This window comes from Fukomys damarensis, unplaced genomic scaffold (assembly GCF_012274545.1).
Source record: "Fukomys damarensis isolate Sample0158 unplaced genomic scaffold, DMR_v1.0_HiC HiC_scaffold_30, whole genome shotgun sequence".
NCBI lineage: Eukaryota > Metazoa > Chordata > Mammalia > Rodentia > Bathyergidae > Fukomys > Fukomys damarensis.
This window is the reverse complement of record NW_022900942.1, coordinates 65,048,016-65,120,104: the sequence shown is the minus strand read 5'-3', so window position 1 is coordinate 65,120,104 and position 72,089 is coordinate 65,048,016. Positions and strand designations below refer to the sequence as shown.

The window sequence follows — 72,089 nt, the reverse complement described above, 5'->3', positions numbered from 1 at the left end:
GAGCACTCTGAATATTTTGTGCCTAGATTGCAGTTTTCTTTTTATTTATTCTGCTTGAAATTTGTGGAGCTTCTTTCCGTCCTTCATGATTTGGGGGATTCTCTTATCTATTTTCTAGTCAAATGTTTCTTCTGTCTCTTATAGAACCCCAGTTACACGACTGTTAGATCATTAGACACTGTGCCTAATTCCTTTCACAATGTGCTCCCCCACCCCGTTCTGAGCTTTAAAGAATTTCCTGTCTCTCCGTGTCTCTGTCTGTCTCTGTCTCTTGGCCCCGCCCCTCCCCAGTCTCTCTCTAAACCGCCAGCTTGGCCTCAAACCTACATCCTCCGGCCTTGGCCTCCCCAGTAGCTGAGGTAACAGGTGTGCGCCACCACGCCCAGCTTTTCTGCTGTTCTCTCTCCTCTCAGTTTTTCCTTCTTTTGCTCATCTAGTCTGCTGTTAAAAGTCCATCCAAGGGATGTTTCTCTTCCAGGACTGTGTTTTTTCATAACAAGAACAGCCAGTTAGTTCTTTTTTAGAGATTTCATCTTCCTGTTGCCATCCACATTTTTATCCATTTTGTCCATCTTTTCTTCCAATTTCTTTAACATATATGTCATTTTTAACTTGTCTCTTAAGGCCACCATCTGGGCATCAACACGCCTGCTCACAGTGTCTCTACGGGGTGCACCTTTCCCGGGTCCTCTCTCCTTTTCCTTCATGTTGTCTCCTCATACCTTACTGTGTGGCAGGTGTGCCTTGTCAAAGCCCCCTGGAAAGCTGGAACAGGCACGGCTTCCACTGGGAATGGAGTGGAGGACGAAGCGCTTCAGTGCCGTCCAGACGGAGCTGGGTCTGGGCCAGGCTGGGCTTTTCTTGGTTTTAATCCGCCACTGGTCTCACAAGCACTACAAGGGGGGCCTGTCCTGTAGGCCTAGGCAGGTTCTAGGTGGGCTTGGGGACCGACACGCCAGGCCTGTGGACTGTGCCTCACAGCCCTGCGCCTCCTGTGTGGTAACTGGGCTCTCAGCACAGATCCCAGTGAGAGAGACCAGCTCTCCACGTGAGGCATCCCTGGATCCCAGGCTCCCACAGACTAGAGTTCGTCTATGGAGGCGGGGGTGCCCAGCAAGGACTGCGCTCCCCTCCCCGAAGCGGGGCTCCCTTCTGCTCTCCCACTTTGTTTTTAAACAAAAACCAGAATCCCCCCACTTATCCTCTCTCCACTGTGCTGTTACAGTGGGAAGGATCAGCTTACGAAACTAGTCTCCGTCCTACCTGGAAGCCGGGCTCCCCCACACACTGTAAGAAGCTGTTCTGGTTTAGGCACAGGAGGCACTGTCTAGCCACAAGTTCACCTGAGAGTATATCCCGAAAAATGTTTATAAAAGACATTTCTTGCTAAGAAATACTCTAAGGGCCTTTATGAGCTCTTGTTTTATGGACATTTCATGGAACAACGCCTCTCACCCACAGAGCGTCCTTTGAGCCTCACATTATCCCAATAGCACCAAAGCCAGCACACAAGGGAGTGAAGCAGGGACACAGAGCTTCTGGCTGCACCTGTCAGGAATGCAAATCCATCCCCAACTCCCCTGCTCAGCTTGTTCCGCCCCAAACTCCAGGGCCACCTTCCAGTGCTGCCCCAGGCATTAGCATTCCTGTGCTAATCTCAGCTTCTCTGAAAAGCCAAGCGCTTTCTTCCCTTAGGAAACTCACTCTCTGTTCTTTTCTGCCTGGGACATTCTCCTCTGTGATTTCTGCAGCGAGATACTTCTCATTACTCAGCCTCAATCCACAAGCCAGCTCTGCAGCACCTCCGCTCTCGGCTGCCCGAATGTTGAGCTCTTCCCCTTACCCAGGTCCTAGCTTTGCTTCTCCTTCTCATTCCCCAAGGGGACACCCTGGCTGGCAGTTTTGGCTCCTTCCCTGTGGGGGTCAACTTCCCCACCAGAACAGCACTTGTGTCTGTCTGCTAGGAGCTGGGGGGGGGATCTGCTGAGCAAACAGCCAGCAGCAGTGAAAACAGGCTATGAAGTCAGACTCTCCAGTGGGCTTTCTGCTGCTAGCTTTTTGAGGAATAGCCATTCTGACTTTCATAGCGGTTGAACTAGTTTAGATTCTCTTCGACCCAGCTCTCCTCCTGTAGGTGTCTTCCTAAAGAGTTCAGACATCAGGCTACAGTGGTCCTTACACACCCGTATTTGTAGCACCACAACTCATCAGAGCTAAATCTCGGAGGTGGCCTGCGTGTCCATCAAGAGATGAATAAATGCACAAAGAAGGGTGGTATTTACACACAACAGAGGACTGCTCTGCTGTGAAGAAGGGAACACTCAAGTCATCTGCAGGAAAATGGATGCAACTGGACACTGTAAAGTTGTGAAATACATTAGGCATACAAGCTTGAACATGGTTTCTCTCACACGACAAACCCAAAGTATAAGTAAATCAAGGAGCAAAATTTAAAAAAAAAGATAATAGGAACAGACAGATCTTTTGCAAATAGGATGGGCGAGAGACCGGGGAGGGGACCACAAAAAGAATTATTATGCGCTATGCATGTGCACCGGCTCCCACGATGATCATAATCATGACATACATACTGCAAACATGGACTGATAAAGGCTTTAAAAAAGCCAGGCATTCTCAGGTCTGTCCCTGGTCTGCCCCAGCAGCCCTTCTCAAGGCCACGAGTCCCCTGGGCAGCTGTGCATCGGCTGTAACAACAAGCATGCACCGTACCGGGGAAGGAATATTACGCAGGGACTCGGAGAAGCCCCTCGCCCTCACCACCCGCAGCCCCAGGCTGGAACGCACTCTGGTGGCTTCTCAGCTCCAAACCTGAAGCAAACTGTCGGATGCTGCACCTTTCCTTCCTGACCCGAGGTGCTTATGCTTCGTGGAGCAGTCACAGGGCTAAATGAGTTCAGATAGTGAGACGCTTGCCATGTAGTAAGCCGGTGTGCTTACAATGACCACAATTTAATTCCTTAGCCAGGTCACAGTGCCCTCTTGCCAGCCACAGACAAAGTCAAGGCACTGCAGCTCTCCTCCTGGATGATTCCGAGTGTCAAAGTAACAGCAGATGCTGTCTCCGCAATTCCAGAAACGTGAGGAAAATAAAACCCATTTTTAAAAAGACTACTCCAGTTCTGGTTAATTTTGTTATTGTCATCTGCAGCCCAAATCTCTTCTAACTGCTGTCACTGGCAGTGGTCCCTCGGGGTAGGGGGACAGGCGGCACCCCCTGCACCCTGCCAAGGGACCAGCTGAGTGCGGAGGACCAGCAGCACCTGGCAGGCCATGGCTCCCAGCGCTGCCGAGTGTGAGGGCCCCAGTCCGGCTCCATCCGGACATCGCTGGTCACGTCTCCTACCTGTGGAATGCACAGGGAGAACCTCCTGCACATAATCTACCTGAACATGTCCCAGGAGGGTTGGGAAGAATATTCCAGACCAGAGAAGTTCCCTGCCCATTGCTGCGGGGCTGGGCCCCTATGACACGTCGCCGTCCCTGAGGACGAGTGGACACCTGGAGACCCGCGGGGAGGCCGGGCAGTCACACAGCTGTCCGAGAGGACGAGACCCTTGTTTTCCGTGCTCTGGCTCTCTCGGCAATCTTCAGATGCTCATAGCATTATAAACAACCTCAACTTGGGCGTCTTGCAAAATGTACTGGAAAGGCAGAAGTGATAGCAGTAGCTATGGTTTCAGGTAATAAAAGCAGCACACAGAGGAGGTCCGCCGCCTGTCCAGGCCTCTGGCTTGGTCCTTTGGTGTCATTCTGGCCCCCTCGCTCATTCTGCCTCACCCCTGGGGGAAGGAGAGGCGGATGAGGCCCCTGTGCAGGGGTAGCCAGGGCCGCCGGAGCCTCTCACTGGTGATACAGGATTCATGGAAAGTCGCGCTGGCAGAGGGGGGAGGGTCGACACAGCAACTGAACCTGCAGTGCGTGGCAGGGAGCACCAGCCAGGTGGATCAGCGACTAAACCCTCAGTGTTTGGCTGTCACCCCTGAGCAGAGCTGGGTGCTTGGCTGCATGGAAACTCGACTGCGTGCACAGAATGGAGACCCTGCGGACAGAACCGCCTCAGACCTCTGCACACCAACCACAAGGGACATGAAAGGCTGAGGCTGAAGGGCAAGAGGCTTTTGGAAGGCTGAACAAGAGGCCTTTGTGAGGGCAGGGCAGGTGACCTCACGTCTGTCTCTGGCAGTAGTGACTTCACAGGCCCGACTCTCTGACAGTAAGCAGGTGAGCTTCTATCAGCTGCATACCAGGAGCACAGCAAAGGCCTCTAGACAAGCTCGATGTTTGTGCAGTTACACGCCATCGCACACATACACCGTAGGCCATCCGGTGGTGTGAGAGCAGCAGGCATGCAGTGGGTCATACTTTGGACTGTGAGCTCCGGGCTTTTCCCGGGCCAGCGACAGATCCGCAGGAGGGTCCTCTCTTTCCGGGCTGGGTGAGCCCTGCGCTCATGACAGGAAACAGCCAGTGCTTCACAGTGTGTGCATATTGGCATCCCAGGGAGGCGGATGAAAGGCTCTTTCAGCACAGGATGTTTTAACTCGCAACGGGCTTGCCAGGAAGCCAAGGAGCACCTGGACCGGCATCAAGGGACAATGCACAGAGCGCCCCTAGCTCGTGATGGGGTCACATCCCCGAGAACCCACCGTCCTAAGGGGAAAATGTCACTAGTGGGAAGTGTGGGGGACACACCTACCCTCCAGCACAAGGTCACCCGGCCCACCCGGCCTCAGCCACGCACGGGACAACTGCAGGACCAGCAGCTGGCCAGGGTCATCGGCTGCTGAGCCCATTCTGGAGGGTGGTGTAGATGCCTCATGCAGCTTACTGACCGCTGTGCTGAAAGTGAGGCATGGTCATTTGGGTGCCTCTGCACAGCACAACTGTAAAGTAAACCACAGATCGTTTTAAGTCTGGCGATCCTAAGTTAGGGACACCTGTATCCCCTATTTCCTAAAATTCCTCTTTGGCTGAGCAAGGAGGAAACACAGAAGGACAGGTTCAGGGTTGGGACGGTGGTGAGCATACAACAGTTTGTGCATAAGCCAGATACCTCTGACCTGTGTGCAGAGTCTTATGTGAATTGTATCTTGATAAAACATTGTCTATGAAAACAATTACTCTTGCTTTAATTTTTAAAATCTTTTTAAAAAAACTTTTTGATAGTTAACAGTACTTTGAGATTTGAAATGACTTTAAGAAAAGGCAAAAAAAAAAAAAGTTGAAATTTTTAAAGCAGCCACAGGTGTAGACGGGTTAGAAGACAGGACAAGGACTCAAGCACAGAGGGGACGGTCCTGTTCCTGCTCAGCTGGTCCTTGTCCCCGCCAGCGAAGACGGACAAAACGCCTGCTTTTTAGGCAAAGCCAATCACCCTGTGAGCGCCTCACGTCCTGGCTTCGTTAAGTGAATCCTTAGTTTCTGAGCTCGATGCAGGTACTGACACTGGCGCCCCACGGTTGGGGCTGAGAGGACTCTCATGGCGTTATCCTCCAACACGAGCGAAAGGCCCTAGCAGAGAGGAGCGGAGCTCCGCGACACTGAGCACTGCTCAGAGGCTGCACTCCACCACGGAGGTGGCTCTCGGGAAAGGCCCTGTACAGCAGAATGTGGGCAAAATGCAACGGTCTCTCGCGCTTTAACATAATTCGGTCCTTCATCTGCTCAGGGACAAAGGACAGTCTAGGAGGCCTGTAAGTTTTATGCTTCCAAAGTCAGACTTCACTGACTTGCCTGGATAAATTAAAACTACACCGAGACACCACTTACCCCAGAGAGAAGGGCCCTCATCAAAAACTCAAATGATAACAAATGCTGGTGAGGATGTGGGCAAACATTATGGTGAGGGTGAGAAGTGGTACAACCACCGTGCAAATAAGTGTGCAGAGTCCTCAGGACACGGAAAGTGGCTGCATCAGGTGGACCCAGCTAGCCCCCTTCTTGGATGAAGTTAAAGACATCGTATTACAGCAATCCATGCATACCTGTGTTCATAGCCGCACAAGTCATAATAGCTAAATCATGGAAGGGTGGCCTGTATGTCCACCAACGGATGAATGGATTTAAAAAGTGTGATATTTACACACAATGGAGTGCTGCTTTGTCATAAAGAAGGATAAACCCGAGGCATTCATAGGCAAATGGATGAAACACAAGAACACAACGTTAAGCTAAGTCAGACACAAAAGCTTAAATGGTTTCTCTTTTATATGAGAAACTCAAAGTAGATAGATAGATAGGTACAGAGATAGATATTGAGATCAGAACTGGAGACAGATAAGAGAAGTAGAGAGAGGTTCAAATAATTCCCCAAATTATCTATTTCATTGTTCCAAAAATATTTTAAGATATATATTAATTTGTTTCATTTATACTACTACTTTCTCTTAGCTCATTGAAAAGAAAATTTGGGGCTGTTACTAATTTGTTTCTTCTTTGTAAAAGAGACTTTTTGGCTTATGACTAAGTAACATCTTGGTTATTCTTTTAAGTTATGATACACAGTGTGTTAACTATTATTCTTATTGTTTTGTTAGGAATTTTGTTGTACATTTTCATAAAAGTAAGAAGTATGCATTTAAATACTTTCTTCATTAATATCTACTTGTGGTACACCAAAATAAAACAAATTTTGGAAAAAGGAAAGAAGGGCAAGTCCTCCACCCCAGGGTCACCCCAGCTCTGTGCCGAATGCTCACTCCCTGCCTGGCCTCTAGGGCTGGGATGTACCCGTCAGGAATCAGACGCCTCTCCCACATCTCTGGTTTCTGTTGACCTAATTAGCCCGTTGTACAGCAAGTTACGACTGCTCTGACATATGAACAACTTGGGTTACGACTGGAATTTTAGTTTTAACTTAGGACCAAAGTCTCGAGTTACGACCCTAATGCCACTGTTTGTGCCTCCAGATGGTCTCAGACACAGATCTGAAAGAGAGCTCTGGAAGGAACATGACAGCACCCTCTTCTGTGTGGGGTTCACCGAGAGAGAGATCCTGGGCCGGTGTCTCTCTAAGGGCACTGAGATCTGCTGTGTGCAGGAGACTTCGAAGGCTGTGTAGGAGCCCGAGCCTTCACTGACCAAGTTAGTTACAACCAGCCCTTGTGAATGAAATGAGTTCATAAGTCGAGGATCCATTGTAATGTTCAGCCGCTAACTGGGAAACTGCCCTGTGTATTCTCGGTTTACCGTTTCGCAGTCTGTGGCCCCTCAGCCCAGAGTGAATCATAGCGAGACACAGGCAGAGAGGGGAGGACAGTGTCCCCCGCAGCCCTGGCCTCGTCCCACATGGAACAGAACTCCACCGCCCTTCTCGACAAAGCCTTCTGGCGGCTTCCGCCTTCCCGACTCCCGGCGTGAGTGTGTGCGTCACCCGTTCTCCACCCCTCCCACCATGCACTTGTCCCACACTTAGACTCACTCTGGCCTGCTTTTAATTGTTCTCTGCCCCCCAGTCCCAGCCGTCTGTGCTCTGTTTGCTTTCCCTGGCTGGCCCTGAGGTGTCTGCTACCGAACTCCCGAACCACAGCTCCACGCCGGGAAGCCCTTGCGATTTCCAAATGAAACCCAGGATCCCAGCATGGAGCGCTGAAAGGGGATTTGAGGAGGGCCCAAATGAGCCACCACATTTCAGAGAGAAGAAGGAGGTGACAGGGGTTAAGAAACAAGCCCAGGAGTTCACATTTCATGTTGTTGTTGTTGTTGTTTTTGAGACAGGGTCTCACTATGTAGTTGAGACTGAACTGGAACTCACTGTGTAGCCCAGGCTGGTCTCGAACTCACAGCAATCCTCCTGCCTCTGCTTCCCGAGTCCTGGTATTACAGGCGTGCCCCACCACGCCTGGCTCACAATTCATTTTTGAGAACCAGAACTACAAGCTCTGATGCCCAACACCAAATTGAACTCTCTAAATTCCCCGATATTTAGTCTTTTGATCTCTGTATACTTTATATTCTTCACTCACTTGCTAAGAGATCATTTACAGTAGAGCCGAACCTCTTCACTCCCTTGAAGTATTTCTGCAGAGTGCATGATAAAATAAACAAACTGATTATATTTTAATTCACAGATATATTGGGAGTTTTATCCATGGTCAGAATCTTTATCAAAGAACAAAGAGAGATCTTACCCCAGGAAGAATAAGGATCATCAAGAAATCAAGTAAGAAATGCTAGAGCGGCTGGGGAGGCGTTGGGAAGGTGAACTAGCACAACCACCATGCAAATCAGTGTGGAGAGTCCTCAGGGTACTAAAACTAGGTACTCTGCTGGGCCCGGCTCTGCCCCTTCTAGGCATCGATCTTCCTGAAAGAGGTCAGGACATGGGGTTACAGAGATCTGTGCACACCCATGTTTATAGCAGCACAATTCATAACAGGTAAATCTTGGAAGTGGCCAATATGTCCATCAGATGAGTGGACAAAGAAAATGGTGTTTATGCACCACGAAGTACTACTGTGCCACAAAGAAGGATAAACTCGAGTGATGATCTGTAGGAAAACGGATGCACCTGGAAACCATGGTGCTCAGTGAAATCAGTCAGGTGCACAAGCTTAAATATCACACGGTTTCTCTTATGTGAGCAGCCCAGAGTAAAAATAAGGGGGATCAGGAGATGGGGGAGGGGGAAAGAGGGATGAGGAACACACAGAAGGAGTTGGGATGTGCTGTGTCCATGTACCAGCTCCGCGTGAGGGACATAAGCACTGTGTGCTACACACGTGTACTAATAAATTAAAGTGACAAACAATCAAACAAACAAAACAGCTGGGTGTGGTGGCACACACCTGTAATCCCAGCACTTGGGAGGCTGAGGCAGGAGGATCTCTGTGAGATCGAGACCAGCCGGGGCTACATAGTGAGTTCCGGGTCAGTCTCAACTACATGTGAGACCCTGTCTGAAAAAAAAAATATAGCACTTTGAAGTACAAAAAAAGAAGAGAGATTCATGATAAGGGTGTTTTAAAAAAATAAAGTTCTCTAAGAATTTGAAAGTGAACTAATAAAATTAGCCTTAGTAACAGACTGACCTAGATGTAGGAGGTGCACACGAAATACAGAAAAGACCATACATTACTCAGCTTTCCATGTAGCATCTACAGACTTTTCCAAAGTATCACAGCCAGGCTAAAGTGAAATAATAAATTCTCAATTCACATTTTTATTGCTGATGCTACTGATGACCATAATAATAATAATATGGATGAAAGCACTGAAAGTTTATTCTCTCTACCAACTTCAGCTTTCTAAAAACTCACGATGCTAAGGACAGGGGTTCTCGGATTACACACAGGTATCCTAAAGTGGCCACACATCAGTACCTGAAAAGCCCACGGAAAATGTGAATTTTGAAAAGGCAGGAGCTGTAAATCCCCCAAAAGAGAATCAAGTAAACAATTTTGCCCTGGCAACACTCGGCAGGTAGGAGGCTCTGGTCACTCCATGGCCAGACGAATGGCTTGGGTAGTTCAGTATCTAGTTCTGACAGCAGACAGGAAACCACAAGTCCTTGACCAATAGTGCACACCTTGGGGAACGAAGGGTTATTTCCTCTCTGTCCCCTTAGCTGAAGCTTTCTATTTCTAAGAGGTTCAACCCAGCAAGTTTCTCCTCCTCGAAGGCTTCCGGTCTACTCATCTTCCAGCATCTTCCACCGCCCATTCCCACCGGCCAGGCTTGGTTGTGAGACCATAAGCAGAGCCATAAGCAGAGCTGCTGAGCTTCATCCAGCTTTAAGACTCAAATGACGACAAGGAGTTAGGTCTTTCATCTGGCTGTGTTTACTTCCATTTAAAAAGGACGCCAGTGTTTTAAGATTTTGGCTTTGATGAATGGGCAAGTAGTGGGGTAAGAAAGTTTCCAATTTGGATTTCACTTTCCGTTCTAAAGCCCATCTGTGAAAGAAAAGCGGGCCATATTCCACCTCTCAGAGTATCTATACTTCGTTAGAGTTGCAAAAGGAAGTCCGTGCGGCTTCCCCTGCTCACGGCCACCTCGTCACAGTTCCCTGAAGTTGTTCACACAGCACGGCCCACTCACGGTGCAGGGTGACTCCGAGTGCCCCCCTGTGCCCCCTGTTCCCCATCAATGTGAGAAGCACAAAGAGTGGAAACACAGTCTCTGTAAACAGGGGAGCATGGAGGGGGAAGGCAGGGCAGGGGAAGGGAAAATAAGAACCAAGATACGTCATGTGAAGGTGCAAGGTCCCAGTGATGAATGAACTGTACTGCGTACCTAAAATACCAATAAAGTCAATGAGAAAAAAAGATCTCCTCCACAAACAACAAAGACAGTCTGCGCAACTATATTCACTGACCCTGAATTTTACTAAACGGCTCATTGTTTCTCACTTATTTTCATCACAGAATTCTCCTAAGAAAATGTCTGTCTCTAGTAAAACTTTTAGGATCACATATGTAAGGGGAAAAAATTCTTTCCTTACATGTTTGGCCAAAGTGAATTAATAATACTAATTCACTGATGAAAAGCTAATTAAGATGGAGAAGGTTGTACATATTATTTATGGAATTCTATGCAATCTTTTGAGAAGTAAGCTCTTCCACAAAAATTTTTAAATACCTATCTGGAGAGAGAGAGAGAAAAAAAGAAAAGACGCACTATATAATTCTCAAAAGAAGGTATAAAATATACTGTAATGGAATAAAAAGAGATATGTAATATTAAATGTAAATGGAAACTTCTGTACCTCTCCCGTCCCCTCTGAAACTCAAGGCATAATAACTATGGACAGTTAAATTCTGCTGCACTGGGAGAATCTTCATTTTCAGGCACTCAATAACAGGCGCACCGTAGGTGACTTCCACGAGCAAACTCTTAGAACATGTTTCCTGGATGAACTAAAGTCCCCAAGTCCATTTTGCAGTCCTCCAACCAAGAGCTGTTGCTGTCTGTGGCTGTGGCACAGGATGAAAGATTGCTCAGAGCTGAAGCTCAGCTTGCACTCCAGGAGGCCCTGAAGGCCGGGTGTCCCATGGGAGGAATTAACACTGACACTTCTATTAACGCACTTACTGGCATAGTGTGAAAAGACTAAATCTAATTTGTATGTGGATGCTTTAAAATACGCACAGAGATACAAGCTGAGACATTTCTTCTGTACCCCAACTTTCTCAACAATCAGCTGAAAGCTTGGATTGACAGCAGAAAAGAGAAAACTAAATGTCTTCAAGGTACCTGTAACAAAATTTAATCTGAGGGTAATTTGCCGTAGAATGTGAATTAGGGAACATGGGGAAAAGAGAAAAATACATTTCTAAAGAAATGTCAATAGAATAATGATGATGATCGGTTTATGACATTTTTATTAGGTGCCTATGAACACTAGGTACAAGGTTCAGGACACCAGGCACTGTTCTAGGTTCGGCAAATATTGGAGCAAACAAAAAGATCCAGCCTTCTCAACAGACTATCACACTATGAGGGCAAACAGACAAAACAAGTACTGTGTGTGGTCAGGTCTCCGGGTGTGTGTGTTACAAACACATCCAGTAAACTTCCGTTTCCAATCATGACAGCAACAGCGTTCAAAATGACCCTAACAAGACTGGATAAATAAAGGAAGCAATGCTTTTCAAACCTGACAGCAACCAGTGCAAGACTCTGATGCCATAGAGAAAGAAAGCAAGTGGGATGAGCCCCCTGGTCCACGCAGCTCTCCCCACAGAGGGGAGGGAACGGAACTCAGAGCCGAGAGGCAGGGCCGGTGGGCACGCACTGATCCCAGCACCGGGAAGGCAGGACCGACATCTTCGGGAATCGGCCGGGATCCCCTCGATTCACCCCGAGTATCTATCAGGATGACACTGAATAGAACCTTCAAAGGCCACAAAAAAGCCTAACTTCTGGGAAAAGAACCAGGGTGCTATCCCCGGAAAAAATCCCACAAGAGCTCATAAAGAGATAGGAATGCAGGCGAACACTGGTGTATATATTAAAAATGTATCTGGTAGGTGTTTTTCATTGACCATGACAGAATAAGAGAATTCACGTCTGCCAGGGTAGAGCTGTGGTCCACCTTCTGCATCTGGCATCTTACTAGTAACAAAGAATCTGTGCTCGGTAAAGACTGCTCTAAAATCTACCCACTGACGTCCTAGAAAAGCTCATGAGTAACTGTCTACCAAAGTGAAGCTGCACACTCTTTAAAGTCATACGACAAAAACCCTTCACCCAGACACCAGAATTTCCCAAGTTTCAGAACACAGTGAAGATTTCCAGATACACAAAGAAGGAAGAACAGTGGGCTGTGGGCAGAAGAAGTATCAGCCAACAGAAAGCCACGGAAACGACGGTATTAGCCAGGAAAATGTCAAAGCAGCTAGAATAAAACTCTTCACAATACGTAAGGATGCAGAAATACAACACGACCAAATGCCAAAACAAAGAAAAATTATAAAAGGTAAAATTTCTGCACATAAAAATGCAACAGTTAAGTCAGACATCCACCAGGTAGATTTAGCAACTGATTAACTACCCGAGATAAAAGATCAGTAAACTCAGGACAAAAGCAGAAACACAGAGAGAAAAGACAGTGAAAAAGGTCAATAAACAGAGCCTCAGTGACCAACAGCAGGCTCTCTGGTGGCCTGATAAATATGTCAGCTTCTGGCCAAGATGGAGTGACAGGAACCAGATTCGCTTCCCACTTGGGATAGAAAAGCACACACACACAGTGCACAAAACAGTTTTCAAGACAGCGAGGGTCAGGAAATGACAATTAGTGATCCTGCATTCACTGGAGACAAACATGTTGAGCTCTGCACCACCCCCAGCTGGTGCCCTCAGAGCACTTCCGGGTCATGGCAGGCACTGGGCGCCCAACGCAGCCCGCCAGCCTGGGCACAGGAGAGGGCTCCAGGGAGCGCCCACAGCAGGTGCCAGCTGGGGGAGAGCGCCAGGCTCTGGAGTCCTCGGGGAGCCTGCTCAAGTCTTCCCCTAGCCCTGATCAGCAAATTCAGAGGTGGGTGGTTCCACAGGGCAGGAAAAGCACCAGAAGGACGAGAAACAGGACCCCAGCAGCTGCGAATGGCGAGGACTAGCACTGGCCTGGTGGCAAAGCTCCTGATGTTAGGACCTTGGGCAGGGTGGAACCCAGAAGATGTGGGCCACCAGAGTGTGGGACAATTTTTGACTAAATGGTGGCTGGTCCCCTCTAGGAAGTTTCAATGGCAAGGGATGAAAGGGTCCGTTCCAAGTGCCAAAACAAAGCTCACAAACAATTACAGGAATAGAAAAACACCCAATCCTCACAAGGTAAAATTTATACTATGAATTCCAATGAAAAAAGTACCAGGCATGCCAAGAAACAGGGGAATACATATGATCTACAATGGGGACAAAACCCAGTCGATGCAGACTCTGAACTGACAGAGATGCTAGGACTGATCAACAGGGACATGAAAACAGGTATCGTAATTTTAGTCTGTATATTGAGAATCTCACGGAAATGCTGAAGTAAAAAATACAAGGAAGGTTTCAACACACACACAAATAGAAGGGTGAAGTTTGATTAAAAACTCAAAAGCCCCAGATCCAGCAACTCAATAAACCTAAAGTGTAAGAAACATGAAGAAAGTCAGGTGTGGGGGCATACGTCTGTGAACCTAGAACTCTGGGAGGCCGAGGCAGGAGGATCTCAAATTTGAGACCAGCCTGGAACTTAATAAGAAACTCTTTTCCTGTCTCTTAATTCTCCTTAAGTGAAGCTGACTGGTTGTTTACAACAAAAATAATGATAATAGCATAAGATAATAGCGGAGAGGCCTAGGAGTGAGATACAGAATGCTGCTGTAAAATTCTATTTTCAATCTTTCCTTGGGTTTTAATATTTTCAACTGACACATAGAAATGGTACATAGCATGAAGTATTGTGAGATTTCTTTTTTCTTTTTGAGGAGAGCTCTTGCTGTGTTGCCCAAGCTGACCTTGAACGCCTGCGCTGGCAAAACCCTCCCACCTTAGCCCCTGAGAAGCTGGATCACAGGTGTGCACCTGTACACCCAGTGTGTGGTATGATGCTTTGGTATCTGTAACAGTAAGTAAGGATCACGTCATTGGCATATCTAATCACCCCAAACAATTACCATTTCTTTGTGTTGAGAAGATTCAATGCCCTCTTTTTGACCTACTTTGAAATGTATACTTTTTTTGTTAATGAGTCACCTTATTATATTATAGAACACTAGAACTTAATCTACAGATTTTAAATACATTAAGTAAAAATACTGTAATATTTTAAACAACCTTATGCCAAGAAGTTCAAAATTTATATGTGAAAGAAAAATTCCTTAAAAGATACAACCTATTAGAAAGAGAAAAAATAGGTAACCTGATTAGCCTTTTATCCACAAAAGAATCTGAATTCTTCTCATAGAGAAAACTCTAGAAATAAAAGGCTTCACCAGAGAATTCTGAAGATGAAAAATACCAATTTTTTACAAATTCTACCAGATAACTGGAGAATAACATTATCAAAAAACAAAAAAGGACAGATATTGAAAAAAAGAAAAAAAGGTCAATGCTGCCCATTTATGCAGACACAATATTCTTCAAATTTTAGCAAATCCAATCCAGTGATACATAAGGTAGATAATCAATAGCACATTGGGGTTCATTTTGGGACAAGGCTGACATAAAATGTGAAAAACAATCAGTGTAATTTATCACGTTAACAAATGAAAAAGTGAAACTTGGCACGGTCATTGAAATAGTTGCCAAAAGTTCTTTACAAAATCCATTATCCATTCCTATTAAAAAAAACAAAAAACAAAAAACAACAACTCCTAGCAAATTAGCACTAGAAGGGCGCTACCTCAACCTGTATGTGGTGAGCGGCAAAAACAGCAACACCACAGGCAGTTCCTTCTCCATGGATGAAAAACAAGGCCTGGTGATGGCTGCTACCACTTCAACCTAACGCTGCACTGAAGGTTCTGACCAGTGCATCAAGAGACACAGGACGTCCACCTTGGAAACCTTCATGTGCAGACATTGTTGACCACCTTTGCAGAAAATTCTGCTACAACAACAAGCTACTAAAACAAAAAGTGAGTTTAGCAAGGTTACAAGATCAATATACAAAAGCAGACGTATTTCTGTTTCAGTGATGGCAGCCTTGTAGAGCTCCCATGATACAAACAGCTCAGGGCGGCACACATGCTATAAATTCGCTACCGCTGTTATACCAACAGTGAGAAATCAGAAAGCAAAAATTTAAAATGATACCAACCAATTACAAAAATATAAAATCAAAATATATTATCAAAAATATAACTACTTAGGAGGCTAAATCTAACAGAAAATGGGCAAACCTTGCATGCTGAAGACGTTGCTGAGAGAAAATCTAACTTAACCGAAAGATGTGATGTGTTCAAGGATTTGAAGATTCAATGCTTTGAGATGTCAAATCTCCCTCAAATTAACCTATAGATTCAATGAACCTCTCCCCAAATCCTAGCGGGCTTTGTTCATAGAAACTGGCAAGCTTTGCAAAGCTCACATGGAAATGCAAATCTAGAATAGCCAACAACAACAAAGTGAAAAAGAAGAAAGTCAACACACGTGCACTTCTCGCATCCAGACTTTCTATGAAACACAAAGACTGAAAACCTTGGCCTTGTCCCCACGTAGAGCAACAGAGCAGGTGAGAGCCCCAAATATACCCACACATGATATTGTTGGTTTTTAACATTTTTTAAGTACGTGTGCTCAAGCAAAGATTCAAAAGCAAAAAGCCCTTCCATTCATACCTCATACCACATACCATATTCAAAGTTAATTCAAAATAGCTCACAGACATAAATGTAAAATCTAAAGCCCTTTCAAACTTCTAGAAAACACAGGAGAAAATAAAAATCTTCATGACCTTGGGTTAAGCAAAGTGGGTCACAAAAAGCATAATCCATAAAACAAAACATTCATAAAGTGGACTTGAATTTTTATGCTCTTCTAAAGACCAGGCTGAAGCCTACAGTTTTCTAAAGAAAAGGCAGAAAAGATAAAGGAACAAATGATAAGAAAGTACTGTCAGATCACAAAGCTGAGAAAGCACTCTTGTCCTGTATACATAAACAACATTCAAAACTCAGCAACAACACAACAAACAATTGAACTCTTAAAATGAATTAAGTATCTGAGCAGGAAAGATATCTTAAAAGAAAACTGTTCATACTATTAACTGAAAAACTAGAAGGAATTGTATAAACCAGGAAGAAAAGTTAGTACCCCTTTCTCTAAGATACTGGCCCCAATCTTACCAGATGAAAAGATCTGCCAAGGAATAGCACTTGCAATCTGGTATCCCACCGACTTGAAGATAGGATTCATCTTAACTGACTTTAAACTCCCTAGAGATCTCTCCTGACATCTCATGATGAACTTATAATTCCCTCTACTCAATGCGTCATCACGCATTGTAGGTAGATGTGGAAATGCTTTTTGGATTGAAATGTTGTACTGAAGGAACAACATTTCAGAAAATTATTTGATAAATTTAAAAATTTAGCATTAATTTTCTTTTTAAATTTTCCAATTTCTAAATAAAAGATATAACAGGAAACAGGGAACTGGATCTTGTGCAGATGGGAAGGGGGCTTGGAGGGGGCAAGGGAGGAGAGAAGGGGGACACAAAAATAATTAAGATGCACTGCATACTCGAACCAACCAAAACCATGTGATGAGTGTAATCATTACGTAGTGCAGTCACGTACAGTACTAATAATTTTTTTTAGTTTTAAATTCTGGGTTTTATTGAACAAAATACTTTCTTCTTTCTCTTTCCAAGCTTAATCCTTTTCCTTTAGACAAGGTTCATTTTTTTTAAAAGTTTGTTCTGAAAACCATTATCTAAAGTGAATCACTCTTCTCTAGTTTCCCTACTCTCCGAGGCCAAATTGAAGAAATCTGCTCCAGGCAGCGCCAGCTCCAAAAAGATAAGGAAGCTGTGCTATTACCGGAGAGTGAAGGAAGCAGAGGCCTGGGAGGGGGACACAGTAGACTTCCAGGGCGTCCCGGAGTCCTGCAGTCCACACACTGTGTCAGCGTCAGCAGCCAGAACCATCTGGCCTCATCAACATCCGGGGCACAGGCAGAGGCCTCGGCGCCCAGGGAACCGGAAGGAGGGAGCTGGGCTGGCAGCCATCTTTCCTTCCAGTTCAGAGATAAAACTCTGAACAGCCTCAAAGAGAGGCTGCCTTTTTTTCACATTTCTTGAGTCCAATGGGGGAAAGCAAGGCTCTCTTTAAAAAAGCAGGCCGGATATCCCAAGTGGGTAGTCCTTACTACAAAAAGCTGTTAAATAACATCTTAATGGTGACAAAGATGCAGGGAGTGATTAGGCCCCCAGAGTCTATTTATTTTCAATAAATATCTTTGTCAGATACATACACATTTACCCGCTCTGGGAACCAGTGAGACCCGCCTAAATTATTTTCCTGCTATGCCCTAATTTACAGAATCCTCTGTCTACAGGACACCTGGCAAATGTTTCTCATTTCCCATGTGCTATTATTCTTGTTTATCAGTATTATTCACTATTCTTGTTGATCTATGGATTCTTTTATATTTTCTAATTATTTTTGCATTAAATATTAAACCACAGAAGTGTATGTGTGTACTTGTGTGCAAAAATGAGAAAGAAAAGCATTTTACACTGATGTGGACCTTGGCTTCATTTAATCCACCAATGTCTGATAGGACTTTACCTAGCTGAGCTCAGTACTCATAAGACCTGTAGGGTGTTGTGAGGGTGTCTCTTGGAGAAAATGATGACAAAGCTGAACTTAACTCAGAGAAAAAAAGAGAGGAATTAACTACCAAATGAGTGCAGTGGATTAGTTACCAGTGAATTTCTTGGGCTGCGTGACGATCCCCCATTTATAAAACTGACCACGCACTGAATGGAAATGGTGTATCCACAGCAATGCTGATACAGGATGAGGGTGTGTGACCGCTGTGAAGGCAGGGGAGGGAAGCTTTTAGAAAAGGAGAGGTTGGCAGGCTGTAGTCGGGAGGGACCTGGCAGCCACAGCAGGGAAGCATGGGTCCAAGCTTACCAGAGCAAGGCCCCTTTCCCAGTCAGGAATAAAGAGAGGGAAGGCAACGTTCCTAATGGAGAGACCCATGATGTGAGCTTGTGGGGTCTCAACATTCTATAAAAAAATGTATCTGGGGATTGAAGGGTATCTCAGTGGTAGAATGTTTGATGAGATGGCAGGAGGCCGTGGGCTCTGTTCCCAGCAACACAAAAAAGTATGTATGTGTGTGTATTTTTTGTATCTATGTAGGGTGTGTGTGTGTGTGTGTGTGTGTGTGTGTGTTTTCTGCTATTAAACAAAAACCTCTTCTTTTCGGTGTATCCACCATGCCTGCTGCTCTTGGCAGTTGCCTGGGTCTTGCTGGGTATTATTAAGTCCTTGGAATACCACCCTTACACGGTGCCCCTAAGTTTGATGAGCATTTTCATTCATCCTTCTGCCAAATTCCTATCCTCCTAACACTGAAGTCCAGGGGGTCTAGATATGAAACTCTAGGGTGCTGTGAATTTGAGCTCTGGTATCACACAGGAGCCACATGGATACATCTACTTCCTGGCTCTGTTTTCAAACTTTCCCTGCCTATTGCTCAGGCAAGCCTGGACTGGGCTGCTTTTTATTTTTTGAGACCTAGAAGTTGGGCCATTCACAGGAGGGGCTACATCCCGCTTTCCCACCAAGAACATGGTGTGACCCAGAGCGGGGCTCAGCCTGTGCACCGAGGACAAACCAGCCAGCTGCTCATTTCTGAGAAGACAGTGCGACACCCAGCATTCACCTAGGGACAGCTATGGACGCCTTTGCGTCACAGTGGCAAAGTTGAATAGCTGTGACAGACAGGTAAAGGTCTAAGGCTTGAAAAGCTGGAAATGTTTACAGCTGATGTGTTCAGGAAAAGAGCTGGAGTACGCTGCTGCTGTGTGTCTGCCTAGGACACACAGAGAGGAAACCCAGGAACTTGGGGATCCCTGGAAACCCACCAAGAGCAGCGCTCGCTCCATGTCTCCTCTACTGCACAGGGTGGGCCTTCCTGCAGTCTGAGACTTGACTCCACTTTCTGGAAAGAACTCTTCCCTTTTCTTCCTCACTGGAAGGATGGGGTGCTGTTAAACGTGTTGTGATTCACACTGCATATCAGCTCTCTGTGCAAAGCTCCGCTTGCCTAGCCAGAGATGGGCTTGAAGGCTCCCATCTGGAATCAGAAAGCCAGTTTTTAATGAACCAAATGTCCAGGAAGGCACTCTCATGACCACCTGAGAAAACAAAACTTCACTATTTCTCCTGATATCTTCTGAAGAGTTCTCTTTAAAGTCACTTAGCCTTTCTTTGTGCAACTGGGGAAAATTGCAATGAAAAAATTAAACTGATGATTTGATTTCAGAATTTGGAGCTCAAGCTGTGTAAATCAGAAAGCAAGATCTGGAAGATCCTTAAAGCAAATCTACAGCATTTCCAAGAAAAACTGAAAATCAGTGGGAAACTTCTTAGATCACGAGTTCTAAAAGGCAGGGCACCTAGCTGGGACCCGCGAGGGCTTGTGGAGGGATCTCGGGACCACTCTCTATGTTCCTGTTGCGTGCTGAAGGTCAGGGAGCCAATTTAAAAAAGCTTCTTTAGTGCTTTTGAAGTTAGAAATGTGCATCAAAAGCCACTGACTGCACTCCACTGCATTATGAAGCAAAGAAAGAATGAAGCAGAACAAAACTTTTGAGTCAGTCAAGAAAGAAAGTTTGGGGGATGACCAGGGAGGTGGAAAGGGAGTATTTGTCCTGTTTTTTGAGATCTGCTGTGGAACAGCTGTCAACAGATGCAGTAGCTGTTTCTCCACATCAATTTTCTGTGCATCTGATTTGTAACACCTTCAATCTGGAAGTGCACTCCATATGCATTTCCTCGATGAGAAACACGGCTGGCATTTAACTGGACACACAGCCTAGCAGCATCTGTATCTAATAGTTTTGTTTGCCAAATCAAAAGTGAATAAAGCATTAATTTCATCATTATAAAGAATTTGCAAAGTATAACCTCTCCCCTGTGTGTCCACTGTGGGAATGACCTCTCAGGGCCTCTGCACAGGAATGTGGGGGCACTCTCATATTGAGGAGGGGACTGGCTGTAAAAGTTTCCATTCCCACTGAGAGTTTTCTGATGACCTTCTTCATTATCATTAACCTTAACGGGCCTTGGAGTTAGTGGCAAAATGAATCAAAGCCTCAGCATAGCCGAAGCTAATAAGTATACTGTGTAACTTTCCTGACAAATGCAGAGTAGACGCACATCTGGAATGTGGCTGCCAGGTCTAGAGGTGTAGCTCAGCAGTAGACCCCTTGCCTAGGATGTGGGACACCCTGAATTCAGTCCCCAGGAACACACACACACACACACACACACGGCCAACAAATGTTTTTAAACTCACAGTATAGATTCACCTGTGGGTCAAGATGGGGGAAAGACATTCAAAGTATTTCCTGAAAATCAACTGAAGCTTTTTTCCACTCAAAACAGTCTCCAAATCCTTAAATGTAATTCTCTCCTTTCATACTATTTTCACCTACCCCAAACCAGTTCTTTTCCCTTTGGCTGAGGAAAGATGGATGGAAGAAGAAGGGAAAAAAACACATGAAATGAAATAGAAGGGTATTTAATGAGCGCACCCATGACCTAAATACTTAAAAACAAACAAACAGATCAAAGAAATATGGAGGAATGCTTCCCATTTTCCTGTATTTTGGGCATAAGAAGAACTTAATACCGCAACACACTCAGTTCTGCCACATGCAGTATGGGCCATGGCAATGATGGTGTAGTACTCTAGAGATGTTCATTTATCATGTCTCAGAAGGACTTTGAGTAGGGAGAAGTGGAAATCCAAATGTCGAGTAACTCACCCAAGGTCAAAGAGAATGGACTTTTGGGAAGAAACAGGGAAAATTTTGCATCCAACATGATCAGCCTAAACGCCACGCAACCACCCAGAACAATGAAGGCATTTCTTCCCGGGTCCTCACTGCGCTCTGCTCAAGGTTACAACACAGGTTTGAGCCAAGTGAAAGTGAGCAGAGGTCGGAGGGCTGGGGGGTGGGTGGGCTGGTCACTCCTCAGTGGGCTGAGCCATTGCCAATGGGAATGTGATCACCTGCATCTAGTGGGTTCACCTAAAACCTGCAGCCAGAGAGGAAGCAAGGGATTAGGGCAGTTTATGGAGTAACAGTGGGGAAATCCACGATTCCACAGAGGTCCCCATTGCTACACCATTCTGCTATTCCCCTTATTTCTTGCAGAGCCAGAACTCTAATGAGGCAAAATTAGGGAGGAATATTTGACAATATTTGAATTCAAGCTGGTCCTTGGACCTCATCCCCAGCTGGGAGGGCTTTGGAATGCTGTGGGAGAGCTCTCCGCCTGTTGCACTGACAGCATTCAGTGGGCAGTGGGCAGGCTGTCATGCAGTGGTTGGCCCCACGCAGGAGAGGAGCCCCGTGAGATATGCACCAGGGAGGAGAATTCTGACCTCTGCTGCCTTCACCCAGAGCTTGCTTTGGTTTTGCACTGAAATATGAACTGTTTTTTGTGCATTGAATTTTCCATCTACGCAACCATAGTGTAAATGGAAGGAAAAGCACACGTTGTTTTGCCCAAATGCTCACCATTCTGCAAATCTGGGTTGTTTGCAGGACGGCTCAGGTGGACCGAGCAGCGATGTCACTCTCCGCAGCACAGGGGCCATCTGAACCCTCCCTGCCTCACCAAGTCCTGGCCCCATGCTGAAACACAGACACACTTTCCTTTTGACTGATTCTTTACCTTATGTGCACAGGGAGAATACACAATCTATAAATTTCATCTCAAGACGGTTAAAGAGGACACACATGTGTCTGACAGCACCGAGAATCTGGGCTGCAGATCATTCTTTTTGTTTTGTTTTCTGAAAAGCCACTCGCAGTGCAATCTCCTGACTCTCTCGATCAGCTTTTCTAATTCTATTTCACCAGCTCTTCCTGTACTGACCCAGAGAACCAGCAGTGTCCCTTAGAGTCCCACCTCTGCCCCTCTCTTCTTACCCACTCCTCTCACCCACTGCTGCCACTCTCATTCGGGTGGATTTGCCAACGGCACTCAAGTCCAGCCCTGGAGCATCCTGCCTCTGCCTCTCTTAGGGTTGCACAGCACCTCCTCCATGCTGCAAGGGTCCACAGAGCAGCATTTCAGCTGCAGCACAGTGACAGTCCTGGCTTGTCACCTCTCGAGCAAATACTGTTCTCCCTGCTCGCCTGGATTTTCTTTGTTTGTGATGCTACCATTTGCTAACTCTGGAGTCATTTTAGACTAAATTCACCATTCTCAAAGAGCACATGCTGGCAAAATCCAAACTGTTCCATATATTAAATATTCCTAAAATCTAAAGCACCCGCTTATGTTTTCACCAAAGAGCAATACAAGGAAATTAAAATCTTTATGTTAAGTGTGATTTAACTCATTAATTCTTCTTATGGTAACTATCCTATGAGAATAGTATATTTAGACAACTGTGAGCACAAAAGAGTTAAAGTTCTTCATGAAAATTTAGAAACAATGAAAGGAGGATTTGGCGTTTTTAATGTACCTTTGCACAAAGTGATTTTGAAGTTATTAAACTCAGGGTAATGGTGTATCTGTACCATAGGAAGAAACGCTTCTCATAGTGTTAAATAAGAAAACCAGGATCTAAAATTTTCCTAAGTACATAAAGCACACAGAATAATGACTGTGGTGGAGTTAATGGCAGTCATCTGCGGTGAAAGGTTCACAGGTTCTTTGTATTTTCTTCATGTGCGTCCCGTCTTCCTCTAGATTTCCGCAGTGATCATGTTCTCCTAGAAGTCATCGTCCTGGTGCCCATAGGCGAGTGGCCTGTCCCCTGCGCTGTGGGACCTCGTAGTACACAGAAAGCTGTCCCACGCGTTCCAGTGATGAGGGGCCCGGGCCAAGGGAGTGAGGTCCCTGTGCCAAGCCCTTCTCCGTCGCGCCTTGGCTCCGCCCCCTGTTGCTGTGTCCCCTGCTCAGGCTCTGTCTGGGCCCCTATGTCTGCTGCTCTCGGACCCACGCCTCTGCAGGGACACTAAACTTCTCCAGGCCCGTCTCTGTCACATTACCGGCCTCCTGCGGCTCCCTGTGCGCCAAGGCCGGGGGCCACCCGGGGCCGCAACCCCTTAGAGCTCTCCGCCCCTCACGTCTGCTCGCAGCCCATTCCCTGCGAGGCCTCCCCGACCTGCACTCCTGAGGCCTTGGCCTCCACAAGCCAGGGACCGGTTCAGCTTTCGCGGAGCTGTTCTCTCCGACAAGAACGTCCCGTGACAAGTGACAAGTGACATGCCTACCTTTTGAGGGCCCGTTCGCACGTCAACATCCCACCAAGCCTTTTCTGGTGCCCTCTGGAGCCAGTTGCCCTGGGCCGTGGATGCTCCTTGCTCCTGCTCTCTCTGTGTCCAGGCCAAAGTGCAGGCGCTCAGAAGAAACACCAGATCCGCAAGTGCAGCCCAAAGCTGCGATATACAAAGGGATCACAAGCTGGGGGCGGGGGGGGCTGCCATTGCCCCAGGCCAGGGTCCCCGGAAGCTTCAGCGGAGCAGCCTTGCCCAAGGAATGAGAATGCGCGGTGGAAATGGAACCCGGGCCTTGGTCAAGGAGGAAGGGGCAGGGGCAGGTGCAGCCGTGGATAACTGACAGACCGCCGCAAAGGAGGGTCTCAGCTTTTACATCAAGGCCGGGGGCGGGCAGCTCGGTGGCAGAGCACTTGCCTAGCACTAATGAGGTCCCGGGCTCAATTCCCCAGCAGAATCCATTTTACATTAAGGAATCTCAGCCAGGAGCAGGTGCCACATGGTTGTAATCCTACCACGCTGGACGGTCCCCAGTCCAAGCTGAGCCCAAGCAATTTAGCCACTTAGGGAGACCCTGTCCCAGAATAGGAAAGGGCGGGAAGTGAAGCTCAGTGTTTGGGCTTTGGGCTCAATTCCCAGGGTGGCCCAGAAGCCAAATCAAACAAAACTATGAATCTATAAGAAAAGTTTTCCCTGGTTATAGACAACATCCCTTAAAAAAAGAGATTATCTTAATGACCATTTTGCTTTCTTTGATAATCTCATACTTAAAAAGTGGAAGGGAATGACTACAAAGGAAGCATAAATAAAGACGTTGCTTAAAGAGCTTTTTAAATTCATGGGACACTGATTTTTATTTTAGTTGATTTTTCCTGTTCTCAAAATATACTTTCAATACAAAATCTGACTCTGAATAAATGATCACATTGGAACATTTCAAAGTCTTAGACCAAAAACAATTCTGAAGTATAAAAAGCCCTGCTGAGAAGAAATTGAGTTCTAAAAAGAACACTTGATAATTTTAGGGGTTTTCTTCCATTTCAAATTGCTCTAATAGCTATTAACATTAATATATTAACAGCCATAGCAAACAGCTTTAAAATGGCAGTTTTGGCCTGTGAGTGAGATTTGTTTTTGTCATTTTAATCAAATTTCTGTTTGTTCATGTTTTGAGACAGGGTCTTGCTATGTAGTTCAGGCTGGCTTTGAATTCACTATGTAGCCCAGGCTGGCCTCCTCCTGCCTCACCCTCCCAAGTGCTGGGATTATAGGCATGCACCACTACACCTGGTGCCTCTTAAGCAATTTTAAGTGGTACCAGCTGAAGTCATTTTTTAGGGATTCAGTTCAGCTGGTACAAATGATCGACCCCAGACTCATTACATTTGCCATTTGATGTTAAAATTCTGTTTTGTTCAATTAACTCTGGTCCTGCATTTACAGTTAAATACCTACTTCCAAATTGTTCTGCTCAAAAAACCTCCTCATCCAAAGCACTGTGCATTTCAAAAAATATTCACTGTCAATCCATATAAATTAGAAATGTAAATTTTATCTATACCCAGTATATAGCACATCATATACATAACACAAAAATTTCATGGAATCATCTCATTATGTCTGTTGTGCTCTGACCTATTTCCGCTTCTATTTCAGTTTTTCAAATGCTGAGAGTGACCATAAGAGTTGATTTCATGAGCCACTGCAGGGCACTATTGAGTCACTGGAAAACGGAAGTGTCCATCTCGGTCTAGGTCCCACACCTACCCGGAAGCCCATTCTTACATCGCAGACACAGCACGCTATCTCATGTGCTCAACTCCATTGCGGCCCTGGAACTCTCAGACCTGCTGGCTGGCTCAGTCATTTCCCACATGCTGGCATAACAACCTACCAGGGGTCTCGGAATGACAGGGCCACCGTGGGGTGTCACTCCTGCCAGTCTGCACCAACTCAACCCAAGTCCTGGTTCCTGACAGTGGAGCAGAGAGGGAGGAGCAACACTTAGAGGTCAGAGGTAGTCTTGGGCCAAGGAAAGGAGAGGTGAAGGAGGAAGGAAGTTTTGGAGTCTAGAATGAAGTGGATGTCTTATCTCGGAGTTCTAGGGCCAGGAAGGCGAGGAAAGAGGTCAGAAGTAACACACTCCTGTGGCTTGACTGGAAGGATGAAGGATGGATGGATGGACAGATGGATGGGCAGACAGTGGGTGGATGTGCGGGGCGGATGGATGAATGAATCAATAGCGCAGTCCTAAGCCAATGTTTCTTTTAAAATGTCTTGATAAGATGTAGTGTTTCTCCATTGGTGCTTTAGGTAGTTTGGAATCTGTGTTATTTCACTTATGTGAATTATGCAAGGGCTTGAACGGGAGTATTGCTGACAGGTAAAAAAAAGTCTCAACTTAATTAGGAACTCCTAGGAGAGCCCTTTGGAAAGGGGATTGAGGTTCTTCAACAAGCATTAAAATTAATTCCAAAGATGGCCTATGAGGTAACCATTTGGGTTTTTTTCTCCATGAATTTCCTTTTGGGGAAATAAAAATGAACCCAGACCTATTTCTTAGACTCCAGCTGACCACAGGCATTTGATGCCTTCACACAGAGAACCAGGAGGCTACGGATGTGGCCCAGGGAGACGCTGCTATTTGTCAAATGTGACATTAAGATTAAGTTTCTGGACAGGGGATTCTAATCAAGTGTCTTCATTCGAGATTTCCAAATGTGACTAAAATTAGAAAATTCATCGCTTTTCAAAGATTTTACAGACAGATTTCTGTCCTTCATCAGACACGGTAACTTTAGTTTGGATAACTTTGGTCTTTGGGCCCACATGATTTTGCTCCTAGCTCTGACAGGTGCATGCCTCCTTCTGTGTTGAAACTGACTCTGACAAGTGTTCATTCCTGCTCTAAAATGAGAGGAGGGCAGGGATGTATCTCGTTATTCTTCCTATGCCCAAGGTCCCCACAGTGCCTGGAGTTTAGCATGGCTCAGTGAGCTTAGGAACAGACAGGGAAAGAGGTAAAAGGAACCTGGGGAGAAGGAGAGGAGGAGGCTAGAAGGGGAAGGATCTTGTGGGCTTTCCCTGAAGTAAGAGCGATTCTGCTAAGAATCCGACAGCTAGCAACCTTGCCAGACCCTGTCTCAAAATAAAATATGGAGAGCACTGGGGGTGCCGCTCAGTGGAAAGGCTCTGGTTTCAATGTCCAGTACTGCAAAAATAAATAAGTGAAAGTTGGGGGATGGAGCTCTTAAACCCAGCCAGGCCCTTGGCTACTTCCTCCCTAGGAATCCCATTAAATCCCCAGCTCTGAATCTAAGTCTGCGCACAACCTCAGCCTGCATCTCTACCAAACTCCAAGAGGTGCTGAGCCTGGTGGCCTGCGTCCATTTAGCAGCACGCAGCTGAGTGGGGGGCCCAGAGCTGAAGGAACCACAACCGCACAGACTCGCTGGGGTCCTGGGGTACAGGACAACCCGAGAGACTTGCACGTAGGGGATCTGGCTGTTTTCAGAGTGCAATCAACAGAAAGGGAAGCCAGCAATAACACAAAGGGCCTGGGAGGAGGCAACCCCAGTCCTAGAGCAGAAGGCCCGAGGGAGGAGGGGCTGAGGAGGGGCTGGCGCAGCCACAGAACCCGAAGTGGGAACAGGAGCCACAGGACAGGACCATGGGAAGAGCTCCGGGCATCTGCATAACAGTCAGGCCCCTTTCTCTGCACCCTTGGCCTCCCACTGGCAGACCCAACCAGGGAGCGGAAAGCCGGGGAGGCTGGGATGAACCCCTCACTGCAAGGCACAGGGAGCTGTCCAACCTGCACTCAGGTGCCCAGCAAGTGCACATTCCCTGGGGTGAGCAGCAAATGCCCTGAGAACAGAAAGGGTCTGGACCTTCCCCAGGGGCTGCGGGAATAGGACTGCCTGCTTCTCTCAGAGCTTCAAAGGCCAGCACCTCCAGCGGGTCTACCCAGGGCCGGCTTTAAAGATAAACGAACAAACTGAGTGCCAGGGGCACAGGCAGAATGCCCAGCCCGGGACAGCAGCCTCCTGGAGGAACAGACTGGAAATTGGGGCTGCCAGGGGCAAGGAGACCAGGTCATGCTGGGCACAGGGCCCTGCCTGAAACCTCCAACTCCTTCGTGCAATTTCAGTGCAATACCAAGGGGAAGAAAGCGAAGCCAAGGAAAAGGATGGAAGTGTGCACCATGACGCAGCAGCTCCTAGAAAGATCCAGGTGAAGTCTGTCCAAGAAATGTGTGTGTGTGTGTGTGGGCACCCACTGTATATACAATGTGCACAATATGCTCTAAGTTTATGACCCACATATACACACTAGGTCCACGTGTATTTTATATAAACATACATGTGCACACTTTTATAACTTACACATAAATATTATAGGAATTTAATCCCCTCATATATACACAGTTGGGCTTCAGTATCCATTGGGCTGTGGTTCTGGGATCCTCTTGGTCACCAGTACTCAGTGTTTGCACGGAAGCTCCGGGGCACATCAGCTCTGGACCAGCTTGATACTTAACACAGTGGAAACACGACGTGGGTGGTTGGTATTCTGCAATGTTTACAGAAAAATCACCAAAGGTTGACTAAGGCAGGATAGGCACAGGGTTTTTCTAAATATTTTCATTCTCAGGTTGGTTGAATCCAAGGATGTGGAACTCTACAATTTGGAGGGACCTCACACACACACACATGAACGCACACACACACACACACACACACACACACACACACACACACACACATGCAGGCACTAATGGACCCCTCATGAATACTCTAATCAAATTCCTCAGGAAAACATTTTAAAACTAGAAGTCTGCATGGAGATGGCAAATGCTTATAGTCTCAGCTAATTGGGAGGCTGAAGCAGGAGGAGTCTTGAGCCCAGAAGTTTGAGTGCAGTGCGGCCAAGGCGACAAGCAAGGCTCTGGTTCATGGGAGGGCCTTGCGCATGGCTGTCATTTCGGGGAAGGCAGAAACTCCTCAGGACCTGGGTGGATGAGTCAGGTTTGGGGGCTGGATACCAGCATGAAGGTCAGGATGCTGACGGACACCTCGCCTCTGCCCTTTCCCTCCCCATCCTCCCAGAGACAGGGCACGGCTAGTTCACCACAGGCCCAGGGAGAATTATCGGGAAGGAAAAAATCAGCAAACAAAGATTCCAGATTCTTGGCTGTAGTTCAAATGAGAGACAAAAATAGCTTTGCAGAGATATGGACTGGCCGAACAAGTTTTACACCATCCTGCTCTGATCAGAAGAGAAGGGAAAAAAACCCGAGAGGAAGAAGATCATCACAGGATGACAGAGCCCGTGTGAGGGCAGCTTGGTCTGGGTTAGGGTGTGGGGTCCACGCACTCCTGCGGGGTGCAGAGAGAGGCCCTGATTGGCTTCCAGAGGGCAGGGACAGTGGGCTGGAGACAAGGTCAGGACGGCAGGGCGGAGGGGTAGAGGGGCCGGAGCTCAGCTCAGGGCAGGCAGCTGCCCTGGGTCCCCACCCCCAGCACTGCTGTGAGGGCCCTGCTGGCCTCAGTGGGGCCACAGGGGGGGAAGTCGTTTATATTCCTCAATTTCACCCAGGAGCAACTTCAAAAGTGTGAAATTGGACCGAGCTGGCTGGATTTGGGGTGCAACCAGATTAAGTTTTCTTACAGTCTGTTCAAATGGAGGGCTCCGAATTAGAATATAAAATATATGGCAAGAAATAAAGAAACTGACATTCTGTGGCTGTGAAATCCATGTGCACTGCAAGACTGATCGATTTTCTCAGCTTCCCCAGCTGAAATGGTGTAAGCGAATATTGGGTTAAGGCACAGTTCCAGCTGAACAGGACTTGCTGGCACTGGCCAGTGATGGCCTTGCAGGTGCAGCTCTCTCTCCCTCCTTTCCTGCCTCCTTGCGGGGCTGGGGATTGAACCCAGGGCCTTGTACATGGCAGGCACGGTACCACTGGGGCACCCCAGAGTCCTATCTGTTCTCTTAAATATGCTAAGGGCCCTGAGGTTCACTGTTAGTGACACTCGAGTTCTCCAGAATTTTGTTAGAAAGACACATAGGCCAGGGTAATTCAAAGCAAGAAAGAATTTCCAGAGGCCTGCACAAGTCCCTCATTACCTGACACATCTTTCTGGAAAATGAGAAAGACGTTTAAAATATGAACAAGAACAGGCAAACATTCCTACTGCACGAGAAAACTATCAAGCAGTTGAACACGAGCTCAACCCACCCGGGCACCTGGGTAGTCAAGATTCATATAAAGTGCATTTAGGGGATCTTGGCATTTCTGAACTCTGGAATTACACACAGAGACTTAGAGGAATTCTGATGGAAACAAAATGGAAAACCCAGAACATGAACATCATGCTCGTGTTTAATTAAAAATATGGTAAATGTTTAAAATTTGAAAAATTGATGACAGCAAAGACACACTGACAGTAACCCCCTCAAAGTGTTGCCTCTCATTTCCAACACACTTATCCCACTGTTCCTGCTACTTTCTGAGGCAGTCCTGGAGCCTTCTTTCCTGAGTGTCTGTGCTGCACTGTTGTGGCTACCAGGATGTCCTAAATCAATTCAGTGTTCACCTTCCGTGGTCAATTTGACCTTGGGGCCGGGTAGAAAACACACACGGTGCCAGATCTGGTAAATGAAGTGGGTGAGGACATTGCCATTGTGTTTCTCTCTGACGGAAATTGCCGAGTTGATTCAAGACATCAAGGCAGCCATGAAAAGACACTTGCGAAAGAGGACTTCCAGAAGTAAGAGGCAGGGGCGATGGGATAAGTGTGTTCCAAGTGACAGGGAGCATTTTGAGGGGGATCAGTGACAATGTGTCTTTTCCTGTAATAAATGTTTAAAAACTTAAACATTTATTATATTTTTCCTTGTAAATATGAGCATGGTATAATAATTTTTAAATTTTTTATCATACTTCATAGCTTGTAAAAACCAAGCACATGCATGCAAAGGTAGAGCCTCCTGCTATCTGGTCTATGCAAAGAAATGTGATAGACATAGTGAATTCCTGAAAATGATTGTGTTACCAGCACCATTATTCATTTCTCTATCATGTAAATCCCACAACTCATGAGCTCCCTGGAGGAGGAGTCTTTATCTTAACCCCGTGCTTTGGGGGGATTTCCACAGGACATGGGGCTGGGTTGCTTTACCTCATACACAGTGCACCGTTCGAGTGTCCCTGGACCCAAACGAAACCTGGTGTTTGTCATCCAGGGTCCCACTGGGAGGTCCCTCAGGCCTGCATGATGCTACATTATGGGCTGTGGTGAAACACATCTATGGCATGCAGGCAAGCAGTCTTCATGCACCAGCATGAGCAAAAGAACAAAGGAAACAACCACACCGGAATTCCCAAAGGTCACTGGGATTCCCTGAGCCCTGTCCAAGGTGCAGTCAGGCTGGTGCACCACCAGGAGGGTGAGAATCTGAAGAGGAAGGGAGTGATATGCCAGGAAGCATGGTCCCCCCGGTCCATTACGGTGACCGGATGTGAGAGTCCAACATCCCTCAGTGACAGAAAATCTATTCTGCACGATTCCACCTCGCTAGGAACTGCCGCGGATTCAGGACAGTCACATGGAAATGCTTCCGGGAAGTGCAGCACTCATGAAGTCACTGGAAATGGAATAAAGGAGAGCACGGAGTCTAGGTGCAATGCATTCGAGTTAAGTAATTATAGGCAACACTGGCTCATGGTCCACACTGGTAAGATTCCTGTGGGATACCCTCAATAATTCCATGAGAAATGCTGTCATAATCCCCTTTATAGATAAAGAGACATACTAAAAGAGCATTATCACTGCCCTGAAGATAGGAAAAGGTAGGACTCAAACTTAGGCAGTCAGAATCAAGAGTCAGAACTGCTGCCCATGCCTGTCCTGGGCACTTTTTCACAGGGCACTTGCTGTATTTTTGCTTCTCCGATAGTGACTCCTGCCAGAAAGCTGCCTGTGAGTGGGCAATGCAAACAGTCAATTCAATAGTTGTAAGACACAGGATCCTGCCAATAAACTCTCCAAGACTTCTTACAGGAAACCTGGAGCTCATGGAGGGATTGCCAGTCATTCCATCATTGCACTAATTTATTTTGAAATTAAAAAGATAACACTTCAACTTTATGGGAAATAAATCCTAAAGAGAAGCTGAGACCTCCGATCAAACAAGCAAGTTGTGAATGGCTTCTCCCCATCTTTAGACTCTGCCAATCCTTAGCCAATGTATAACAACAGAACCTTTCCCAGGTCTACAGTGTCACCAATAGGAGTCAGGGGCTAATGGCGTAACCACTGTCCAGGGGAACTGCCTGAAAGGATGGTTAGAACCATGGTGCTGCAGGGAAAATATCTGCATCCCAAAGGAGTCCCTAGATGGCCATCAGTTGGAAGAAAGCTAAGGAGAGCCTCGACCCCCAAAGGGGCAGTGTCTCTCTACTCATAGTGACCTCAGACCCTCCCATAACACTGTCCATTCCCAATGCTGTGCTCCTGTCCTCAGTGTGCTGCACATTGGACAGGTCCACAAGTACACACGAGTCTCCCTCAAATGGATCTCTCAAGTCCACTTACTCCGTTTTATTGGAACCCAGAGTCTATTTATGATACAATATATTATAGCATCATCTAACTGATCTTCCAATCTCTTATCTCTTCCCATTTTAATACTTTCCACACATCCTTGTAAGAACTACACTGTCAAAATGAAAACCTTAGCATTCTGTTTTCATGCTAAGGGTAATTTAATGAAGCTTTCCCCGTTGTTGGGAAGACGTCTCAGACCTCTTGGCTTATATAAAAGCTCCTTAACAGTTCAGCTTGTTTTCAAACTCATCTCTGACCCCTACACAAATAAAATATGCAGAAATTCATCTGTAATGACCTAGTTGTGATCCCATAAGTAGACCAATCAGTGGGAGTCAAGGAGGACACGGGATTACAGAAGTTTAGAAAGAGCTTTGCAATTGGACTCATGTGAATCCACTCACAAACCTGCCTCTTACTGATGAAATAACCCATGTACACAGCAAGACCCAGGTGCCCCTTATCTCCAGAATGGGTCAGTGTAATCCTGTCATCAGAACCTAATCATGTAACATGTTTAAATATATAAAACACATGATAAACAAGTAACTATCACAGTTCTCCACCTTTCCAGGTACACTTATGTCCACTACTCAATAGAAAGGAAACTCAGAGAACCACTCTGGACAATTGTAACATTACTGGCTAACTGGTGACATTATCAAGGTTGTAGCCTTTGGTCCCTAGAGCTTCCGGAAGTGACAGGTAGGGAAAAATACTGAAATAGGGTTGGTTATAGCAATTCAGAAGTACCCTTGTAGGCTCCCACTGTGCCCAGTTCTCTATACCCTGACAGTGATTAGGTACAGAACTTCTTGATAATGTGCATAATTAATGTACATTATTATTTTATTCACTGCATGTTATATCTCTAAATAAGCCTGAAAATATAGAAATTTAACCTGATCTTTAACATTTCTACAACTACCTGGCCCAAGACAAGATCCTTGGCAGACTTTCCATAAATGCAGAGGTCTGAGTCAGTCAGTGAACAGGCCAGAGATTCAAAAGATAAACTCAGGCATTGCTGATTATCTTTGACAATGATGTATTTTCAAAGAATAAAGGATTATACTCTATAAAAGGAAAAACAACTGTTTTATAGTTTTGTCTTCCACTCTACTCAAAGCAGAATACAAGTTACAACGACAACACGAGCACCTTTAAAATTAGACTTTGTGCGATTAACCATTTTAATTACAGTGTCAATATTGATTTATTATCCCAAATCTAAAATGCTTGGAACCAGTGTTTTGGATTTTTTTTTCCAGATTTGGGAGTACTGAATATCTACATAATGAAATATTTTGAGGATGGTACTGAAGTCTGAACAGGACATTTATTATTTTCCATACACACCTTACACACCTAGCTGAGGATAATTTCATGAGCCTGCAGTTTGACTGGGACAGGTCCCGTGTCCTCAGGCATGGAATGTCCCACTTGGGGCACCATCCTGTGGATGCTGAAGCAGTCCTGGGTTGGGAGGATTCTGGAGCTGGGCTTCCGCTTGAGGATGGCTCTGGAGTCAGCAGTCGGCACAGAGACATCGCTAGAGAAGATTTGCTAGGAATTTGTGAGACTTGGGACTTTTTTTTTCCCCTCAGATCATTTCCCCCCTGAGTCTCATAGGCCATTCTTATAACAATCCAAAAATCAGGAGTTTCTCAGGGAGCAGGGCTGGTGGACTGAGAATAGCTGGATGAGATTCGACAGGAAGGAGCGGAAAGTCCAGAGACTTGGGCTGGTCATGCATAGGACGACCAACTGCTTCCTGGCTGGGTGCAGGGCTGTGCTCAGCAGAAGCCAACAGCAAAATGTGAAACCGCCTAAAGTGTTGTGGTCTCTGTAGGGCGCGGCCCTCACCTCACCTCACCACTGCGCTGAGGGTCTGGAGTCGCCCCAGGGATGCCCAGGGCCAGGTCACGCTGCGGATGTGGGAAGCGCCCAGTGCACTCAGATCCCTGAAGAAGAGCCTTGGAGAGGAAGAGCGGGGACTCAGGTTAACAGCAGAAGCAGCTCGAGGATGGCCTGACCGAGGAATTAACAAGGCCAGCTGTGGCCAAGGGAAAGGGACGTCCGAAGGCCGCGCGGAAGAGCAGTGCCCTTGCCCGGGAGGAAGGCGTTGCCACCGGGCCTTCGGGAGTCAGGGACTCCGGGAGGGCTGGGGGTGCAGTAAGGAGCGGAAGCGGGCAACCCCAGCTGGACTCCGGCGGAGGGACCCGCTGACAAACCGGGCGGTGGCCGAAGAGTGGACAGAAGTTGGTCAGCCCGGGTAGAGTTAGGGTTAAGGACGTGCTGTAATTCTCTGCAGTAAATTCCTTCGGAAAATGTGACTCCATTCTCTTCTCTCGGCACCCACCTCCTCCCCACAGCACCACCACACGCACACAAGCGCACGCACACACCAAGGTCTATGTTAGTGGGAAGAGGAACCAATGCGATTTAAAGTGGGCCGCAGCATGGCCCCGTTCCAAGCCCCCTGCAAAAGGGCTGGAAACTGAGCCCCTCAGGAAGACCACAGCCCACCCACATTGTTCAAAGCCCTGCACCACAACCACGAAGAGGTTTCCTATCCCGAGAGGGAAAAGCACAGGCAGATGAAAAACTTTGTCCTTCATTCCGCACTGTGTGGGCAGAGGGACTGAGAGTCACACAAACTGGTCCCCTTCTCGCCTTGACACTAAACTGTAAGAACTTGGGCCGGACACTGGGCCTCACCATGCCTCAGTTTCCCTACCTTCAAGCTGTGGAAAACCTCTTCTGCGTGCGGTTTGTGTGAAGATTAAGGAAGCTGCCTGTGTAAAGCACCTGAGTGGTTGTAGCTTCCTGAGCTTACGGCGTGGGGGGGGGGACTTTTACACCCATGAACTGACTACACGGGCATGCCCTCCCTGCAAACTCAGGAGCTGAGACTTGAGGAGCGGAAGCCAGGACTGAGAGCTCAGCTTTCCCGCATGGCCAGTGGTGTGTGAGCAACCTGGGTGAATTTGACTTAAAAAACAAAACAAAACAAAACATGTATAGAAATCCAGAATTTGACAGGGATAATCTGCTGGAGATGTAGCTCTGTGGTAGAGCTTGTGCCCTGGGTTCCTTCTCCCGCACCATAAGACAAGCAAAGGAAAAGGATGTAGGCACAGCAGCTTTGATGGGATGACGGCTGGAGGCCGGAGTTTCTTAGATTCTTCTCTCCCTCCGCCTCCCTGTGCCCTGCACTTCCTAGAGCCCTGTCTGAATCCCCCGTACCAAGGTGTCCGTCTGGAAGCCACCTTCTCGTGCCTCCCTCTGGGCACCACTCCTGCCACACCCACAAAACCTGCAAAGTGTCTCCAGCCACAGAAGCTTTGGTGCCTCAGACTAGAAGAGTGAAAACAGACACTTGAAAACAAGATGGGTTTCCTGGGTCTGATTTCTGTTTTCTTTTATTGAAGGGATTGGCCAGCTGTTTAGAAGGGATGAAAGTTTATATTGGTAAAGACGCCCATAAATTTCTCTAGTGAAAAAACAACAAACAACAAACAAAAACGATTGTTTTAGGGTGGTTTTTTTTAAGGTACTTCCAAAGGCAGATCACATGATATACCCCACGACATCGTCACAAAATTCACATTTACTGAATAACTCACTGTTGCCAAAGCATGAAGTGGAAGACAATGTCTAACGTGCAATTATGATTTTAAAGAATCTTTAAATGTAAACTCATGGCTCTGCCTATATTTTCACTCTTCTTTCCTAAAAAGCCCCACCCAGCACACACACAACGCTAGCTCCAGGTGCCGGCCAGTGCTGGGGCTGCTGCAGAGGGCCTGGTTGGTGACTTCCACCACATCCCTCACTCCTCTCCAAGCTCAGGGAAGCCCTGCCTGGAAGGAGCTCTGTGCTGCAGAACAGGGGAAAAAACAGGACAAAAGCATCTCCATTACCAGGCACCTAATCTGGACGGTTCAGATGGTAAAATGTCACTTCAGGGTACAAATTAACAGAAACATTCCAAGTCCCATAGATCTTTCAAAGGAAAACAATGGTCCGTTACAGCCTGCCTCACAAGTGCACTGTCCTGAATTTGATTCCCAGTACCAAAACAAACAAACAAAACAATACAATGGACCGTCTGCATCCCAAAGAGTGATTTTCATGTGGCACCAAGTTGGACTCTTGGGCAGTCTAAGCTGGTATGATCTGCAGCCCAGCAGGAAATATTCTTGCCTGCCTGGCCCCGGTTTCACCATGGGTACTCATAAGAGAAAGGAAAAGGTTTACATCTTTGTGCTCATTTACTCAAGTGGAGAATTATTTAACACCAGTCTTCACTGCTACTAAGAGCACTTCCTGTTGGCTCTGCTCACTTCCTGAAGTTGGTAAACCTGTCATTCACCAGCTGCTCAAGTCACCTGGCTTTGTGTCCATCGACTCAGTTCTCCCGTTTCTCTCCATAGCTTCGCTCTGCCCTTCAGTACTTGGCAGGCTTTTGCGTCCCTGACACAGCTTCCTTTCTCGGTCTCTCCTCCCGTGTAGATGCGTACTCGGGACTGTTCCAGGTGCAATCTTGCCACGTCCCATCCAGGACTGGTGACACCTTCACAGAGAGCCCTGGGCTGCCCTTGAAACCATAGTGTCCCTCTTTCGTGAACTACTCACCCTCTGCTGGAGAGCGTCCAAGCAGGGCCTGTGTTGACATCAGCTGGACTGATTCAAAGCTGATCAGGGGTCGGAGGTGCCTTCGTGCCGTGCTTGGTCCTTCGGCTTCTTATCCAGAGGAGCTGATTTCCTTTTAGTTCATCTCCTAGGATGGTCTGGCTTCCGTCAGGGCCTCTGCTGATAGACCCTCCCCTTATTGTGTCCGTTGTCTTCAAATCTGCAAATGTTTCTGCTGTCCAGGTAGCTAAGTGGTCCCTGTTTGATCCTTCCCTACTTTAAGGTCATAAGAACACAGCCCTTTATTTATATGTCCCAATCTAAACATGGGAAGACTTATCTTGTTGATTTGCTTCTGATTAGCCCTCTGCTATTCAGTTAATCCCTGGCTTGGAGTTGAACAGCAGCTGAACTGCATGTGTTTGTGAAGGACAGTCACACGGACTGGGGCGGGAGGCAGAAAGGGAAGCAGAGATTATATTCAGGGCCATCAAAAAGGAAACCATGGAACGGGAAACTTCCAAACAAACTGTAAATATAATGCAGATTCATTATTGCTTAGGAGATTTAAAGTCTGCCCATTTGGGCCGGGGATTTAGCTCAGTGGTGCTGCTGCCTGCCTCGCCAGTGCAAGGTCCTTAGTTCAATCCCTGGTACCAGAAACAAACAAACAAAAAGTTGGTAATAATCATCAAAATACATCTCTATTTTCACACAGGAGCACACCAAACAGCCAGACACACCAGGGTGGAAATGTGGTTGGCTTTATCTACAGCATCTGAAATCCCAGGTGGAATTACCCTGCCCACCTTCCAAGGCTGTGTACCACACGCAGTGCTTCACCACGGCAGACTTGGGGTCAAAGTGGACTCTCCTTCTTGGTTACAAAATACACTAGTGAGGCAATTTACAAATAGTAAGGAACCAATATAGACAGTGTAGGTAAACAGGAAGATAATACCACGTAAGTAAAAAGAATCCGGAACACTGAAGTGTAGGAGTCGAAGCTACCAGAAAGGGAATGAACAGCATTCTCTCTCCCAAGGCTCCTCCTTCTATCCCACAACTCACACAGAGGCCAAGGCCCAGGAAAAAAATGAAGGACAACTAAAGGGTCACTGGCTAGGGCCACATGGATGACAGTGCTCTGAGGATGAAACTGGGGTCTGAGTAACTCTTCCAGGAGGCCCTGGAAGGTTCAGGAGGGAGGAAAGACCCAGGACGGGGACAGATGCAGGCCCACAGGCTGGGGGCAGAGCTGCTGCAGGCTGCCCATCCCTGCCTACCTGTCCACCTCTGTTCCACTGCAGGACCAGGTGGAGGCCACTTGCACTGCACCGGTTATTCCTGGACAAGCAGAGGAAAGGCCGAGATCCCAGAAATGCATTAATCCCATGAAAGACTGGGTAGCTTGCCTGGATAAGGGGGTCTGCTCTGGTAGATGTCCTTAAAATTAGACAATTACCTGGAAAGATCGGATTAGGTAAGTTCAAGCCTCCAGCACAAAAACAGGAATCAGAATCCAAAGTCTTCTAGGCTTTGTTTTTCAGCATCTGCAGTGATCCCTTTTTAACTAGTCTTTTCACAGCAGAGTCAGGACTTAGTTATCTTCCTTCTATTTTTGAGCTTTAGAAACTCACTTCCACACCATAATAAAAATCTACTTCAAAGGTTAAGAAAAAAATACCATCTATGGTTGCAGGACACAATGTACCCAAATAAAACTATATGCAACTCTCATGCATCCTCCTCAAACAGGATTTTTAAAAAGAGCTTTTGCAACCATTTGCACCCTTTGCACTTGTTTTAAAGAAAGAACCAGTCTGCAGGAAGAAGTTATTGACTCAGGAAGTGCACTGCACCTTAGCTTTTGGCAGGTCAAAAGTCCCCAGGAGGATATTCTTGAGGAGGCAGCACGGACCCCTCTGCCAAGGTGCCCCCCTCATGGCCCGGTGGGGTGGCAGGGAGTCCATCAGCGCCCTCCTTCCCAGGCAGCTGCAGGGCAGCCCTGGTCACCTCCAGCCCTACAGGACCACAGACAAACGATGGCAGAAGGACTTCCCAGTGCACTGCGCGGGGACATTTAAAGAGGTGGTGCCTGCAGGCAGTGCTTCCTGTTTGTGTCTCAGCTCCAACTTCCATCCCCTTCCTAAGGAAGCTGCAGTCTATCAGCCTGGGAGAGGCTGTGGCTCAGGACAGCTGGCACCGCCGAAGGACAGTTCTCACCAAGGCCGTCCCCTCTCTTCTCCACTGAATAGATAGGGAGCTTTACTGAAAGGCTTTAAAGGCCAAACACAGACACTGGGCCTGTCACGATTGGATGGCGAGTTCAAGGCCAACCTGAGGCCCTGTTTCAAAAGACAGCAAAACTACTACACCACCAGGCACAGGACTGCGTGCTCCGTGGGTTACCCTGCTCAGACATCTTCTTAAGGTGGTTAATGGGCACAGAGACACTTTATGGAATGAATATTAAGTACAATATTTATATGAATTAACTTGATGAAAAACATTTTAGCTTAGTTTAGAGCATCCGTAACCCTCCTTCAGGCCCCCATCCGTGAGACGTGGAAGCTGACCCGTGGCCCTGGACATCCTCCTTGGCAGGAGTGGACTCACTGATTTTTTTAAAGCACATTACAAGGACAAGAAGTCTCAAGATAGCTCCTCTGTGGACCTTGCGGCCAACACCAGTGTTTAATATAAAATAACTGTGTCCTGCGAGAGAGGAGGAGCTCAGAGGTCCCAAACAGCCGAGTTAGTTCGGGGCTCTCACGTTACTGCCTGAATCTAGCTCAGGCCGCTAGGGGCTACTAATCAATTCCTCAGTGGGGTCGCTTAATCCACTACGTGAGGGAGGAAGAAAGTGACTTTAGGGGATATTTATCCATCTTATAAGATGAAGTTCTCCAATCTCAAAAGACTGTGTGAACATAATTCCATCCTACTTGTGAGTCTCTGTCTCAAGAAACAGAAACCTCTACCCTGCTCTTTTCTTCCTCTTCCCTCCTTTGGCCCTCACTTTTAAGATCGCACAAGGACTGACCTTCTACAGACTTCTTTGCAAGCATTGATAACGGACATGATTTGGAGTGGCTGGCTCTGAACGGAGTCCTTTTAGTTCTAAACCACCGAAGTGTTTCTTGTGCCTGGCACCTGAACATTCTCTTGATCCCGGCCAGTGAAAAGGAACCTCCGAGGAGCACCTCAGCGGCCCTAGAGGCGCAGAACCGACAGGAGCACAGGTGTAGCTCAGCAGAAGACCCTTGGCCTATATCCCTGTGGCCCACAATTTGATCCCAGCACTGCAAAAGCACAAAAAGAACAACAACAAAAAACCAGTACCGACGGCCTTTCACAACGGTCCTTTCTCTTCGTGCTTTTCCGAATTCCAGGTGTGAGAGTTCGTGCAGGGACACAACGCCCCTTCATTTCATTTTCATCCTGTGTCTTGTTTCCTCTTTCCCTCCCGGCATCTCTAGATCCCCTTCCCTCTTAGAAAGCTCTGTCTCCCTGCTTCCCGCTATCTTTTTTAGAGCAGTAAACTTTACTGGGGGTAGGAATTGCTCCTGAGAGACAGGAGGGATCCCGCATGGGTGGCCCCTACTATCTATCTATAATTTTACTGTTATTTGTACTTTGGGTTTCTCATGTAAGAGAAGCCATGTGATCCTGAAGCGTGTGTGTCTGATTCATTTCACTTAACGTCACACTCTCAAGGTGCATCCATTTTCCTACCGATGACTTCAGTTTATCCTTCTTCACGGCAGGGCGGTGCTCCGCTGTTTATAAGTTCACCCGTCCATCCGTTGGTGGACACAGGCCGCTCCCGATATTTAGGGGCCGTGAACTGCGCTGTTACAAACAAAGGGATGGAAGAAGGAACCGCGATGGGCCACGCAGGCACGATTCCCCACAAGCAGTGGAAACACTGTGCCCTGCAAACATGGACTAGTAAGTAAGTCTCAGAGCCTGGAACAGGATGCTCCCCACCCCTCCTCCTCCCTCTCCCACTCAGCTGCCCCAGTGCTGGAGGCATCTTTTAATTGAATAATTAAAGCTTCTAAAGAATCTCCCGGAAGCAGAGTTTTAGCAGCTTCCTGCAGCAGGCAGGCTTTTCCCCCTTACGCTTAGCCGCGGGCCTGACAAGCGCCCTTCTACCCAGCTCCTGGCTTCCAGGAGTGTGATCAGAAGCGGCTGCCGCTCCCAGCACGGGGCCATCTGACGCCGGGTGCAGCACACTGACGGACCGTGGAAATCACCACCCCACGGGCTGGCCTTTTCTCATCCAACCGAAGAAGTCTGGGGAGCACGAGAAGCTCCGCCCGTCCCTGCCAGCGGCTTCCTGTTCACTTGCTTTATCACCTGCTTATCGACAGACTTCATGGGAAGAGGACTCTTCGTCTGCATCCAGTATTTGGTTAGCAAATGAGAAGGAAACTCCGAGTTCCCTGTCACAGGGCCTCGTGCTATTTCGGTCCTTATTTGAAGCCGTGTATCTAATTTCAGTAAAATTTATCTAACAGTGGCTAGTTGTCTAGCACTGCTGACATTTGCTAATAAACGTTTGTTACAGAAAACATAAAAATCAGTTTTGTAAGAGATGGTAATTTATAGGCACAATTTAAAAGAATAAATATCATAAAACATATTATCCCCAGATCTGAGCTGCGAGGTATGGAGTTCATAACAGAATAAAAATTACCTTTTCCTTGCTGCCATTTGTTGTTTTACGGAAGGACAGAGATATACGGTCAGCTGATTCCAACAACTGCAATTTGTGAGGACAAACATAAGATGAAGTTAATGTGGGAAACAATTTTTTGGATAAGGAAGTGTTTTGTTGTTTGCTGGTTATTTTGTTGTGTATTCTTTTATTTGTGGTACTAAGATTTGAACCCAGGACTTTTGCACTGAGCCACATTCCCAGTTCTTTTGAAAATACTTTTATTTTAGAGACCAGGTCTCACTAAGTTGCCTAAGGTTAAACTTGAACGTGTGATCCGCCTGCCTCAGCCTCCCAGAGTGCTGGGATTACAGGTGTGTGCCACTGTGCCCGGCTGATAAAGAAGTGTTTTAATTGTAAGTTAACCCCAAGACTTTAGGGCTATTTCTTTTCCAAGTGAGTAAGAAGAGAAAAATATGTCTGACCCCTTCCTCCTCTGGACTTTCTGTGAACAAGGCCCTGTGTAAGTGTGGGGTTCCTACTCCCAGTATCTTCAAACACTGGTAAGATAAGCACTGAAAATATGTGACGAAGGGAAAGATGCAGGGCATGAAATGAGAAGGGCACAGATTCAAATCCTGGCTTTGCCCCTTCCAGGCTGTGAGATGAGGAGCAAACTCTTCAGCTCCAGAGCAGTGTCCACCCCCGCAAGTCAGGGATAGACCGACCCCGGTGGGAACGCCAGACGCTTAGCAGGGTGCCTGGCTTTCAGAGATCCCAGTGGGCACTGCCAGAAGCAGAAGACTAAGGAGACGCTTCGAGCGCCATGGACATTCGGACGGGAAAGAAACCCGCCCCACACGTCACACAAGGGCCTTGTAGCTTTCAGCGAGGAAACTGCTGTCTCGGAATACTTTGAGGGGGCGGGCTGCCCTGACCTCCTTTTCTGATGCGTGAAAGACTTGGAAAAAGGCTGAGGAAAGAGCAGGTGCCACAAAGCCACCATGTCTCCCAGCTGTCACACCCTTCCTTCCCGGGGTTCTGGGTCGAATCTCAAGCTGATCTCCCATACAGTGAGTGACCCTGGCATTTCTTCTCTTTGTCCCTCTCAATTGCTTCTTTCTAGGTACTGAAGAAGGTCTCGGTGTCCACGTTCATGTCTAGGAGAAAATGCTCGGGAGTCTTCACAGAAATACAGCTGCTTTTGGCCAGGACGGGTGCCTGGGACTGGATTTGCCTTCCCACTGGAAACTGTACTCCCCACCCAAGTGCTTCCAGACAGGCAGCAACAGGCAGCCCGAGGCATGACCCCCGAGAGAGGGCACAGCGGAGTCAGCGCAGCTGGTCACCGGCACACTGCAGACGAGCAGGGCTATGGGGCTCTAGAGCCACAGGGTCAGATTTCAGGGAGACTCGGACAGATGGGGTTTGCTAAGAAGAGCAACGAGCAGGAAGGAGCCTTGTGGACAAAGACTGCAAGAAGCATACACTGGGTTCTGTTGGCTTTGTTGCTGTGTGCCAGGTCAACTTCACGGAGCTGGGCCAGAAACACCAGAGGATCTGGAAGCTGAACAATTCTCCAGACTCCCAAGGGGCCTGGAGAGTGGAGACCAGAGCAGGGCAGCAGCAAGCCCTGTGGAGAACGGGGGCTGTGGGCTGGGGCTCAAGAAGCTAAATCACCCCTGAAGGATACGCCAAGCCTGTCCCCCAACGCTGAGAAGGAAAACCAACAAAACGCTGCCCTGGCCTTGCACTCAAAACCACCAACAATAAAATGAAAGGCTGGGTGGTGCTGAAAACTCACTACCTGGGCAAAGAAGCAAGAAATGAGACACAGGCTTAGCAATGACGGAGTTGAGAATGAACACACAAGGACATCGAAGCGTGGGCATATATATGCTCGGTTACTTAAGGGTTTTAGAAGAAAGATACAAAGCAATACACGGGAAATGAAAGGCAAGAAATAAGAAAAATATCTGCAGTGACAATTGGACAAGATGGGACTGCCACTTTGTCAATCAACTATAAAACTAAAGATCAATAGATTTGCAGACAAGCAACAGAGAATGCCCAAACTGAAACTCACAGAGGAAAGCAGATTGATGCGAGGGAACAGCGCCCAGGGCTTGGGGGATGGCATCATGCAAGCCGACACCTATTACCAGGGTCCTGGGACGGGGCTGGGGTGGAACAGATTACAGCAAATAGTGGCTGAAATTTTTTCAAATCTGTTGAAACGAGTAAGTCAGATTCAAGAAACCCAGAGAACTCAACAAACAAACAAACATACAACATAGCGCTGAGAAAACCACAACCTAGCATATCATGAACTTGCCCCAAAGAAACCAGATGACAGAGAAAATACTCTAAGCAGCAGAGAACGCAGATCCACCATGTGGGGAAGAACCCTGAAAGAAGAGTTAAGACCTCATCAGAGCCACAGAAACGAGCAGTGGCCAGAGTATGCAGGTAGAGAAGAAGGAAAACACCCAGCCTGAAAGGGCGCTTCCAGAGCCATGATCCTTCCAAGCAAAGGCTCGATAAACGAAGCGAACGCCTTATGAGGTTTGTGACATCACAAAGTATATGACAGCAACAGGAAAAAGAACAGGAAGCAGAGAACGACTTCACCGGCCATAAGGCTCTTCCATGAAATGACAGACCGCTATGTGAAGGTAAAATATGATAAGAAAAAGCAGCATATTGTAAACTTCGAAGTGATCGCTAAAAATAATGAAGAGAGAACGAGAGTGGAGATACACTGTGATGCTTAGACAAAACACTGTGCCTCTGTCAGTCCAAAGGGAGGCTAGAAAAGAGGGAGAGAGGTGGGGAGAGACAGCAAACCCAGGCAGGACAGCAGACTGAGGTGAGGCAAACATGAGGGAATGCTCTACCACTGAGCTCCACTGCCGGCTCCCAGCCTTTCACCTTTGAAAAGTCCTCTGCCCAAAGGATTAAAAAATATAAAACCCAAGAGGCACTTCAGGATACCAGAGAAAAGAAGGGGAAATGAAGGTGAATTTGCGTTACTAAGTTATCGGGAACCAGTACCTCAATGGCAGGGGAGTTTTAAGCAGTTTAAATACAAGCACCATGATCGTCAGCCATCTTTCCTTTGGAGTCAAAGTACTGCTTCTTAGACAACAAAGCAGTCCCCACAGGGCTACTGGGAACAGAACAGGAGAAATGATGGTCAGAGTTGGGGCTGGCAAGTGCTTCTGTGCACAGCGAGCGGCCAGGCACCCGGACCACGCAGCTCAGGCCAGCGAGGCCGGCACACGGAGGGCGCTGCTGCAGGCTGGGTCTGGCCCTGCTGCTGTGTGTCCACCATCAGCCCCAGACACCGTGACCAAGTCCTCAGTCATCCCCCACAGAAAGCAAACCTGCAGCCCATTCATGCAGCCGTTGCTGTTAAACCAGCCACGTGTCCTGGAAGAACAAACACCGAAGCTGAGTGCAACCCACCTGCAAGGCCCGCACGTCGGGCAGCTTGCCTGGTGGGTTAGGCCTTCACTTTGGATGATCAGCGATCGCTAATAGAGAAAACCGTACCTCAGTGGCATGTGTCTGGACGCCAAAGCTTGGTCCACACTTTCGTGGGGAGACGTGTACCACTGAGATACCACACCAGGGCTGAAATACGACGGTAATAACCCAGTTTAGTCCCTAACTAACCTCGTCCTCCTTGTCACTCTGAGGTTATCCAATTACACCATCACAGGGGCCCAGAAAGGCCAAGCCCAGACTGCGCAGCGAGCCTTAGGTGCTCCTGAGCCAGAGAGCAATGGGTACTGTTGTTACCTCCCCTTGCAGGTCTTCACTCTGGGGATGATATTTCGTATCTTTATGGGAATTTTTGTTTCTTTATCTACACCAGTGTAAGCTGAGTGGGCCAAGGATGACACAAGGAAAACCTGACCTGTGGTGTCTCTCCTGTGACCTGCGGGTCCAGAAGGGAGATACCGGATATTTATTAAACTTCCTGGTGGGCCAGGTGCCACGTGGTGCTGTTGCCACTTCTTCTTGTTGAATTTTAACAAGAATGGTAAGGTGTTATCTGCTGTATTTTCAAGGAGCAGGAAGGCAGGCTAAAAGAGGATGTGAGCCAGGTGTGGAGGAGAATGCCTGTAGTCACAGGTCTCTCTGGGAGGCTGAGGCAGGAGGATTGCAAGTTCCAACCCAGCCTTGGCAGTTCAGCACCTTAGTGAGACCCTGCCTCAAAATAAAAATTAAAAAGGCTGGGCAGGCAGCTTGGTAATGAAGATCCAGGAAAACACAGGAGAGGTCAGAATCTCCCTGGACCCAGCAGACTCCATGGCTTCCTTGTCCTAGGTCTTGGCCGTCATTCCACAGCCGGGTCCTACTCAGGGCAGCAGACCGTTTCCCTCCGCTCATGCTGTGGGCCTCAGATGGCTGAGTGCATCCTGGAGACCTCGGGCAGGCTCTGCCAAGGAGCGCTCCATACTTGCTCTTGATGGTATGATTGTGCAGCAATGGCTGTGACCTCAGCTACTCGGAAGCAGACTCTCAGTGGTGGCTGAACACCAGGGCTGTGCCCGGAAGGGTGCCACTGTGTGGGTGTCCGGAGAGCACCGCACGCTCAGACATCTGCGGCCTCGCTCCGGGGCCACCGTCACGGCGGCCCATGCTGGCCCCATGGTTGGGAGCTACGTGGCTGCTCCCCAGGACAGGGCGGCTAGCGCCAGCCACTGTTGCTGCCTCTCACAATCCCCGCTACCGACTAAGGCTCAAAGACACGTTTACTGATGAGATAGTGTCTAGGCCGAAGGACTGTCCATAAAAGTTCTTAAAAGCATGCACAAGGCTTCACACTGTCTCCCTGCGGTCGCCTCTCTCTCCCCATGGTCTCCGCTCAGGGTTCTCTTGGGGGAGAATCCTTTCCTACCACCCCGGGTCCTCATCCGCCTCACGGTATCCAGCGCGCTTGTCACAGTGCACTGGACTCCAAAGGAAACTCCAGCTCCCCCTAGCACATCTGCTCCAAGAAGGAGCATTGTGGCCTGTTTCATACACTCCTGGATTCTTAGCCAGGAAGAGAGGGCTCTGCACCCCGCAGGTCCACTGCCCAGCAGTGGGTGGACACAAGGCATGAACCTGCTAAAGATCCCGAGCTCAGGTGTGTGAGTCTGTGTACAGAAATTCACGGAGATGCACGTCAGGGGAATAAAAGAACTGCTGTGTGGGTGGTGTTTAATAAAACATAAATGCTCCTCTCTAGAAAGCTCCTGACTTTGTATGCAAATTACACAAGAAGTTCAATTCCTATCTTGCATCTCTGTTAATGAAAAGTAGGAGAAAAATTATCTCTGTTTTATAAGAAGCAAGAAGATATTATTCTTTCTTTGAGAAACTCACACAGTAAATAGACCCTGTTGTTTCTCCGTCCAAAATGCTGATGAACTCTGCAGTTCACCCAAGTTAAATGCCATTTACCTTTTTTTAAATAAGCAAGCATGTGATACTCTTTTTGTCTGCTTTCTTACCCTAAGTTCCTAATAGGAACAACACATAATTCTTGGCTCCTTGACCAAGGACACCAAGATTTAATGTGGCAAAGGGCAGAGACTTTCCACACTCCAGGGACAGTGACAAAGGTTTGCTTTCCTTTCCTAGGTTACTGACTATCCACCTGGGTGTAAAAGACTAGGGTGGTGGTGATACTAATAATCAATGCATTTTGTGGATCTCTCTGAACGTAAAACAGACCCAAGTCCATGTGCTGCAGCTGACGTAGGGACTGAAAAATACCTGGTGCATTCGGTTTTACTTTGACTTTATACACAGAAATCTTGCACAAAAACTGCCTGTAAAAGCTTGTGTCTGGCTTTTATTATTGCATTTTGCTTTTTAAGTAACTCCAGCTTTCATTGTCTTTCCAGACTTTACCAGCCCAAGAAATCTTCCTTGGTTCCTTCACTGATTCTTCAATGCACACCTGTTTCCTAAATCATTTATTTTCACACACATCTCTGATGAGGCTCCAGAGAGCAAGAAATGTGTGTGTGTGTGTGTGTGTGTGTGTGTGTGTGTGTGTTTGTGTGTTCTGGCCCAAGGACTGCGCTTGGCAGCAGCTGCAGTACAAAGTCAATTCAGTTAACTCCACACGAACTGCTGAATCTGGATTCGAAATTAATGCAGTTAAAGCCAAGGAGTCACAGGAAGTCTGAAGTAACAGAGCTTCAAAAGACGAGCAGGTGCATCTGATGTGTGTTTGTGTCCTCTGAAAGTCATTTTGGATGGTCCTTTGCTTAGAAAAGTTGCGTTTCATGTGCCAAGAGAGCTGTCAGAAATCGCAGGCTTCATTCCTAAGCACTGCCTTGCGCTACGGGTTTCTCCCTCCAGCTCTGTCCCTCTCTCACCTCGCTGGGGCTCCAGGCTGTCCCACCTCAGCCTCGCCTTTGCCGCTGAGCCTGGAGTTCCTGTCTGCCTAGCCTGGTCTCCTTCCTGGAGTCTGTCTGCTCCCCTGTCTGCCATAGCTCGAAAATCCTTTGACAGCACAGACTTTCTTATCTTCCTGTTCCAGTAAGCCCTTAACAAATGCCCACCAAAACATGACACCCACATGTCCCACAGCTGGGTGGAGAAGAGGCAGGGACAGACTGCGCCCCGCAGTGGAGACAACTGAGCCAGTGCTTGCAGTAATGCTGGGCAACAGCTACGACAGAGGAGAGCAGCTTGAGGTCAAACACTAACACTGGAGAACATGCCGCTGCCAGGACAGATGAGGTCCGGGAAGGACAGGGCTCCCTTGTGCACTTTCAACTGTTTTCTGACAGCTTATTTGGGGGATCCATCTACCTCTTCCATAGGACAGAGAGGATACCAGGGACAGGGCCCCTGGCAGGTGGCTGTGTAGGCCTGAGATGCCTCAGAGTGCTGAGCTTACCCTGCTGAACGGGACTATCGGTCAGCCGAGCTGCGTAACAAAATGCCTGGGTCCTTAAAGGACAGGGTCTTTTCTCGTGCCAGGCAGTTGGATCTGAGGCTTTGGCAGGTCCCTTTAGGTCTGAGCCTCCCTCCCTGGCTTCTGATCCCTGTGTCCCCCAGGATTAACCCTCTGCTTATGTCCTGACTTCCTCTCCTTTTAAAGCCACCGGCCCTATGGGATCAGAACCCACTTAGCTTCCTCAGCACCTCAAATACAGCCACATACTGGGGTCAACACGGGGCACTATGTGGAGGGCTCCAGGGCTCCTGGAAGGACTCACTTAAGACTCATCTGGGTGAGGGTAGAAGTGAACCCAGACTGCAGCGGGGACAGCAGGAGTGGAGGGAGAAGGGTGGGGTCACAGTGGGGAGCCCGCGGGAGGCAGACAGGAACCTGTGCGGGAACCAGAGCAGGCTGCACAATGTGGGCGCCACCGAACCTGTGGGTGAGCACGGGTGAGAGGGGACAGGAACCAGCACCAGCAGGACAGGCTGGTGGAGGAAAAGCCCAGAGATCTGGAAGGTTGGTACGGGGCTGGCTAGGATAATTCTCTAACTGGTGTAAGTCCTGACTTTTGCTTTCACAGCACGAATCTTTAAAAAAAATATATTTGGAGCCGGGGATTTAGCTCAGGGGTTCCACCTGCCTTGCAAGAACGAGGTCCCAGCTTCTATCCCCAGCACCAAAATAAATAAATAAATAATGTTTATTTGGAAAATGAAAACAATCATATGCACAAATTTCTTGCCACCAAAAGTTTAAAGTTGCCCAATGTTTCTAAAGCAGACAAAAATATTCACCACAGATCTCAGAAACATGAAGTCTGTGTGCACGCACATGCGTGCATGTGTGTGTTACAGTTAGGCTGTAATTCTCGCATGAAGAAGACTCACGTCCTGTTGTAGCACGGGGGATCCTTTGTGTGACCTCTTGCACTGAACGTGTGTGTTCCAAGTTCCTCCCAAACCCCTACAATCCCTATGCTTGATCTTAGCCAGAAGGTGGAGAAGCACTTAAAATTCCTGATTACATCTTCCAGGTCATTCTAGAAAACAGCCAACAAGTCGCCTGGCCTATGCACCAAAGGGGCTCTGCTTCCACCCGAATGAGCTGCTTTTCAGAGAAATGGGCCTCTGGGGACCCACCTTCACCCAAGCCCGTGGGACTCCACCGCGGCAGGAGGCAGCAGCCCGGCTAGGCTAGGGAGGTTGGCTGTGGCTTGGAAGGCCTGCCTGGGCCTGGCTGTGAGGGCCTCGTGTCCGCGGTGGGGTAGGAGTCCACGAGTCTGCACGTCTTCCTGCTTGCACTCTTCCCCCGCGCTGCTGTGATTTCCGAGTTACTCCCCAGACCACTGCAGACCGCAGTTCCTTCACCCTCTGGAGACTGAAGCTCCATAAGCGTCTCTGGCTCATTTAAATCCTTCGGTCAGGTACCCGGCTCACGCTCTGAAGACGCATTTTTCCAAATGAACGCACTGCACTCTACGCAGCGTAACTGCGGACGATCAATAAGATTTAAAAAGCGGAGGAAGACTCTGAAAGGAAGGTGTCACCGCTGCTTCCCATACGGTGCAAAAAGATGTTAAAGGCCACAAGCGCTGCGGCGCGGGCCTTCACTGGCCACTAGCAGGATGCCCTGAAGGAGAGGCCGGATTTCTGTATGCACTTCTCAGCTTTTTCTTTGTTTGAAGAGACCAATGTATTCCAAATTTGCCTACTAAATTTTTAATGAAACTCTGAGAACTGAGTCACTCTCTATCTAAAAGGATTTGAGACGAAGAACTAGATCTCCATCTGCTGCTAGATCTACATTCGCCTCCTTTCAAATTATTTGTAAGACATCATTGGTGAAAGACTATGTCAGCAAAACTTAAAAGGGAAGTATTAAGTGCAAGTTGATTTTTAAGCAATTATTTTATTGGAACACATTCTCCTGTGGTACGTGTGAAATGAGTATGATTCTTAAACCTCATTAATAAATAATCATAAGTAAATAATTAATAATCAAGCAACCAGTTCTATATTATTTTAAGAATTGCTTCAGTTTCTTTTCTTTCTGGTTCCAAGGATTGAACTCAGGACCTTGTGCTTACAAGGCAGGCGGCGGCCCCACTGAGCTCATCCCCTGCTCAATTTCTATATATTTTAGAACAAATAGAAAGCAATACTGCAGTTTAGAATCTGTGAGTGACCACTTCCTATTTTGCCTCTGATCTTCTCCAATTGAAAACCACAGCTCTTATTTGTCTGAGGTAAATGGACAGGTAAAGCAAGAAATAAACATCACAAATACCGCAAAACTTTATTTTCCGGTCGGTCTACGACATCTATCTTCCCTGAAACTGTCTTTCACTAGACACCTATCCTGGAGGAAAACTGGATAATTTGTGTTTCCCCTCCTGCTTCCGGTGCAAAGCTAACAGACCAGGGGAGAATCAGTGTCCCGGGGCATAGAGTGAAGAACTGTCCTGGAGATGCCTTGTGGATCTGAAGCCCTTCAGTTCTCGGCTGATGTGACAATGTTTGCCACAGGAATTGTACTTGCAGCCTTCTGAAGAGTATCTCTGGACAACCTGCAATTCCAGGCTGTGAGAAATGTAAAAGAAGTTTCCCTCAAGTGTCGCATCCCTTGTCCAACCCCCTCTCCAATAGATTTCGACTGGGAGTCAGCAGCAAAAGTCTCCCCAGGTCAGCAGAGAGAAGCCTGCTCTGTGCAGGAGTGGGGAGGCCTTGTCCCTGAGAAGCCCCTGAAGCCTTCCATGTGGACAGGAACCCAAGGAGGACTGAGAGCCGGACCCGTCTTTATTTCCTGTGAGCCATGGGTGCTGCTCTGTTCAACTCAACTCTAGAGAAATCCCGAGGCCTATTTTTACAGGACTGACCAAAGTTGCTGAGAATACTGGACATTCCATCTGTTACAGTGTCTCCATTGTCCTGGTTCCCATAAACTTTGGAAAGACAGAGAGGAAGAGACAGGGAAAAAGAGAGAATGTACAGTTTTGGAAAATTCTATACCTTATAACCTTGTTGCTGCTTAATTCTTAATACGACAGGTAAAAAGAACACTGAGCACCACTTCGGTGTTTGTGTTGCTAAATCTGTGAGAATTTTGTTTCTGGAAAGTAGTAACATAATGATCATTATAAAATCTAAGCATAAAGGGAAAAAAATGAGAACCAAGACCTATCATGTAAAGGTACAAGATCCCAATGACGAATCCAACTATTCTGTATACCTAAACTGTACCAATAAACTCAATGAGAAAACAAATCTAAGCATGACATTACTCCTTGATGTGCTCCTTTGTTCCGGATTTAAACACCTTCTCACTACGTAAAGCTGGCCAAGTTTCCATTCTCATGCATCTCCCCTGTGGACCCATTTTATAGAGATTGTATTGCTCCAGGTTTATTTCCTTCCCTTCCCATCTTTCCACTCTGCCCTGGCCCCCACTCTCCCCTATACATCTCTATAAAATATGTAACATCTTTCTCCTGTTTCTCGACTTTGCCAGCTTACAAATCTAATCTGTTTCCATATTTCCCAAAAAAACTGCTGTTTCCCACTTGTGACCACTATGAAACAGGGCGTGTTCTCTGCAAAAGGTTGGAAAGGGCCTTCTCTAAAAGGTGTTTCTGAGGGTTACCATCATCACTTAGATCCTCAGTGCCTTAAAGCAGCGGAGGAGAGGAAAGGAGGATAAGAAAGGAAGAACCAAAGGATCAAGGAAGGAAGAGGAAGAAGAAGAGGGTGAGGGAGAGAGGTGCTTCCTGAGAGTACAATAAGGACAATCCACTCTCAGCATAAATCCTGTCCCCAAGTCTTCATGCTGCTGTTTGTAATGCTCACAATAAATCCGTGAGATGAACACATCATCCCCTGGGTGGAGACTGCGTCCCAGAGAGAAGCCGGGACCAAGGCCGGCCAGTCCAGCTCCAGAAATCCTGCCCTCTGCTATTGCCAACCAAGTCAATTGCTTCCATGTTAGCAAGCCTACATGTGAAATCAACAGTGACTCACGACCAAAATGCTCAGATTCATTTGTGATTCTACACAGGCAGGGTAGCAGTTGAGACAAACACTGATTTGATTGATATTTTCGCTGTTAATCGATGGGCACATGGCTCAAATGCTGCTCAGGAATGATATTCCTTTTAGGAAACCAGGTTGCATCTCATGGTGTGTGGATGTAGGTAGAGATGAACCCTTGTCTGGCTGGCGGGGATAAGTTTATACCTGGCGGCCAGGGTAATGAGACCTCCTTTTCCTCTCAGAAGTACCCCATTTTGAACAACTAAATGTACAGTTGTCACACTTATGCATAGCCAGTGTCACTGTGTAAGTCCATCTGGATAGTTGAGACCCAGTCTCTTCCATGTACTGCTGTGCATGTCACTATGGCAACAGCAGATGCCTCGGTGGGGCGAGCAGCAGCCATGGTTTACCCCTGTCCAGCATGCTCAGCTGTCTTCACAGACACTGTTCCTTGCCCTGGGGTCCCAGCCTCACTTTTTCAACTTAGCAAGACTGTTTTACTTCATTTTCTATAAAATTTATCTATAAAATTCATTGGGGCTACTAATCAAATAAAAGATGAAAAAAACACATGCTCTTTCCCTCTTTCCAAAAATTAAATTAGTAATAAAAAAAATCTCCAGGGCCGGGGATTTAGCTCAGCGGTTTGGTGGCCTGCCTTGCAAGTGCAAAGACCCTAGTTCAATCCCCGGTACCAAAAACCAAACAAACAAACAAAAATCTCCGGCGTACTTAACTCCATAAATAGTAGTGGGTTGTCATAAAAGGAAGGAGCCTGTGGACTTTTCATCTCAAACATTTTACAGGATGTGGCAAATCACCACATGAAATTTAAATGGTCATTATCCACATAAAAGCTGACAAGTGCTTCAGCTGGTTTTAGTAATCCTGATTCTTGTATTTTTCTGTTTCATTCTTTTGCTTCATTACCTAAAATCTGCTGCCCTTCCATGATGGGCTCCATGGTGCCCCTCCCTGTTTCTCTTTCCTCTGCCTCCTCCAGTCTTCCAACACATCACTGTCCCAAGGTCTTTCTCTAAACCTCTGCCTCCTCTTCCTTTAGTATTTCGAGTCTATAATCATTCCTAGTGACATTCACATCTTGAAGGATTGCCTGGTTTGAAAATGAGCCACTGCTAAATCCACTCTCTCCCACGTGATTCCAAGGCTGTACCACCTGGTTGCCTTAGGAGGTCTATGCTTTTCTTGTACCACTTCCAAATTCTGATGAATTCTTTTGGTTTTCTTACTGAAGCCTTTTTACTTCCTAAATCTTGGATCACATTCATGCAGTCGCTCGCATTGTCTTAGTAACTTTTCTCATTGCTGAAAAAAAAAAAACCAATATCCACGCAGTGAAGAAGCAAACATTTATTTCAGCTCACAGTTTATAGAGGTTTCAGTCCATAGTCAGCTGGCTCCAAGGCAACCATCATGGCAGAGAGGTAGAGAAGAAACAGTCCACGGCAGGGAAAGCAGAAAGCAACAAGCAACAAGCAGTGGACCTCCCTTTCGCTTTTATCATATCCAGGCTACAAGTTTTTGGGTAGTGCCGCCCACGCCCAGGGTGGGACCTCCCATTATCCATACCTAGAACTATGCCCAACTAATTAGTGGACTAATCCAGTATCACACACCATAATCCAGCCTCCATGATAAAGGTCCATCTATGGCCGCAGGAGGCTTTGGGCGAACATCTGATACAAGCCTTCGTACCATGTGTGGTCTACTGAGGGAACTCAGCTAACAAACAGCCAAGTCCTGCGCTTCCTTCTGAACCCCTCAGGAAGACCCTTGGGAAGGAAGCTGACCTGCAGAAGAAGCCCTTCCACACAGGATCTGCTAGATTTCAGGACTTGCTCCACCTCCAGAGCTGGGGATGCGAGAAGGTGTGGCCAAGCACTAGCCCCAGAAAACTGCCCCATGCCGAGGGGTTAGTCTGCAGAAGATCACAGCCCGGTCCATCCTGGTCAGTGATTGGAAGGTTTTGATGATGTTCTCTTTTTCTTAACCAGGATCTTAGTATCCAAACTTCTCCTAATGATGATCCCAATAACAACTGAATTTGTCCATACTTTCCCTTCCTCTACTATGATTTAGTATAACTAAGTGGTCTGAGTGGCCCAAACAGCTTTCATCTCACAAGGCTAGTGCACGTATCATGGGGTCCTCAGGGCGACACAGTGCTCTTGGGGATAAAGCATAACAGCAATGAAAGGCTATGTTTGATGGAAAGAAGTAACTTTTAACAAAGATTTAGGAAGTGTAATTACAGCTTCAGAGTCCCATGGCAGAAAGTTAATTCTACACACCCTGCACGACACTGCTCTAAACAGTCATTTCTTTAGAATCTTGTTTTCTTGCCCCTTCATGTAAATGGTCTCGTTTGAAATAAGTACACTTCAGTAACAAAGATGAAATCGTCACAAAGAATCATTTGTGCTCATGTAAAACTGAAGGATATATTTGTTTATGTAGGGCAGAATTTCAGCAAATCCCAGCCACAGAAAGTTAGTGTGGCTTTTTCTACTTTGCCATTAGACTCAGGCATTGTCTTTTGTGGGCAGAGACTGTGTGAATAATTGAGACAAGTATCAGTAAGCTTAGGATAAACTCCTCAGATTCAGAAACATGTAGTGGCTGTGCCTCAAAGGACCCTCACAGAACTCAAAATTTCAAAACAGCAACAGGAAATAGGATCCCCCAGTCAAATCAATCCCATTTATCTAAAAATTACCCTTTGGTGTAAATAAGAAAATATCCATTTATTAGGAATAATTTTAATGAGTCAGACTGAAACCAAGCTTCCTACTCGTAGTAAAGCTGTCTGTCTTGTGCTCTTCCAACTCTGGCCTGGACTTATGAATAAACTGAAGCTTTATGATAAAGACCAAGTCATAAGATTGCACTAACCCTACAGAAAGAGAACTAGAGCTGATCTCGGATTAATTTCAGAGAACCACAATAGTGGTCCTCAGTGTCACTATGCCTTAGATAAAACAGGAGCATCAGAAACTATTTTTAAAAGCCTGATTAGAAGGAATTTATTTTTAGACAAGAACAATGTCACTCGTCTCAAATTAATGTTCTTGTTTTAAGTTTTTATTATTGGAATATTCTTCTGGCACTGAGCAGAAATATTCAGGGGTCTCCTTCAAGGACTCTTTCTTTCTGGTTTTAAAAAAAGTGCAAAACCGGGCCAGGGATGTAGCTCAGTAGTTCCGCCGCCTGCCTCGCAAGCACAAGGACCCAAGTTCGATCCCCAGTACCAAAACAAAAGGGCAAAATCAAAGCTACCTTTTTAAACTGGACTTAGATGCAGTAGTAGAAATCCCTTACTTCACAGTTCCCTCTCAAATTACAATCTAGATTCAGAAACACTCTACTAAGTGACATTTCTGTGAGATGCCTTCAAAAGAAGGGCTACGAGCAGACACAGAGAGAAAAATAAACCACTTCTGAGTGCGTGTCTCAGAAGCCCAACTTCTGCATGCCTGAGCTGTGGCTGGGGCCCCAGCCCATCACGGGTCAGGGCCGCACTGCCACTGGCTCACGCACTTCAGCGGAGAAGAGGAAAAGCCTCTGTGTCACTGGGCTAAGAACCGACCTCGAGCCTGGCATGAAGTTCCCAGACCTGTTCCCCTCAGTCCTCCCCACCGTGCCCCTCAGGGAGGGGCTGCAGTGGGTGTAGCCCTTGGTGACTGAGAAGGAGGATCACATCACTTAAAAACATAAGTGTCTTGAATGTACAAGAGGACTTGTAAGAGATCAAGGTAGAGAGAAAGAAGATTAAAAAAAACTTGTAAAGAAATGTTAAAGTTATGGACTATGATTATAACATACAGTTGGTGTTTAATTTTTTAAATTTTTACTATGGTGAAACACACATTGCTGTTAACCCTGTTCAGAATAGTCCACCTTGCTGCAAACACTCTTATCCCGTCACTCTTAACATGTCCAGCAGCAGCTCTAGAGTCTCCAGAAGACTTCAGTTGTGCTGTCACGGCTTCCTTGCTGTCCTGAATCTACTCAAATCGTTTCCCTTGACTTTGGGGAAGGGCCAGGAGTCGCACAGGGGCTGGGACGAGGGGGATGAGGACACCATGGGATGATTTTATTTGACAGAAACTGTGAAACGATTTGAATCAACTCAGGACGTTGAGACAGCCCCAAAAAGACCCTCACAAAAGAGAACGTCCAGAACTGCTTCAGACAGCGGAGAGAAGGGCGGGATGACAGTGTGTGGAGGGAAGTATGTCAGGGGGATCATGACAGCGTGTCTTGTAGCATAGCAATGCTGTAACTTTGTAAAAAATCATTCACAGTAGAGTTTGATTACACCATGTAAACATGAGTTGTGTAAGAGTGACTCCTGAGGTCAGGGGTGCAGGACACACAGGCAGCAAGGATGCTTGGCTTCGCTGGCTGGGTTTGCGTCCACGCGCTTGGACTTCATGACAGTGATCATGCTCTGTTGATGAGTTCCAGAAACTGTCACTGTGGAGCTCAGGCAGGGAAAGAGCTCCATTTGGCCCTACTCATGTTTTTCCTCTAAGGGTGGTAATGAAAATTAATAAAAACCACAGCAGAGCAGAAATCTTATTAGTCTACCAAGCATGAGTGGGCACTAGTTAATTTGTAGAGGAAGCTAAAATTGAATTTTTAATGTACTCTAATATCAATTGGATGCATGTAATAAAGAATGACCGCCCTGAAAATTAATCCATTTAATAGTTAAAATATAATCAAAATGGTTTGTTCTACAAATGTAGTTCTCATTCCTTTCTAATTAAACATTAGTTTATGAGGTTGCATTTTCCAGATGCCTGAAATATTTTCTTTTCAAGTTTTGTAAGCAAGTTTCCAGAAACTGAAAGGCCCTTTGCTATTTCTTGTGAGACATTCGGTTTATTGTCTTAGCAATGGCCAATTACATTTATAACCCTGGGATGTTTCAAGGACAGAAAATCAAACTAAAACCAGAAGGGAAAATTAGAGGCCAGACGTTACAGTTTGCACAATTTTGGAGAGGCAGCACTCTGAGCTCTGTGTTGTTGGCAGAGGGAAGCCGTGGCTGTGGGGCGCTGGAAGACCCTCCGTGGGTGAGACCCCCAGGAAAGGGCTGGTGTGCGGGTGCCCAGAGCCGGAGGATATTTCCTTCTCGGCAGCTCTTTGGCAGAGAGGGTGCTTTTCTTTGTTTCAGCCCCAGCTCCGTCAACTCCGTGCACATTCCTTGTGGCCATCATTTTCCAGTCTTTAAAATTACATCCTCTGAATCATCCCACATCGCCGAGCCCTAAATTAGATGCTGCACTTCAGTGGGAGACAAAGGATCTCCAAGAAGGAGGCCTGCCTCACCATGAGGTCATGGAAACTCCAGAAAAACAAAAGCATTTCCCCTTTTCTATCACCTCCTGAAGGTTTTCCACCCCTCCCCCCATAAAATCTGACAAAGTATAAATATAAGCAGCTGGCCATGTGGAACCTGACCTAGAATAGCATTTTCTCATTTTCTATTTCTCAGTGTGAAAAATAAAATTGTAGTCTGTCATAAATTTTAACCAGAGTCAGTTATAGCATTTCCCAATTTTGGGAAAGAAAGTTTGGACACTGCCGCCCTGCCTCCATTCTTCAGGCATTTATAGAGCAGGCTGCTAGGCACTGAGGTCATAAAGATAAACCCTGAATCTCACTCTCGGAGTCTGCACCGGGCAGGAGCAGCCACAAAGGCGGTCACATCGGAATTACCCGGCGCGACTGCCAGCCGTCAAAAGCCATCTGGAGCCACAGCCGGCCCGGGGCTTACTGGGAAGAAAAGCAAGCCAGATGGAGAGCCTAGAAGAGGTGTGAGTGAAGGTTTTCTGGACCAGGCAAACTCCGGGGACAATGGGGCTCACCCACATGAGAACCGGGGGGCCCCGGAAGTAGGGTGTGTAGGGGAAGGATGGGTTAGAAACACGAGCTCGGTCGTGAGACACGGATTTTACCACAGCAGTGCGATCGCCAGACTCCACTCCGGTAAAGCACTCACCATCCAAGCCTCGATTTCTAAATTTGTGAAAGCAGCAGCAAAACAGCTCCACTCTAAGTGTTGGTGACCACTGTCATGTAGAGAGCACACATGGGGACACAGGCTCCTAGGAAGGCCTGGCAAGCGCGAGTGAGCTTCTCCAAAAGGAAAGGACCACCCAGAGAAAAGAGGAAGCCCGCCAGGGAACAGCGCTGGAGGTCACCAAAAATGACCTTGAGAAGATACCCTCTTTCCTTCCCAGAGTCTTTGCTAGGTTTTAAAAATGTGCACCCAAGGGTATGGCCCGGCAGCTGCTGCCGCTATAATTGCTACTGGGGAAAAATCTGTTGGTGAAAATTACTTACGTCTCCCACCTCTGCCTATCATTACTATTACTATTGTTATTGCTATTTTGCAGTTGCTGAGGATGGCACCTAGGGCCTCGTGCATGCTAGGCAAGGGGTCTACCCCTGAGGGGGCCTCCAGCGCTTCACTTTTACCTTTACAAATTAAGACTCCTTTCCTTTGAAGTACTCCTTCCCACATGCAGACCGAGGATTGTACTGCGAATGTAAGACCCATCCCAAGATCTGAGGAGGAGAAGGAGTGCCGTCCCAGTCTACGGTTCCTCCATCAGGCACAGCACCTGGCCGCGGCCACACACAAGTCCTCTGAGCATCTGCGGCAGGAATGACACGCGTTCTCTGGGAAGTAGTGCAAGAACCCACCGTGACAAAGCGAGAGGAGCTCTTCCCATTTAAAAAAATGACAGAAATTGCTGTGGTCTGGACCTACATGGCCCCCAAAGGCCAGTGTGTTAAAGGCCTGCTCTGCCACCAAGCTGCAAGGTGGAGGCTGGCAGGAGGCCTCCAGGTCACGGGAGTCAGAGAGGATGTCAGGGCACTGGTCCCTTTCCCTCTGTGATTTTGCATCCAGGCCCTGTGGTGAGCAATTTGCTCTCTGACAGGAACCCGCCACCTTGCTCGCCACAAACCCAAAGGAATGGGACCAATCCATCAAGGACTGGACTCTCCAAAGCTACACACCAGAATAAATCTTGTCCCTTTAGAAGCCGACTGTATCAGGAATTGGTTACAGCCCTGGAAAGTAAACAAACACCGAAATGTCAGAACATGAGAGACGTAAGTTGCTGAATGTTGTCTTCTCCTGATTTGAGGATTAAGTCTAGATGTTCTCCACGGACTCTTCAGGCTCTGATGTCTTGTAAATTGCTTAACAAAAAGTCCGTCTGCAGCCAAAGCAGAATATAAAGGCCTCAGTGAGGGGAAACGTTGCTCTCCCCAGCAATTTGGCAGACAACATTACTGTGGAATGTTTGTAGGAGAGACTACCAGTATCTGGCATCTGCCTTTTACATTTCTAACTTTTCGGTGAAGATCTGCCCCTTCCTTCCCACCTGCGACTGTCATACACTCATCCTCCCCAGCTCTCTGAGGCCGCTGAACACCTCATGCTCCACACCTCCAGCACAGGCTTGCCCTGACCTACACTGAGCTCAGACTTTGTGAGCTTGGGTCATTAGAGATATGGCAGCAGCTTAATCTCCGATCACGAAATGCTTCCTTTGCAGCCAGCCCCTGGGCTGGTGTGGAGCCGGCGGTCTCTTGTGCCTGGGGATCCTAGAAATGGGGACAGAGGCCTGCGTGCACCGCCAGATGTGGGTTACAAATCACTGATTTAGCTTGTTTCCCTGTTAGGCAACAATGAATAAATTTCCATTACTCATGCATGAAATACTGAAAGGCTCCATTCCCTCTGTGCCTTTCTGAGCAATGACCAGAGCTCTCCGCTCACTGTTTACTGCCAACATTTCCCCTCTGCAGACAGAACAATGCAGCGCACACGGATTTTGCCGCACGCCCAGGGCTTCACAGCCTTTGCCTATCTGAGCCGAGCCTCAATGAGAGCGCCCCAGCCACAGAAGCGGCTCGTTCTGGCCGTACTGCCCAGAGCAGTCTGGTGACAGGGACTCAGCACCCAACAGCCGGCACTGTCGCCGGCCTCTCTTTCAGCCATGAGCTATTTCTACATTAAACTTGTCCTACCCTTGTTCCGGGCTGATCTCTAGCTACCAGAGAAGCGCTCTTCCAGGAGCTCTCTGCAGCTCTAGAGCACGGCAGTGAGAGTCACACGCGCAGAGAACATCCCAGACGTCAGCCGTTTCCAGAAACAGGTGAGTGACGGACCACATGATGATTCTGAGGCGCAATCTTGTTTGGAAAAGCGGAGAATCTATTCCGGGGTGATCTTATTCCAGGGAGGCGGGAACCCTTTCACTGGATCTCTTTTAAGACTTTTCCCAACCAGAGGGGTGCACTCAGAACATCAGTCGTCACCAGATCACCCGATGGGGTATGAGTCGCCCCCATTATTAGTGACACTTTCCCTCCATGGAATTACCAAAGTGCGTAGGAAGGTCAGGGTTTTGTTACAGCTGACGGAAAACCTCCCCACTCTGCCTGGCCTGTTCGCTGTGGTGCTTGACATCAGGAAAACCCCGTCACCCACAGTGCCCAGCTGGGCCACACCGCCGTGAGCCAAGTTAAACACAGAGCTGGCCTGAGTCACTGGAGCAAGAGCAAGGGCTTCCATGGAATGTGCCGGCTGCGCGCACTTGGGCTGAGTCTGAGGATCCCTGCATGTGTTTATAATTAGTTATGATCGCGGCTAGCAAGCCAGCTATAAACACAAACGAGTTTCTATCAGTCATATGGGTTTTTCTTTTGGAATGGGACAGGAGGGAGGGATAGAATTCTAAAACAATTAAGATTTTGCTTACATCCAATTGTTTTAAAATGCTTTACTCCAATAGATTATGGTATCTATAAAGGATTGAAGTGAAACAAGCTTATTAATTTATTTTATTGCTTTGGATATTTAATGGACATTTCTTCTACTCAGCTAACTTTATCCTGCATGTAAAATTCTGCCGAATAAATCTACAGAATCTACTACTACTCCCCTAGACCGCCTGACACCTCCAGCCAGAATTATTGACACTTCCCACAGCCTCTCTGTCTTCCGCTCCCTCCAGACACCAGTGTGTGTCCACACACCCAACTCGAAGAGCAGGTGCCCAGTGGCCTCCCTGAGGCAGATCCTATCTCCCTTCCGGGCTGCTGCAGCACAACATGGCGCCCAGTCCTCTTGGGCTACAAGCCAAGCGCCTCATCCACGGGACCCCAGGCTGCATTCAGGGGGCCCAGTGAATGTTTGCTAAAGCAAAATCTAAAAAGAATGAGGACAAATGAACTATCAGAGGATCTACAGGTCTCTATTTTCTCATTTAAAAAATCTACTTATTATTTTGTACACATCATTTTAAAGCAATGATTTTGACAAAGACAATATAATATGCTGCCCTCCAATAATTCATCTATTTGCCAATTGCATATAACTCCTATCCCTTCTTGGCTAACTCTATATCTGCTTTTCTTTTCTCGCTGTGTCTCTTGCTTTCTCTTATTCTTTAAAATACATTACCTAAGACAGTTTCTCCAAATCTCAATCTGAAAGTAACTTGAGTCTTTGTGACTTGGACCCATCAAAATCCGAGCAGGGCAAACCCTGCTAAAGGCTTAGGAGACTGAATTACGAGCTCTCTGTGATCTGAAAAATTCTTACTCCCAAATTCTTTGTCCTCACTTAACAGTATGAGGTTGCACCAGGTCCAGCCTCGAGTTCCCTGCAGTTTTCTGCATTCTGGAGAACCAGTCTTAAGTATTTTGCCACGCAAGATTCAGGGTCCGGCAGAACAGGAAGCTGCCTCCATCAAGAGTTGGATACGTTTCTGTAAATAAAGTTTTATTAGCTCACATACCCATTTATCCACTGTCAATAGGTGCCTGTGAATTAAAACGAGCAGAGCTACAATAGAAACTATATAACCAGCAAAGCCTAAAATACTGATCCTTGCAAAAACACCTCACCAATCCCTGTTCTAAATCATGTACATAGTGGAGGGTGCCTTCCTGCCTGAAGAATTCTCCTCTGGTCCCTGAATAAGACCTGTGGGTTTAAAAAGAGTATATATATGCTTTGGAAAAGTAAAACACCTTAAGCCCTTAAATGCTGAAGCAGATAGTTTCTTGGTAGGAATCAAACAATCCCCAGCTGAGCACTACAGGGAAACTAGAAAGACTCCAGGAAGCCAGAGCAAATTGGGCAGTCACAAAAATAAACTTGATTACAGCCCAATTTTGCCTGGGTCTGCCATGGAGAGATAAGTCCCCAGGTCCAGCGTCCTGAGAGTAGAATCGTGAGTTCAATTTTCTGGCCCTGTAATAGGTTTTCATCTAAACCTGCTCCCCTGTCAACCCCCTCTTCTGGCCAACAGCCAGAACCTGAAAGGCAGAGGGATGAGGGGCGCAATCACAGGCAGGAAAACAAGCAGGCTGTCAGTATGCACAACCGCCTTCGAGTCCTGCCACCACAAGGTGTTCCAATCTCACAGAGCATGACAGTGAATAAAGGAAGCCAGAGACAAGATAATGTGGCCTTTCACGTGCTCCTTACACCTCCTCTAAAAAGAGGTAACACTGATCTATGGTGACAAAAGTCCGATAGAATTTCTCTGCGGGGAGGGGGCACTGGCTGGAAAGGGACACGTGGCACTGTCCACAGTGACACCATGTCCTGTATCTGGTGTGGCTGGTGCCTACGTGCGTCAGAATTCATCAGACTGTTTTCTCCTACATTAAACGTTCTTCCGTCTAAAGAATTTGGTTTTCCCCTGCAGACTAATGGGTAAGACGGCAAGATAAAGAGAGGAGGGGAGCGCGGGGGCGGTGGAGGGAAATTCCTACCCAGCCTCTTCGCCCATTTGCTTTGGACTCGCTGCTGCAACTTGTCATCAGCTGTCAGCAGTAGAACCTGGACCATCAGAGAGAGTGCCTAGCGGAGAGGGAGGAAATTTTCTTTAAACTGGATTTCTGAGTGTTTGCTGCAATATTCAAGAACATTGAGACGATGTGCAATGATACACGCTCGCGTCCTTCTCGGAAGTCTCCACTGAAGCCATATTAAATTTATTCTGATGTTGGTCCCCGGGGAATACAAATTAAGCTTTTTAATTCAACGTAAACCTAACTCAATCCAACTGAAGCCAATTATATATTATGTCTAACACATACAGTATTAACAGAATTTATCTTTCAAAGGGGAAGTTATTAGTGAGTGCTCCCTTTAACCTTGAACCAAAAAGTGAGTAAAACAAAGTGCTGTGACATTTTGAAACGGTACCTGACACTCCCATTAATTCAGCTCTTAACTCACAAGCATCTGAAAAATGAGCGTCAGGTCTGCTTCTCAAGCTGTGTTTTAGAGAGAGAGGTGTACAGACAAGCACTTCAGTGGTATCTGACCCTACCTGGTGCCGCTCAGTGGAAGCAAACCAAACTCAGAGTGTGGACGCACCAAATGAGTAAAACTCACGCTACTGGGGAGAAAGCCTCCACACAGAGAAGTCAGCAAGTAAGCCACGCTGCATGAGTGGAGAAAGTATTACTAATTATTACTATAAAATTAGTACAGGTCTAATCAAGTTTTGGTTAGAAATGTAGGATTGGCTAATTACCTTAATCGCCAACTTAACCATGGAGGAAACCAGAATTTCAGCTCGAGTCGCCCCCGCTGACTCGGGTCATTCTGCAAACCTTCATCCGGAACCCCGCGCTTGGCTCTCCCGGAGTTTCTCACGCACTTTCCTCCTTCCCTTCCTTCTTTCCTTCCTTTAATTCTGGGCCACTAGGCAGAGCCTCTCACAGGGCCGACAGACACAGGGCACTGACTTTGGCTGCAGCTCAAATCCACCCTTCCTGCATCTATCCTGTTCTCACAGCCAGCCTCAGCCAGTGACCCTTTCCGTGGCACCAGAAGCCTATACCATGTGCGGCACACAGAGGGCCAGTAGATGCTCACTAATTCCGCTTTCTCGGGGAGAACTGGAGCTTCTGTCTCCTGTTGGATGGGTGGTGCAGTCCTTAACCCAAACGTAATCCTACAGCACTCAGTGGGGTGTGCTTACCCGCTGTCACACACCTCCCTGAGCTGCACGGTCCCCGTGTCTAGGTCTGACTTCTTACGGCTGCCCCCAACTTTGCTGCTTACCCATTGGTCTATGCTGGACAGCACTATGGGTACAGGCAGACTGGGAGGACTTCCTTAAGGAAGAGATGCTCCCAGTCTCAAAGACGCCCCCCTATGGAGAGGCCATACATCCACCTTCCAGTCCCCCCGGGTTTCTACTGAGTGTGAAGCCTTCTGATGGGGGAGGGGAAGGGAGCTAAGGATTACACTCTGAATAAAATAGAATAGACAATAACATTGTCCTAGCAATGCTTCCATACTTCTGTGAGCCGCGGGCACAGTTTTATCTTATAAGCAAAAATGGATTGCCTTAGTCCATCCTGTGTTGTTGCAATAACAAAATACTAAAGGCTGGGTACGTTATAAACAAAAGAGGTTTAACTAGGTCGTGATTCTACTGGCTGGAGGGTCTAAGCAGCATGGAGCCAGTGTCCTGGTGGGGCCCCCTGGTGGTGTCACACATGCAGAGAAGAGGAAAGTGCCTGGCTGCACGGAGAAGAGGCCAAGGGCATAGCAACCCACTCTCAAGAGAACTAACTGCACCTTCTGGGAACTGCACTGATCCCTTCTGAGGGCGTGTGCCAATGACCTAACAGCCTCCTACTCAGCCAGAACTCCAAAGCATCGCTTCTTCTCAGCAGGGTAACGCTGGAGATCACTTTTCAGCACACGGATGTGGTGACGCTCAGACCACACCCCTGCACGTGCTGCAAAGGATTGTGGGTGTCTGAGTCCCACGTTTTACAAATGCCAGGTTTGTGTCTTCAATTTTATTCCATTTTCCAGTTCTTTCTGTTAAGTTTTCAAAGCTCCCACTCAGCCTCCCACTTCTCTCTCCCCTCCTCAGAGGTTTTAGGGTTAATTGCTCCCAGCTGCTGCCCCACACTCTTTTTTACCTGCATTTCTCAACCACTGCACACTGGCTTCCAACTCTCCAAGTCCCTTAAACCCAGCACAGAAGAGATCTCCGCTGACAGCCACACGAATGCACCAGGGGTGCATTTGCAGCCCTTCCGGGTCAATCTGCCCCTCGTGAAGGGAGCTCATGGTCGTTCTGAGTCCGAGCTGTGGCTCTACCAGGCTGCTGTCCTCGTGGTCTCTGTCCTGGGCTCCACACTCGTACCTGTCCCCCAGTACTGACGTCTCCTTCCCACGGTCTCCCTGAGCAGCCACTGTCCAGCGTGCACGTCCACTCGTCTGTCTCCCAGGAGCCCCGGCCAGGTTCACACCTGAAGCCCATCCAGCTGATCACCTGCCAAGATTCCCGACTCAAGGCCACCGCAGTCCCAGACCAGCACCCTCACTATGCACCTGACCACCACACGACAGGCCGGATTGCTGGGCTCCCACTGCCCCACTCCTCCCGAGGCGCAGTCCAAGCCTGCAGCCTGTATCTGACCAGGAGGAACTCGGAGCCTCCTTAGCCGTCTCTCTCCCCTCTGTGGCCTGCTATCTTCTGTACCCCAGGGGAGGCAGCAGACCCAGAAGCAGCACACAGCTACGACAAATGAGTTCATGGCTTTGAAGCCAGTAGCTCTTACAGCAGATTAAAAAGCATTGAGGGAGCTGGACAGGGGAGGGTGTGGGAGAGTAACAGGTCAGGAAGGCAAACTAGGGCCAGAGAGGGATGGAAACTGGAGAGAATTCCTCTATTTCTCTATTGTTTGTTTTTTTCAGACAGGTCTCTATGCAGCTCTGGCTGGCCTTGAACTCACTATGTAGCCAGGATGGCCTCAAACTCCTGCCTCAGCCTCCTGAGACCACAGGTCTATGCCACCATGCACAAAAAGATTTCCTCTTTTCAGATACACTTTAGAAGCTCTTTGACTAGCAAAGCAGCCCACGAACTCCTGAGAGAGGTGGTGCTAACTTCTGTGTAAGAAGCAGGACCCTGTTTAGGGCTGCTCTAACAGGCCCGCTTTGGTCAGCAGTGACTCTGTGCTCCAGCGCATGCACTCCTTGCCTCCGGAGCCGTAGCACAGCTTGGGACCACCGGGCTCAGCGGCTTCTCCTGTACCTGCAGAGATTGTGGCTGCAAAGCACGAGGCAGATTTTTCACAGCCCCGGAGTCCAGCCAGCCTGGCAGGCGCGGGGCCGCCTGTGCAGGGAGGGGTGCGGTGGCACCTGCGCAGACTGTTACTCAGCTTTTTGCCCCATGAATTGCTCCGCTGAGGTCAGTCCATGCTTTTCTTTAAGATGCCAGCAAGGAGTCACAGCGGGATTGGCTGCCCCGCGTCAGACAAGGGGCCTGAGGCCGGACCTGAAGCCGGGGAAATGCCGTTCGCGCACAGGCGGCCTCCTCCAACTCTCTCTGGGCCTGGTCTTCCCGGTGCAGTGGGTTCCCACATTCTGGGTCCTGCAGGCTCTCCTGATGGAGACAAACCCAGAGCCTGGGCAGCTTCGGACGAGCAGCTCATAGGCCCAGGCAACCTCAGGTCCCGGCCGCCTGAGATGAGGTGAGGCCTTGAAAGATGGAAAACTGTGACCTGAGGCTGGGGGACTTCCTGACTCTGCGTCTCCAGAAGAGCCAAGGCCAGGTGAGGGTGGACTAGGATTTATCCCCTAAAGGGACATCACTGGAGCTCATCGCTAAATTCTCACTAAGTTGGCCAGGCTGGCCTCAAATCAACAGCGACCCTCCTGCCTCAGCCTCTCCTGGGGTTACAGGCTTGTAACACTCTGCCCAGCACAGGGTGCAAATCATATTGAAAGAAATTAAATGAAAGCTACATTTTGAACCCTAAAAGTCCACATTAGTAGTTAAAGAAAGCAACTAATAAAACTTGAGGGACAAATTCTAAGATCTAATTATGAAGAACAATGATGCTAAGGATTAAAGGATTAAAAATCGCCCCTTTCCCAAGCACAAAGCCACAGAGCAAGGTGTCCTGGTGCCCTGAATGCCTGCTCTAGGGAATTTGCCTCCCAAGGTAAGAAGGAGGATCCTGCTTGTTCAGGGTTGGTAGAACCAGAACTGGCCTCTTTGGGCTGCTGGGGAGTGAAGCGGGCCAGACGCTGCCACCTCAGTTAGACTTAGGAGGGTGAAAATGCAGCTTTTGAATGGAATGCGGAAAGAATCCTGTTAGTGAACTTCTGTCAAGTGGTGACAAAGTCTCTCAGATAAATCACTGAGATCCCTCTGAGGTGAATGCCTCTGTGCTTATTCTACCAAGACAGAGGAGAACACCCACAGAAGCGTCACTCCAAACTCAGTATCTGCAGCACCTGCTATTCGAGTTGCTACTCCTGATAGTAGGCCTCCAGGGACACCATCCCCGCTCTCAGTGAATGTGTAACCGGCCAGAGGGAACAACAGTAAATCCAGACACACGGGGACACGTTACAAACTGGAACAAGGGGTCAGAGCCCCAGCTCTGGAAGGAGGCTGGGCTCCAAGCCTGGCTCTCTTCTTTCCTTGCTGTGTAGTTTTGGGTTCCTTCTCCCCGCCTGAGTTTTGCTGGGACTTTCCCCACTCCCTAATTAGGTGTCACAAGGCAGGAGTGCATGACTAATTCCCAAATGACCTCTGCAGCAGCAAACTATGGCTCGGCCGTCAAAGAAATCTTCAGAAAGTAAGTTTGGCTTTACTTCATTTACTGCATCTAACCCTTTTGCATTATCTTTCATCCCTCGCCACTGATGTATGGTTTTAACCAATCATGCCCATATTAGCTTTGACCACTACATTAAAAAAATGTTTTAGTTGGGACTGAGCGATATCCGCATTCCCTTTTTAAATTTTGCATTTTGAGTCAGGGTCTGGATAAACCACTATGTTGCCTAACCTGAGCTTGGACTTGGAATCCTCCTGCCTCAGCTTCCCAGCACACGGCATGTGGCACCACACCCAGCTTTTATGAATTTTCTTAAGCTGTAGTAGTGGAGGTGAGTGGAAAAGCGGAATGAAAAAGGACCAAATATCATATTATTAGTTACTGTGCCATTTTTGGATATTTAATTTTTTTCTTGCACCAGTCAGATTTCTATAAAGATCTGCAAAATACACAAGCACACCAGTGGACCTTTACATAGAGACAAATTAACTGGCGTTTCCTACATCGATTTCTCACAAATGAACACTGAACTGGAAACTTCAAAGGGATTCTTTTCCTGATACATTACAGATGTACAAAAGAAAATTTTGTGGCTAACCACAAATTTTAACATAAAGATGCATCTTTATCTGTAAAAGATAATCAGCACCACAGTCTAGAATAACTAAAAGAGTACAAATGTCATAAATCTTCTGTGTTTGACAGCTTAAAAATGACTCCACTCCGCTTTATCCTTGGTCTGCAGCTTCTCCTTCCCATCCTTTGTGTTGGTTTTGTGTGCATGCACCATCTCTTCAACCGAGGGGTCGTGGATTTAATGAGTTTTTGAGAGGACCGCAAGCCCCCCAGCTGGTGCTCTAAGTGTGGCTTAGCATATGTTCTCCATCGTGGAATTATGTGGCCCTTACTGCTGCCACATGGGTAGTTTAACTCACTCGTGGAAGAGTGATACAGTACCTCTGACACTCAAAGTACACATCATAAACCCCCTTTAAAGGAGATGAATATGTAGTGAAAGAATCTATTTTCCTTACACTCCACGGTAGAGAACAAAGAAATCTGAAGTTTTTGGATACATTACTGTTTTGGTTTGATACATATCCTCTAGAATTCACAAAGAAATAGATACATGAAACGTTCTGTGATAATGATATATTACCCAACTCTAACAAACTCAAGTAACCAGGACCCAGTAAGAAACTAAAAGGAAACGTATTAAGAAAAATCTTTCCAGGAAACCAAAACAAATGCTATCAAATTCCTTAACAAAAGAGTGTAGTTCTTTGAACTACACAAGCTTGGTTAACTAATAGAAAGGGATTTATAAAGCACATTAAAAGTAACAATAGTAGGAAAAAAGCTCTCTTGTGGACTTTCAGGGCTGCCTGGAAATAAGGGTGAAGTAACAACAACAACGAATAATAATCTAGATTGTAAAATAAATAAAACAATATGCCAACATAGGCTACTTCTTAGGACAAGCAAACTGAAGCATCTGAAAAGATGTGTTTAGTATCATACTTCAGATCAGGTTGCCTTTAGGGGATAGTCATTAAGATAAGGTTAATTTCTACACTTTTTAAGGGTATGCTTGACCTCATATTTTCATCTGAAGAGGCTTACGTGCAATTGCAGTACCCACTGCTTCGATAGACAAAATTTACCTCCAGAATTTCCTTCTGAGAAACATTCCATTCATCTCTTCTGTATTCTAGCATTTAAATTTTATCCTTGGGGAGTCCTGATATCTAGAGACCATATGTTGGAGAAACAAGAGAGTGTAATTCAGAAATGAAATGGGGCTGAGGATAGAACGAGAAGGAATTCCGAAAATATGCAAATTTGAGTGTGTACTTGAGTTAAAATACACTAGCAAATGCTCAAGTAACCTGGTGAGAGCCCTGGATAAAGGAATATGTGTCCCATCAGGTACCGAACTACTCTGAAAAAAATGAAAGGTAGTCTTAGTAACGCTTCCCTGGCAAAGTGGAATTTAAGAACAACTACATTGCTTAATGAAACATTTAATATTGCAACTTTCTGTGTTTTATTTTTGCTCTTACACCTTTAAGATTTTACCTCCAAAAATATCAAGGAGCTCTGAAAATGAGGGAGTTGATCTTTATGGTTTTTATGAATTCAGACCAGGTAAAATTATGTCATTTTACTGTACTTTGCATTCAAAGTGAAAAGAACAGATTAAATTACTATTGATGGGTATTTATATTTGGTTGACTTTTTAAAGGTGAAAGACAAAAATAAAAGAAGTGGAGGGAATACTGAATGTGCAGTTGATAGTATCGAAAATAAGCCAGATGTAGGAGAAATGAGAGAAATTTAAAATCATTAAACAATGGTAATAAATTTTACTGGCAATGCTAACATTGGTAGGGGAAGATGTGAGGCTATCTGCATAATTTTAAATCATGTCTCTAAACAAATTACTAATTACAAAGGGGGAAATGGTAGCTTTAGAGTATGGAAATCTGGCATATACCACTTGTATCACAGGATCAAACTTAACAACAACATTAATACAAATCTTCATCAAGCCACAAGACACCAGGCCAAGTCAAACTGAAGAATTTTCTACAAAATCATCACCCAGTCTTCAAAAGGGCCAAGGCCATAAAAGACAGGGACAGACTGTCACAGCGGATAGGAGACTAGGGTGGTAGTGGTGGGGTATAAATTGGATTCAACTTGACAAGAGGAAAAATCCAACTCCCACAAGAAAACTGGTGAGACCAGTATGTAGGCTGTAGTTTAGGAAACAGCATTGTGCTGGGCTAACCGGTATAATTTTGACCATGGTAACTCTGGTTAGGCAAGACAGGAGGTTAAAATTGGAGGAATCTGGATGAAGGTAACCTTTGCAAGCTTTCTCTTAAGTCAAAAATTACATCATAAAAAAAAGTTAAGAAAAAGTCACCATCTCCTTCTGCAGGAGGGTGACTTGACAGCACTGTAAATCCTAGATTTTTGTAAATACACCAGGGATTAATCATCAGGGAAATCTGAGCTGGTTAAAAATGGACAGAGCAACTAGCCAAAGTTTTAGCCAAAGGACGGGATCAAAAGCCATGTGCCAGATGTTCTCAACAGCTGTGCACAGAGGCACCTATGCTCAGCAGGGACCCTGCCGTAAAAAGGAAGCAGTAGTAGCACTCTTGTTCCAGCCAGACATGAAGAATGACCCATAAATACCTCTCCTCTCCCAAGAATCCATTCCAGCTCCTATTACGATTTCTGAAGCTGCTAAAACAAGTGTGCCGAATGTCCTCCAGAATTTACAGACGCTCATACAGACTTAGATAAATGTTTCATTTAGCAAGAGATGGCACCTTGAGATAAATATATTTCAGTTAATTACTCTCAACCCAGAAAGGCACCAACAAGGACATCACTCGAAGTTGCTAAATTTAGTTTTTCCTCAAAATGAAGCATTAATTCCTCAATTGTCATTAATTCCACACATTCCAGAGAACAGTTGTGACACTAGGAAACAATACCCGCTTTGCCAAAGTTGAAACCCTGCTGTGGGATGAGAATTCCAGGGCTAACCTTGATTCACATCCGTGTTTGTTTTTGAGGAAGAGTCAGTTCTTTGCCTCCTCTATTTTTATTCTTTCAGGAAGCTTATGGTGTAACTAGATACACATCAAAAATAATCATGGCCATTTTATACTCTGCCTTCTCCCCCAAATGTTGTGCATCTTTATTTGTATATAACAAAAGGAAATCCTTGAAAAAAACCAAACACTAGCTTCATTTTCATAAACCTCTCCCTTTACTTCTCAACTCATACTGACTTTACAAGTTATTTTGTATGAATGTCAGCATTGTCAGGGTTTGGAGGAGCTCAGATTTTAATGATAATTTCAATAATTTCTTTTAGCAGAACTGAGAAGTTATGGAATCTTGATGGCTTTCTCACCCGCTCCAAAGGATGATACTGAAGGTCAGTGGTACGAGGGCAGATGTTAAGAATACTGAAAAGTGGGCCAGGGATTCAGCTCAGTGGTTCCTCGGCCTGCCTTGCAAGCACAAGGTCCCGAGTTCGACCCCCATACCAAAAAAC

The 72,089-nt window shown here is 46.9% G+C and overlaps 2 long non-coding RNA genes across 2 annotated transcripts; both read right to left on the bottom strand.

Annotated features, from left to right (window-relative positions):
* Positions 1 to 27,846: 27,846 nt before the first annotated feature.
* Positions 27,847 to 37,331, bottom strand: LOC117283732. Its single transcript, XR_004514760.1, has 4 exons — positions 36,688 to 37,331; positions 33,918 to 34,022; positions 33,406 to 33,598; positions 27,847 to 28,003 (listed from the first exon to the last, which is right to left on the bottom strand). It is a non-coding gene; the product is annotated as an uncharacterized LOC117283732 (long non-coding RNA).
* A 2,429-nt stretch (positions 37,332 to 39,760) lies between these two features.
* Positions 39,761 to 41,613, bottom strand: LOC104872405. Its single transcript, XR_783150.3, has 3 exons — positions 41,390 to 41,613; positions 40,423 to 40,539; positions 39,761 to 39,900 (listed from the first exon to the last, which is right to left on the bottom strand). It is a non-coding gene; the product is annotated as an uncharacterized LOC104872405 (long non-coding RNA).
* Positions 41,614 to 72,089: the final 30,476 nt, after the last annotated feature.